A 64,516-nucleotide genomic window follows, 5' to 3' on the forward strand; every position below is an offset into this window, starting at 1 on the left:
AAGAAGTATCCAATATCTGAGGGAATTAGCCATTCTAGAGACGATTCATTATGACCCACAAGCACCCAAAGATCCAGACGAAGTCCCAGGCACATGACCCATGTAGTGGAAGTTTGTACGGAGCGCACCATCATACTATGCCAACTCACTGGCGATAATGACCTGGAAAGACGAAGGGGTACTGACAGTGGATGAAGTGGCTCGCCAACTCTGGCAATACGAAGAAAATCTCTCCTCCTCCCTACAATCTTGGATTTCAGCTGTGGAGAAGCTGTCCCAGGATGTCCAGCAAATCAAAGAGGATATGTCCTACTCCCCACTTGTAAGGACCAATGTCTCAGCTATTAGGAGTGAGTGCTCTTCTGCCCAAGAGACAGAATATAGGAAGTACACACCACGAGGTGCCCTGTGGTTTTATCTATGTGATCATGGAGAAGACATGAGGAAATGGGATGGAAAACCTACCTCAGTCCTAAATGCATGGGTTCGTGAGTTGTGAGTTAAAACCACCAGAAAAGGGGATTCTACCAGGAAAATGCTGCTCCAGTTTCCAAACAGAGTAGAAAAGCTCCTCTTGAAGGGACTTCTGAGCCAATTTTACGAGAAGTGAGTACTGGATACTCTGACCAGAATTAGAGGGGCCCTGCCTCCAGCCAGGTGGAGGAAAAGGACAACCGGGTCTATTGGACTTTGTGGATTTGATGGCCTGGCACGTCAGACCCACAGGAGTATAAGGCTCTAGTAGACACCGGCACACAGTCCAACTCTAATACCATCAAGTTATAAAGGGGCAGAACCCACCTCTATTTCTGGTGTGACAGGGGGATTGCGAGAGTTAACTGTATTGGAAGCTGAAGTAAAGTCTAACTGGGAATGTATGGCAGAAACACCCCATTGTGACTGGTCCAGAGGCTCCGTGTATGCTTGGCATAGACTATCTCAGGAGGGGGTATTTTAAGGACCCAAAGGGGTATTGATGGGCTTTCGGTATGGCTGCCTTGGAGAAGGAGGAAATTGAACAGCTGTCTACCCTGCCGGGTCTCTCTCAAGATCCTTTGATTGTGGGGTTGCTGAGGGTTGAAGAACAACACGTGCCAATTGCTACCACGACGGTGCACCGGCAGCAATATCGTAACAACTGAGACTCTCTGATTCCCATCCATAAGTTGATTCATCAGCTGGAGAGCCATGGAGTGATCATCAAAACTCGCTCACCTTTTAATAGTCCCATATGGCCAGTGCGAAAGTCTAATGGCTGCATGTTGCTTAGTTGCTGGCTGGGGTTAAACCACGACAGCTCCTGACAGAACAGGAACATGATAAACTCCACCACTCTAACAGGATTACATGACTATGATTTATGGTAAAGGCATCTCCAAACATAAAACACTTTGGCTTTTTTGTATTAACTGCTTAGTGTATTTATGGCCCTGTGAAAGCAAACACATGTATTTGCTTTATCTTAAATTAAAAAATACAAATGGCTTTACTCCACAGCATTGCCTGGAAGATAAATTGGACATCCTCTTTCAATTTTTTTTTTTTGTTTCTTTAGATTAAAAATATATTATATTAAATTATTATTAGTGATCAATACCATTACTGTTTTATATTCAGCCTTTGAACCAAATAAAGAGGCAAGAGACGTAAATGCTACACCAGTGCCAAACTTGACTATTAGAGAGCCGAAAGCAATAAAAGATAATGCTGAATGAGGACTGCTGATATCCCCACGTAAACGTCAATAACTTTGGTTCTTTGGGGTTATTTTTTCTTCTTCTTTTCTTTTGCTTCTTCCTGCAGTCTGGAATTCGGAAGGCTAGATGCACTTGAACGACCTTTCCCCGTGAAGCCCACCTTGACACAAATCCGATATTTTATTTCTCAACAGGCGAAACGCTGACTTCTGGAACTGCGACGAGTGGGAAACTCCGAACATAAAATGCCACAGAGTTACTGGTGCGTTATTTACAGGCTGGTTCTTTGTTCGCTCAGTGTCTGGGCGGCAGGTTTACTCTCCGGTGCAGCGCTGGGCTTTTCCGAGCCGCCGGCGCTGCTTTGCGCCCGCCGCCGCAGCGCCTCAGCCCGCTGCAGCGCCCGCACTCCAGAAGGATCGTTTTGCAGCTGTTTGACCCAAAGAAACTAAATTTACCGAGCCTAAGCCGTGGCCCACCTGGAGATGCCTGGTCGAGGAGCTTTAAAGTTATTTTTGCTCGCCTTTCCCACGCCGCGACGAAGGGCTCCGCGGCCGAAATCGTTCAGGTTCAGCTTCTCCGTCGAGAGAGGCTTGGCGAGCTCACCCGTCCGACACGTCGGGACGCGGTGGAAGCAGCTCAGCGGCTCAGCCGCCCCCCGCTCCCCCTCCCCGCGTTTACCCCGACAAGGGTCCCGCGACCCAACCCCGTGCCCCGTCCGAGCAGCTAAGGGCAGGGGGAGGCGGCTGTCTTCGGCCGAGCCGCGGGGCAGCGCAGCGCAGCGCAGCGCAGGGCAAGCCGAGCCCCGGCTCCCTCCCCGCCGCCTCCGCCCCGCGGCCCCGCAGGGGGGGCGGCCGCTCCGCGCACAGCGGCGCGGTGGAGGGGGCCGAGGCCGCCGCCGCCGCCAGCCCGGCTCCGCGGGGGCCGCCCGGCTCCTCCCCGCGGCCTCCGACTCGGGCGTGGAGACGATGCCCCGGCCGCGAGGCGCGGCGAGCCTGGCCCCGCGCGCATGGGGCGGCCGCGGGGGCGGGGGGAAGCGCGCCGCGGAGGAGGGGCCGCGGTGCCCGCCGGAGAGCCCGGCCGGAGGGGCGGGGAGTCTCCTCCTCCTCCCGCAGCGAGGCTCCGGCTCCCCGCACGCACCGGAGCGCCCGGCTCCCTCCTCCTGCTCCTCGTCCCGCCTACCCTTCCCCTCCTCCCCCCCTTCCCTCCCCGGGTCGCCGTGGCTCCGGGAGGAGCGGGGGGGGCCCCGCTTCCTTCCCTCCCCCCCCCCCTCCTCCTCCTTCTCCCACCCGCCACGCCGAGGAGAGGCAGGTGAGGACCCGGCCGCGTCCCCGCTCCCCCGCCCCGCGGGAGTAGGCGGCCGCGATGGCGGCGGCGGCGGCGCCCGCCGAGGCGCTAGGCCCCGGCCGCCCGCCCGCTCGCCCGCCCCCGGCCTCTTCCCGCCGGGCGGCCCCGGCGCCGCGCCCCGGGGCGGGGGCGTCCCTCACCCCCGGCCCCTTCCTCTAGAAAAAGTTCCTCAGCAACTTTCTTCCGGGCCCCAGCCCCCGCCCGCGGGGCCGAGGGGTCGGGCGGCGGCGGGCGGGCGGGCGGGTGAGAGCGAGCCGCGGGGTTCCACGCCGCCCGGGGCTGGGCCGGCTGCGGGGGGCGGGCGGAGGGGAAGTAAGTTGGCGAGGGGAGGCCTCCGTCTGCGCCCCTCCCGCCGCTCTCCGCTGGGCTCCCCTCCGCCGCTCCCTCCCGCCGGGCTGCCGCGATCGCGGGGCGGCTGCTCGTTGCCCGGTGGTGGCGTCCACCGCCCGCGTTGGTGCTCGGCGTGAGCTGGTCCCCGCTCGGCTCCCGGGCGCGGGCAGCCGAGCGCCGGCACCGCTTGGAACAGCCGGCCGGGGCCGGAGGGTGTAAAAAGGCGAAATTCAGGAAACCGAGTTGCGAGTCGCCTGTAGCTTGGCCTGCGTGGAATTACCGTCTTTTTAAATTTTTTTTTATTTTTTATTCTTTATTCTGACTGTTCTGGTTCGTATCCCTGCATTGAACAGGAACACAAATGCTTTAAATTTCCGAGTCTTTAATTTAAATGTTCAATCATAACACTTTATCAAGGCTCCTCACCTTCCTTACAAGTTAAAGCAACCGTATTGGGCACACACAGGCCCCCGTGCCTGCGGAGGCTGCACGTAACTTTCTGCACCGTGTGGACCCGCAGCCTTGCTGTGCGGAAAGTTGTGCACACGCGTCCCTCAGGCCAAGGGCTAGCACATCGTCTTCTCCATGATACAGCACTACAAATACACGGGTTTATTGCGTTCGTTTCGGAATGGTCCGTTCCAGATGTCTGGCGTGCGTGTGGGTACAGGCCGCTTTGCATTGGGAAAACCAGGTTATAAATATTTCCGAACCTCATGATTGTTAAGAAGGTGTATTCAGGTGTACCTGCTGGATTTGACCCTAAGCGGAGGCTGGTCACTAATTGAAAAAAAACAGAGGCTTGGATTTACTTAAACTGGCAGAGTGAACCAAAACCGGTTTAAAACTTGGAGCATGTTGCCCAGGAAGGTGTATAGTCTTTCTCTTCGTAATTAATAGACAGCTGAAGGAAATTTCGGGCAAATTTTGCAAGCAAAATTGACCTTTAGTCAGGGAAGCAAGATACGAAAGCTTACCTCAGAGTCTTTTTCTTTCATTTTTGGAAAGTAAGCCCTTAGAGAGGGATTTCTAATAAAATTGCCTTGTCAGTTACACTTGCAGTATCTCTGTCAGTAGTAGGTAGTACAGTTTTGCCATAACTGTATGTTCCTGCAGGCTTCGTAGATGCAAGAACTGTTCCTTTCCAAACAACGAAACCTTGCACTTCTGCTCGTGTTTCTGGTGCGTGTCTGTAAATTTAGCTATAGGAGCTAAACTAAATTCCTGCTGAACATGAGAATAGAGCAGATGCTATGGGTGTGTTTTGCACAGCCAGGGTGTCGCAGTTAATTTCGGGACAAGATAGCATCTGTGATGGAAACAGAAGGAGATTGAAGCACTGGCACTGGGCTGAATATTGAAGAAAAAGATCCAGTGATACACCAGGTATGTGAAAGGGTGACAGTAGTTAGTAGCAGCAATTGCCAGTAATTATTCCATGGGTTTCGTTAGCTTTATTTCCTCAGGAGGGGCAGCCCAAATGCAACTGCAGTATCTGTGTGCCATCAGTCCCTCTAATAACTCTTCTGGCTCTTAGCCGATATCAAACAGATTTGGCAGCAGGGGTCTCCCAGGTGAGCAATTTCTACAAAATTTGTGAAAGTAGGGAAGCCAGGTAGAAGAGACCTCTTAATCTGCACACCAGAGAATTCACATCAACACTTATCTCAAGCTGGAAATCGAGGCAGGAAATGGGCCCCCACTGGTTTTGCTGCTTGCAGAGCTACTCATCCAGTTTTCAGTAATTTTTTAATATCTGGACCCCAGTACCGCTCTTTGAAATCTGAAGAACTTAGTTTGGAATGAGAGTAGTGAGACCAAGGTAGCTTTAATCTGTATTTCATATTATAAAGGAGATTTCCAGGGGAATATTTATTGCCTAACAACAGTTCTTTGGCTATGAAACAAATGAACGGAATTGAAAGTATGTTTAAATTGCTACGTTACTTGAAATCGCTGGAAAAATACTTAATAAATCCTTGGTGTGCTGCATACTGTGTAACAATTACTGAAAAACTGCAGTTCACAATTTAGGTTTTTTTATCAGCATTCATGGAGCAGAGCAGAGAACTACACTTCTGCAGAGGTGTAGAGGAATAGTCTTATTTTGAGCTTTGCATTCTTTCTGCAGCTCCCAAAGAATGAAATTGGCACTCTGTTCACTCCGATAAATGATGGCTGTCATGTGACAGTGATGTGAAAGTCTGCGGTGTGGCACATGTCAGTTTATGTGGTCAAAGTTTACTTTATGAACAAAGTTGCCGCATGGTTTTACTTTTCAATATGTGCTGTCTGTGGACAAAAGCTCTATATTTTCAATAGATAAGTCCTTGTGTTGAAACTGTTAGTTAAAAGAAATATGTTCTTTCATCTGTATTCCCTACTTGGATCCAACGGTTTTGCCTCATACTTTGATCACAGTTTGAGTAAGCTACCTTGATGTTAATTTAAAAATTGGTGTCAGCATTAACACGAAGACTACTTTAGGAACGCGTCCTTATTCTGCTGCATCACATCAAGCAGGCTTTTTCAGATAGGACAGCTTCCGTGCATACATACACAGTCTGTGGTTTCTGTGAAGCCCTCATGAAAGGTTTCAGGCTTCTAGTGCTGGAAGTTCTCTGCTAGTTGATGGATAAGATTGATTAGTGAGGGAGAAATGTAGTTTCTCAAACTACTGTAACAGAATGGTTTAGGTTTTGTCCTGGAGGAACCACCTTCAAATAAAAGTAAATAGCTCATTCTTGGTATTTATTTCCTTTTTGTTCTCCTTGAGAATGCCAATAGGATGCTGTTTTGTAGTGATGGATTTTATGATATGGCAGCCGCTACTTTTTTTTTTTAGTACAGACTGCTTTACGGTTGCCATATGGTAACTTCTTTCAATCACTACAGTCCCTGGCTGCATTCAAACCAATGACTTGGAGTTGTAGGGTTCCAGATTGTATTATCAATTGCCAGGTTTTGAAGGCAAACCTGGACAAATTCCCATGTGTGTGCTGAATTTAGTAGGGAAAAAGTCATATTGAAAAGATGCTGTCAACTAACTGTAGGACAAAGTTTAATTTTAGGTTTTAAGAGGTCATTCTTACTGCCATTTCCACCTATGGGGGTTTGTCCTTAATAGTGCCAGTGCATCAAAGCAGAAGCTGGCACTGAAGCAAGTTATTGAAATGAGGGGGACTGCACCCTTAGGTGAAGTTAACGTGCATGGCTGATTGCAGGATCAGAGATCCAGATGATAGTAACGTTAATGCTAGAAATGAAGTAAGTAAACATTATTACTTATGCATGAGTTTTGTTCCCTTTAAACACGTATTCTTTAAAAATGTAAAGGATAACTGGAAATAGGATGGGAAATACTCTTTCTATTGTCGCTTTGGGTGGACACCTGCACAAAGCACCAGATTTCACGCCATGTCCCAAAAGTCAGTGGATCAAAGTCATGCTCAGCTGAAATGAGCCCTTGAGCTGAGGGTCTCCTGCAAGGACTGCTAGCCCTGGCTTGTATCCGAGCCCCACAGCCCAGCAGGATACTGCCATAGGGATCATCAGTAAGCAGATCCAAGGCTGCATTGACTGTTGTGGCCGAGGCTGGGGTTTTGTTTCAATTTTTCTTGACTGTAGTGTTAGGTAATGTTACAGGGTATGGTCAGAGAGTGCCAAGGAAGTAATGACCACTAAAACCTCAGACTGGTATCATCTGTATTTCAGCTTCTTGAGTACTCTAAGATGTTGCATAGGAAATTGGATAACTTTTTTTGCTAACCTAGCTGTATTTTATCTTTGTATTTTTGGAAGGCAAATACTATTATCATAGTGTCATATGAGACTCTAATAAGTGTCTATATTGACTACATCTACATCTTAAATGTTTACGTAATTTTTAAATTCTGATAGTGCTGCTGAACTTCAAATAATTTGTCTTTCAAATTGGTACTTCAGGGGGATGAAAAAATTCTAGGGTTAGATACTTGTTTCTATGGCTGTCTTCAGACCAAAAGTCTAGAGAAGTCTGGGAGAAATAAATGATTCTTCAGAAGTGTTGAGCCACCCCTTCAGTTCAGATTTTAGGATCAGCTAGACCAGGCTTACAAAAGTGAATAACTTCATTTACTTCCATCGACAGCAAAGTTGAGTAAACACACCCACATAAGTAAATCTTTGTAGATCAGGGCCTTTAACTTTGTTTTGGGGAAACTTTCAGGAGCATTTTGTGGCATTAATCAGACATTAAAGTCAGTATTCGTATTGGAAGACTTTGGTTCAATGGGGTTAATTTCCTTTGTTTGCACATGCCCAAAGCGCCTTCTAATCTTGCAAAACTGAGACAGTAATAGTGTTTTATTAATGGTGTGAATGACGGAGCATAAATGCAGTCAGGTCTCAGGTACGCTTACCAGGACTGATGGCCCCGTGGCAAAAGAAGGGTCGGAGTGGAGGACGGTGTTCATGTTCAGTCCTGTTCCAAATGTTTGCCCATAGTTCAGGCAAGCTTTTTGATGGTGCATGTAAAGTTCAGCTTCAGAAAGAAAAATACAGTATCTGGGCTAAAGGTTTTGAAATTTTCAACTGTAGTTAATGCCCTCATGATTGTAAGAAAGGGCAGTGCTTGTGTGAGGTATTTAAAGAGTAATTAGAGGGTACTATGAATCTCTTGTGTATTGCAATTGTATAGCATTATAACTGTTTTGGCAGTCAGCCAGGAAAAGTAGACTTAAAACAAATTAATAGCGAACAATCTAGTTTTAATAAGTTACTTTAACTATGGTTAGATAACAAAATTAATATTTATGCTTAAAATGTGACAAAAGACAAACAGGTCTGAGTTGTTATGTGTATCTTTTTGCTTTTCAAGAACGTTTTATTGGAACCTAAAATTGTGACCAACACTTGTAACCACAGAAGAATCAAAAAAACCCCTCCGAAGTCCTTCTGTATATCTTGCTCTTCCTTTCTATACTCTTCCTGTTTCTGGTTGGTTTTTACCAGCTTAGCTTATTCAACATAAATACTCTATTTTGCCAGCAACAGTACCCCAAAGTCCAGAAGCTAAAAGACTGTGCCAAGGATAGCACAGCCACAGGCTTTCCTGGTTCTTAGGCTTCCTTCCTGAGCATCCAGTATTGCCCAGTATCTCAGACGGTGAGGACCAGTGGTGACCCTCTGGTCTGACTCAAAGGTATTTGGACTAGATGGACTATATTGCTCTGATTCATAACAGCTGGTCTTTCAGTAGGCTTAGTTTAATGAACACGTGCCTCAAAGATGAGCAACACTGTTAAGGTTTTGGTCAAAGCATGCTCCACTGAAAAATGAAGATAGAATTGATGTCTAGAAAATATTCTTGTTTTCAAACTATACATTTATCCCACGTTCGCCAAACTGTGGGAAAGAAAACATTAATGAAGAGCTGTGGTTGAGGAAAGAAATCTGAACATAAATACGAAAGTTCTGTATTTCATTGTAAAGTGTTTAAAACAAATCAGTAAGTTTAGCAGGACATCTTCCAAGTTATTTTTTCAGTTCTCTTATATCTCCTTTCTTTGTCTTGATCCTGATACTGTTTTTCTCAATGTCTGCAGTTTGAGATTAAAACCTGATTTCCAAACAGAGGTCTTCAGAAGTATATTAACAGGCAAAATTTGTAGTCTCTCAGTTACAAGTTTAACCAGGTTAGTCTGTGAGTAAGAGAGAATTAAGTGTGACATGTAGGTCTGAAATTTGTATAAAACAGTGGTCTCCAAACATCTTAAAAATTAAAAAGTCTGCACCAAACCTAATAGCAAACTTCACATTTTAAAAAATCAGTTGAGACGTGGCATTTATATTCATGTGAGGACTAGGTGAGAGTGAGATGAAATGGGAGGAAAGCTTATGGTGATAAGTAAGTGTTTTGTATCCCCTTTCCCATAACTTCTTGTGCTGAAAACAGAATGTACCAGCAGAATATTTTGCTACTTCTGGTGGTTTTGTTGATAGATAGTATTTAGTATTTGTGACTAGCTCTGATTCCAGTCGTTTAGTTGAAGTGCTCCACATTTCCTTAGAGATGTGAACTTATTTTGGTGCTGTTGTGAAGCTGCATACATATGTAATAGTGCATCTTATGCACTTGTGGGTAATTTCTCTTAATAGGAAATCTTGCAATACTTTAGTGACAAGTGAACCTGAAAATATGGATTATTATTTTTTTCTTCTTCCTAATGCAAATTCATGCAAGGCTTAGATAAGATCCATAGGGCAAAGACCGTTCTCTACTTTGCATGATGACTAACCCAGGTGAAGTTGTGTATCATTCTTGTGAGAAGGCTGTCCTGTACTGCATGGAGATAGAAGACTTGTGGTTTTCTTGTTTGTTTTTGTTTTTTTTTTTTATTCTAAATCTTAACAGTGCTTCTCCTCTTTGATGCACATGTTTATTAAGTAAAGCCTACTGAAAGAACAGCTGTCATGGATCGGACCAGAAGTCCATCTAGGCAAATCTCTCTCTCTTTTTTTAATTCTTTTTCCCCTCAATTCAGGAGAAATTCTTAATGTCTCAAACAAAAGGTTTTGGAAGTTTAGTTAAAGGGAAAATTTCAGAATAGGTTCTTTCAGCAACAGATGGTAGTTCTGATTCTGCCTGTTTTAAATAAAAAGTATTCAGGTTTTCTTTCCAGCAGTAATATCTTAAAATATAAGTGTGCACTCTGGTTTCTGAGGCATGTGATATTTGCGATTTTTGCCGAAGTATGTTCTTTGGTTTTGTTTTTTGGGTTCCCCTCTGCCATAAGTTCTAGGTAGAAGATGCATTAATAGAATGACAAAGTCGTGAAAGCAAAGAGAGGGAGGAGTTTGTTTAACTGATACTGATGTTAAATATTTGTTTGAAGGACTATTAAAGGTTGTAATAGTATTGGCCAGATCACCTCATCCATACCTGACTGAAAAACATGCATTGGAGAGAGAAAAAGAGTATACTAGTCTCATTGTGGACACCCATGTTTAATTCTGTTTTCATAGTAAAGTTAAATACTCTATTCAGGAACACCTGAAGCATAAAGCATACTATTTCTTTTGAAAACAATTACCCATGAAGGAAAGAGAAGAGAAAACCAGGATAATTCTTGAGCTGTTACCAGTAGTCAGTTGGGGAAATTTTCCTGAGTAAAATTCCTTTTCTCAGCAGCCACACTTTTTCCAAGCCTGAAAAGTAAGTATTGTATTAATATTCTGTAGGGGGTGGAAAAAAAGGGTTATGGGGGGTGGTGGTGTTGGTTTGGGGTTTTGGGGGTTTGGGGTTTGTTTGTATTGTTTGGGGTTTTTTAGTTCTGTGGTTTTCAAATGAGTGAGCAAAATGCAAGTACAAAATTCTCAACTTCTGAAGACACAAAAATTAAATGCTGACTTGTATATGGCTTTAGAAGCTAACATGCAATAGTAATATGGATACTTTTTTTTACTTTCAAGTACAGTTCTGTACTGTATTTTAAGTGTAGCTATACAGTTAAACATAATTCATAAATCATAGTGGTTGAGGTTATTTAAAGTGATAAGCTTTCAAAATAGCTTGCTGAATAATTACATACATTATGTAATTTGTTAAAGATATCAATCTTTTTCATTTTAGGAAATAATTCTTAACTTGTATGCTGTAGAAACCTGTAGAACTGATTGATTCAGTCTATCACGATGTATGTAAAATGAGACAAGTGAGAGTTTATAGATGAAAAATTATTTCCCTGGAAACGTTTGACTTATTCATACAAAGTAGGTGTATTTAAATATTCTGGCGTTAATTTGCATAGGTTATTAAATCTAGGGCTCTTTGATTACCTCCCCCCCGTAGCTTAGGTCTGATTTAGTTTCAGAATACTATTTAAATTTTGTGTATACATGGTGAAACCATAGCCAAGTTAATACAAAGTGACTTACATTAACAAGCACAACACCTTGATTTTATATGGTTATTTTAAATTATTATTTTAACTTAGTTTTACACTTGTGCTGCTTTGTTCTTTTCCCAAAGAAAGAGGTTGAGTCTTATTGGTCAGTAAAAAACACTGACTCTTAACTATATGTTAGGTTTACACTAATCTTGTTAGCTTTTTGCCAGGGGCTTGGATTTTCTGCATGTATATTTAATGTAATAATAAGGTATCATAATAATTCTTTTAAGTTATATATATAATTGTTTAAGCAATGAAAGCCTAATTTATATGCAGGACATTTTTTTTTTTCTTCCTAACTTGTGTTCAGTAGCATTTGAATGGAAATTCTGATTGAAATTTGTATAAATAACCAGCATTGCATTTTAAGATACAAGTTAATATGTTGCCTTTTAGATAAGGATATAGAAGGCAATAATTCTAAATGCAAAACACATTTTGTTTTAAATCTGATGGATTTATTTACAAAAGGGAACATTAGCTTTGATTGTTAATTAATTTTCGTCACGAAAATCTCTAAGGTGTTAGAATGAATAGGTCTCATACTTCCAAGTTTTTTTTTTTCTTTGAAAACACGAACAAAAATCACTCCTGTCTTTTAACCTTATCTTCCCTAAATGTTTCTCAGATTCTAGTGAATCAATATCTAAGTAATAATTGGGGGGTGGGGGGTGGGATCCTCTACACTTGTAACAGCTTATGTTACTTTAGGTATTTAGGTGTTCAAATTCTGATTCCAGGTGGTTATGAATGAGCTCTGCCAGTTTGGTGATTTGAATTTGTCTAAAATTTTGGTGGCTAACAACATTGTTTGAATAATTTTTTAATTTAATATACATTATCCTAACACTAAGTTTGGGTCTTAATATAAATTGATAATATAAAGTGATGTTACAATTTTAAAGAAGATTTCTTTCTCCACTTTAAATATTTAAAAACTGCCATCAGAAGGATAACTTTCCATTATAACATGGCATGTGGTCCATCAGCCTAAGACTTAATTGGGCTGTGAGGGTCTGTTCTATTTTATTTTTGCTGTTATACACATACTTAGAAGTAAACATTGTTTACTGCATTATATGTAGTATAGTATAGCTAGGTAAGCAGGTAATTTGGGTGACAGAATCAAATTATATTCAGGCTGACAGAGCAATCTGCCAAAACTTTCGAGCTGGGGGACTGATCACAGTGTAAGATGTTCTTGAAACCCTAACAGCACTGATAGAGAATTTAAAAGTTTGTAAGTGTTATTGCTACATGATTTCTACAGTTTGGAAACCATGCCATTAAGCTGTTTCTTCTCTTAAAGTATTTCCTAGACTTGAGGGATTGTTACTCCCCCCCCGCCCCAGTTCCTTTGAAACTGAAAAGATGAGGCAGATGCATTAGATAATACAGTTTTACAGTCAGAATATTTGAAAGGGTTTTTATTCTCTTTTTGAAAACATTGCCATGTAAGGCAACTTTTCACTTGCTTTATACTGAAATGGAAATGAGACTCCCCCCCCCCACCACCACTCCCCCTTATTTTTTATTTGTTTGTTTCATCGAATCAGTTTTTTGTGTGTGTATATATATATTTTTTAATTATATTTTTTTAGCTAATTAGGAAGTGGAAAATCTGAACCTGTTTTTATCACAGATATTTTAGCATTGCTATTCTAGGACTTGATCCTTTTTCACACTGAAGTCAAGTGCAAAATTCCCCTTGGCTTCAGGGAGAGCTGTATTAGCTTCACACAAAGGGACCAAATTGTACTCTGGGATAAGTGGAGGGCAAATCTATTGAAGTAGACTTCATTAAAGTATAAAACGAAGACAAAGAAGTGTTGCCTGCCTTTACAGGCAATGGAATTGGATCTGTTTGCTCAAACAGCTAGGTTAATTTAGCAGTTGAATCAAAGACTTTTTCCTTTTTCCAGTTAGATAGTATAGTTATACTAATTCACTTCATTGAGCAGTGAATAAAATGTCACTTATTTTTGACTACAGATATTTTACAGAATAGAATCTGTTTATGAACTCTTTTGTCTATGTGGCATAAGAATTATCACAAGAAAACTCAAACGCTTTCTAAACTGTTAGCAAATGTTCAAGCAGTTTATCCTTAAGTAGCTGAAAGGGATCCATGTACTGTTTAAATTTAATAGGCTTTATATGACAAGTTCTATGGGATTTGAGGGACTTAGTTTGTATTTTCAGTATCAGGCTGGTGTCCTGAGTGGCTTTCTGTAGTCTTGCTGAGGTGGGAAGATGGTAATTCATTTACACCAAAAGTTGGACGGCATGTTGTCCCGTGTGTTTGCTGGTGGTATCCGGAGTAATCCCACTGACTTCCACAGTAGGCAGTAGCGCCTTTGGTATCTTTTTCTTAGGCTTTACACAATGGTAACTGTATTGTGTACACAAACGATGGAGAAATAGTATTTGAAAAATGAACTCAGAGTGATTACTTATGTAACACTCTGCTACGCTTCTTGTAAAATGTATCGTTTGTCACTCTTGCATATCAAGTTTTTCTTTCAGTGCTTCTGGTATCTGTTGGGATCATGAATTAATTCAGCAGTCTGATGATTTTTGACCTAAGCACTGTATGGCTTGCTTGTATTTTCTCTTTTGAAGTTTCACAAAGGGAAGGGGGGCTGGAACATTGTAATCTCCTTAGAATACTTGAGCATGAGTCCTTAAATGCTGCTCTGTGTTTTTTTATTAACAATTCACATGTGAAATAAAATCCTCTCCCTGGGAAGAATGCAGATCCACAGAGCTCTTAGTCATTTAGCATACATAGTTCTGCATAAACCCCTCTGCAAATAACTGCTGCTGCAATATTTAGCTAGTGTTAAGGGGTTAAGTAGAAAACTGAAATTCTCTGAAACACTTGAGGTGCTAAATTTACAAAACAAGACACAAGAACTGTTTTAAGATTAGTCATAGTTCGGAAGCTTATTGAACTACCAGCATCTTCCTGGAAACATCCTGTACTTTTGTCGTCTTCAGCTAGCTTCATCTATTCATGGTTTTAACTGCTTTTTGGTTTTTAGAAACTCTTGCTGCAACTTCTTTGTGACTAAGGCATTGTCAATCAGTCCCGTCCTCCCCATGCCAGCCAACTGTCCCCTTAATGCAGCAATTCACTTGGATGAATAGTGCTCATACTTTAAGGAGACAATTGCCTACCAGAGAGAGTGCCAAGTTGATTTAACTTTGCACAAGTGTGAAAGAGTGTTTAAATGGATGCTGTCAACTAATGTTGGCCCAGGGCTTCAGCTGCCTGGAAATTGTTATAATCTGATTGGGAGTATGTCCAAATTTGTTTAAAATATTTTAGTCAACCACTTGGCTGCAGAGAGCATTAGTACCCCAGAAACTGTTGTCAGATGATCATGCTTGGTCTGTCGGAACAACAGCAGATGTGTTCTGGCCAAATGTACAACAAGGCTTTTAAAATGGACCCTTTTTTGGCAGTACGTCACTAAATTGGCAAAAGAATACAGATTCATGTTGTAATCTGCTCTTCCAGTTCGGTTTAATGCCACAGCATGTGTTTGAAACACTTAGTTGGATGTATAATACAGTGTAAAACCACAACTGTAGCCTGCCATTACTGTAAGACTTACAGAGCTGAGCTACCGTTTAGCCAAACCAGCTACTGGATTATCTACTACCTGGAAATGTTTAGAACTGCACAGAATTTAGGAAAACTGCATTGCTTCTTTACGAGCCAAAATTTTTTGATGCATTTTTAGTTTTAGTGGAGGTTGAAAGGATGCTTACCTTCTAGGTACACCATTGCTTGAATGCAAAGGGTTTGGTGCTGTGCATTCTTTCTTCCCCGAAAAGCATGGGCCTTTTCTTAGCATAGTTTGGGGTCTGATATGTTTTCACTGCACTTCTGAAAGGAAGAGAGAAGGTGAAAAAAGTTAAGGAAAAAACATGTGGAGATGCTCCCTGAAATTCCTGATGTCTGTTTCAGGGAGGCCAGGAAATCTGAGAAAAGGAGCTACTTCTGTCAAAAGCCTTACAAAATATGAGAATTATACTAGGTGTGTAGAAAGTATGCCATTAACAAAATGCTCAGTTTAAAGGAGAGAAAAATTCTTACAGGCATGAGGGTTGAATGGTATGTCTGGTAAACTTGTATTTTCCCAACAGTGAGTGTATTTGGGGGCAGGGAGGAGGGTGTTTTCCTTGCTGCTCTGAGATCATTAGGCTATTACAGCTGCAACAACATTGCTATTAGTTTAGATACATTTGTGGACAAAAAAGAAGCATTGTTATTTCAGTGCCTGGCTGGAATAAGTAGTTTGTTAAGCAGTGCCATGAGAGTGTTAGTTGTTTTGAGGACATCCCAATTAGTAGATGTGCAACTATTAATGTGTATTGTATACATCAGAAAAAAAAATGCTTAGACTGGAAAAGATGAAGAACAGCAGCTAGAATAATTTCCAAATATGAAAGACTAGAAGCTGATTGTGAGCTGTCAGTATAGTATGGATTTATGAAGGAGAAATCATGCTTAACCACCTTCTGTGATGACTGGCTCAGTGGATGAGAGCAGAGCAGTGGATGTTGTTTATCTTGACTTTAGTAAGGCTTTCAGCATGGTCTCCCAATATCATCCTCACAGACAAAGCGATAAAGTACACACCAGGTATGTGAATAGTGAGAGTGACTGGGAACTGGCTGAACTGCCAGGCTCAAAGGGTTGTCATCAGTGGCACAAAGTCCAGCTGAAGGCCAGTCTGTTGATGTACCGCAGGGCTCGATACCAGGGCCAGTCCTGTTTAACTCCTTCCTTATTGACCTAGGTGGTCACACGGAGGTGCACCCCCATTAGGTTTGCAGAGGATACAAAACTGTGAGGAGTGGTTGATAGACTGGAGTGTTGTGCTGCCATCCAGAGAAGCCTTGGCAGATCAGATGAATTGGCTGACAGGAGCCTCATGAAGTTCAGTAAGTGGAAATGCCAAGTCCTACCCCTGGGGAGAAACAACCCCAGGCACCAGTACACACTGAGGGCCACCTAGCCAGAAAGCATCTTGGCAGAAAAGGACCAGGGGGTCCTGGTAGAAAAGATTTACATGAGCCAGCTATGTGCCCTCACAGCAAAGAAGGCCGGTGGTGTCCTGGATGCATTAGGAAAAGAGTTACCAGCAGGTCAAGGAGGTGATCCTTCTGCTCTACTTAGCACTGGTGAGGCCACACCAGGAGTGCTGTGTCCGCTTCTGGGCTCCCCAGTATAAGTGAGTCATGGACATAGCGGAGACAGTCCAACAAAGGGCCACTAAGATGGCTAAGGGCCTGGAGCATCTCTCCTATGAGGAAAGCCTGAGAGAGCTGTGGCTGCTTAGCCTGGAGAAGAGAAGGAAGGTTCAGGGGGTTCTTACGTGTATAAATACATGATGATGTGGAATAAAGAGGACAGAGCCAGGCTCCTCTCGGTAGTATCCAGTGACAGGACAAGAGGCAATGGGCACAAATTGTGATACAGGAAATTCCATTTAAACATAAGAATAAAATGGGGGGTTTCTTATTGTAAGGGTGGTGGAACTCTGGAACAGGTGGTCCAGGAAAGTTGTGGAGTCTGCATCCTTGGCGATAACTCAGAACCCAGCTGGACACAGCCCTGTGCAACTTGCTGCTGTTGACATGGCTTTGAGCAGGGGGATTGGAGTAGATGACCTCCAGAAGTCCCTTCCAACTTCAGCTGTTCTGTGATTTTCATGAAAGGATTTAAGAGGGCCACAACAGTGTGGTAGTTGAAATGAAACAAAACACAGGTGTTGAAAGGCAGAATATTTCATTTTGTTTGTTTTGGCAGCCACGTTTTTGTTGTTGTTTCTACCAACTTGCTTATGACAAGTTGGGAAGAAGGGAGATAACTCTGCAACTGCATTGTTCTCTTGGGTTTCTTTGCTTTCTGCTATTAATATGAAGTGTGTGTATGGCTTTATTGTCCATTGTGTCCTCTAGCCACCCCCATGGCAGCAGTGGCAAGGAGTTGGGTACTGTTAACTTCTCTGCTGCCTGGAAGAATGAGCAGCACCAGAGTCAAAGAAATGTTTTAATCTTATATTTGGAAAGGTGTTTTTTCAACATCTGTGATAAACTTATAATGTGAATGCCACACTTGCTCCAATGGTCTCTTTACCAATGGTGATAAGGTATTGTTTTGTTTTTCTCCCTACATTTGACTAAACGTACTGAATTGATGAATCCATGCTGTTGTTCTGTTAGTGTTAGAACTACAAACTTCCATTAGACTAATACAAAATACAGAGGTGAAAAAGGAGCTGAAACAATTGCATATGGATTTAAACACACTCTTAGGTTTAAAAGATTACCAGTAGAAATATGGTCACAATGAAACCTAGCATTTGAGTTTGCATCACAGAAAGGCACCTGATCAGTTTAGTAAGATAGGACTCATTCATTTTCAACTCTTTGTCTTTGGACTTATAAATAGAAAATAAGATGAAAGTCAACACTATGCCAAAGAAAAAAATGGGTGAACTTGGTTTAGTCCTTCTCTCAAGTTGCCTGGTTGGTGTTTGTAATTTCTGTAGAAGTTCTCAATTCCAGTCTTCTAGCAAGACATTAAAAGTTATACTTCCCTTTGAACAGTATCTCATTTGCAAATGAATAACTGTGTTTTTGCAAGCTCATTTGTGTTTTCTGGTAATTAGGACAGCTATTAAATGGTTGTGGCTACTGCTGCACAGGAACACATATTTATGGAACTATCATTTACAGACTGAAGGCTAAGAGAGTTCTTTTGATATAACTAAATGTTTGTATTATTACTGTTACAGTAAATCTTTATCATGTACTGATCTTCCCAAAGATACTGCTTAAACCTTCTAAGGAAAAAAAAGCCAATGCTCACATCTCTTTAGAGAGGCTTGCATGTGCACTTGGAAAACAGCAAGCAAGCAAGGATCATTGCACTGTAGACAGTAAGCAACAAGTACAACATCTAGTTAAGATATAAATTTACTTATGTATGATCTGTAATGTCTTAAACTGCATGTGACACTGATTTTATTTTTAAAAAAAAAGTCTTCAGGAGAGATCTGGGGAACTACAGACAACTGTACTAAGTAAATCAGTCAAAATAATAAGGACAACAACATGGATAAACATGATATATTGAAGAATAGTTAAGAGCCTGCTATGAAGAGATGTCATGGTTTGCAAACTCACTGGAGGTTTTTTGAAGGCAAGCATGTGAATAAGTAATATCTGACAGAAATAGTTTACTTGGATTTCCAAAGGGCATTTGACAAGGGCCCCCACCAAAGCATTTTGAAGAAACTAAGCAGCAATAGGGTAGGGGAAAAGGACTTTATGTGGTGAAATTAATGACTAAAATATAAGAAATGGAAAATTGGAGTAAATGGGGTAGAGAGGGGTCCTGGGTAATAATTCTCTACGGTTATGTTAATGGAGAATGTTCAAGTTCATAAAGGATATAGAAGAAAAGTGAGCTCACAGACTTTACGGATGGGTGGTAGATGCAAAGGCAGACCCCAGCATTGCACAAGGGTTTGACAGTGCTCAGCAACTGGACGTTTAAATGGCAGATGAAATTTCCCTTAAATAGCTTCAAGTGGTGTATTTGAAGGTGGGGAGGAGCAAGCTTACCTTTGCATCTCAAAAGATGAGCTCAAAGCTGACTATTGCCACTGGAAATAGTTAGGAAAGAAAGGGAGAATAATGATTACACTATTAAAAAAAATAATTTGATTATTTGATATAGTTCTGCCCCACTCACCCCTAACCCTGTCATTTTCTCAAAAACCGTAGTTTTAAGGAAGAGCAAATATGAAACAGTTGCTGTAAGACGAGCAGCATGAATTCATTAGGGTAGAAATGGTGGCCAGAAAGCACCATGACAGAATCCTGTAAAGTGTTCAGCAGCCAACAGGACATAAATAGGGAGTGTTTATTCACTGTCTTTTTTTAGTGCACACACGCTAAGAGGTATCTAATGAAACTAGCAGCTGATGAATTGAAAACAGACAAAAGGAGGTGGTTCTCCACAGAACACGTAATTAAGCTATAGAATTTCTTGCCTCAGGAACTTAAGGAGGCTAAACATTACATCAGTGCAGAGGGAAACTGCTGTTTCATGGATGAAGAATCATCAAATGCAAATACCTATTCTACTTCAGGAAATCCTGCTTCTGCAAACTGTTGGGGGCTTAGGGAGTATTCTGGGGAGGTATTACTATATATTTATTGTGTTCTTACACGCTTTGGTCGGTATCTATTATTGGTTGCTGTTAGAGGGTATTTGAATGGGCATGGATCTTTAGGTCTTGCTCAGTACAGCTGTTCCTTTGTTGTAAAGCCTGCCCTCCTGCCCCCCGCCCCCCTTTTTTTTTTTTTTTTTTTTTAAATTTCTCTTTCTTGTTTTCCAGAATCCTTTCTACCAGTAGCATTCAAACTTTGGCCCCAAATGGGGCACTAACCTATTTAGGGAGGTGTTTTATTGCCACTAGCTACGTATTCTCCTCTTTGTGTGACCTTGTATGTGCCACCAAAATATAAAATCTCCAGGAAGCAAGGGTCACGTTTAGGGCAGGGTTAGTACTGCAGGTACATGTCAGTTGGTGGCTTAATTTCCTAGGATTTTGTCCTGTTACTGCTGAGTAGTACTTTTTTGGTCATGCAATGAATGCACTTCCAATCACATTTCTTTCATGCACTCCTCACACAATAGAGGGCCTTTAGGGAAAGAGGTGTTTTAAGGAAGAGGCATTTTTGAGTGGGTATTGATCGAACAAGTGCATGGTCTGGGCTGTCTGCAGGCTGGTTATTTCTGCTCTCCCTTTAGACTCCTTTGTGGTGATTTTGTATTGCCCTTACCTCCCCCAGACATGCTAAGCCCCTGTATCTCTCAGTTGTATGTTACCAGTTTATTGATAAAAGTATACTTCTTTGTGTCTGTAGTGACTATTGAAATAATCAAGGGACCTCTCTACTTGTAAATGGAGAAGTAATATTAAGAGGACATTGTGCTAGACAGAAAAACTGCATTTGAGAAGATTCACAGTATTTGAAACAAGAGGCTGCTATTTAATAGAGCTGTCCTGTTCCTTTTGTTAAGGTGGCAGCTGTGCAAATCACAGAAGATTTTTACTGTTTGGTTCAGTCCAATAGGTTATTTTGATTTAGTAGTATACTGTGCCACTGATTTTTGAATCCTAAGTCCCTGCTTTCTGTAGAAACATTCTTAAAGTTTAGGCTGAGTTTAGGCAATTAGTAGAGTTAGTAATATATTTTCATCCAGTTACGTTATCATTTTATGAAGTTATGGGCTTCTGGATAGCTTTCTGTATGTGGTTGCATTATTTTAAAATAGTTCTTTCATAGTCAACAGGTGTTAAGGTTTGTACAGAAATGTCAGGTATGTGGGGGTTTTATTTGAAATGTGTACTTATTTTTCCATGAACAGACCTCTAACTGTTGTGCAAGGGGAAAATAGTGACTGCTGATGTTTACATACAACTGAAGCTAATTCCAGATGCTGATTTAGGGCAGTGCTGCTTCTCACCTTGTTGAAAGAAAACTTTTCTAGCCTAATCTTTTGATTCAGTGATAGCAGATGACCATTAGGCATGCTATGCAATGTGAACTTGAGGATTAGCTCAGGAGACAGGTTGGTGAATGCCAGCTTTGCCTGCCTATACGTGAGCTAGTTCTGTAGGCTCCCTTTATAGTCGGTGGAGAGAAACAAGCACTTTCATTGCATGATTCATCTCACCCCCAGATGGATGTCTAAATTTGGAAAATTGATTCCACCTTAAGTCCATTACTAAATATAAATGTCATTAGTTTAAAATACAGAATTATTTGAAAGGACACTAGCTTGACTGGCACAGCAATTGAGTAGAAGTCTTAGCTTTTGTTCCATGAATTAGGTTTCAGAGGTTTAAAATCAACACTCTGTAGCCTGTTTCGTATTTTGTGTTGTTTGAAGCTTCTCTGGTTTTATGGCAGATTTGAAACTTAACAAGCAGGGTATATTCACATTGCCTAATTTCTAAGCATCTAGCTGTGTGAGGCTATCTGACTAGTCTTGTTGCTAACTGGTTTGATTTTTGGGGTGGGGGGATGGTGACAGGGATTAGCATAATGAGAAAAGCAGAGCATATAGCACAATTTTCTTTCTGCTTTAAACTTTCTGTTAAATATTAGGGATGAAAAAAAAAATTTCAAAGTGTTTAGGTGTCCTTAAAATCACTGGTCCTCTAGAGGAGCCTCTGCCTCTCCACTGGTTGTACAGGAAGCCTGTGTAAGGTGATCCAGCCTTCAAATTCTCAGGACCAGAAGGTAGACAGTGCAGATACCTTCCTTAATTTTTGTTTCTGTTTGTCTGGAGCAGACACTTGGAATGGCTGGTATCCTTTTTAAGTACTTTTCATGCTGTGCCATGCTTGCTCACTCTGCCATGCTTGAAAACTCTTCATTCTCTCCCCCCCCCCCCCTTCTTTTTTTCCTGTTTATAGGTCTTGATTCCTGTCAGTGGCAATCTCCTGTTCTTTCCTCTTTCTTTCCTTTTGGGATCTCTGCTTTTTATGTCATAATTTGTGGCAACTTTATCCTCTTGATCACACTGATCAAGTCCTGCCGTCAGACTTCATCCTTATACCTGAATCAAAACCAAGAAGTTATTAACAATCCCAGTGCTATTGTACCACTTTTATTTTTCTATCCTATTAATTATACTTATGTTCAGTTATACAGCAAAGGCTGATGGAGCTCTGTCAAGTTTTTTGGGTTTGTGTTTATTTTACATTAAAGTGAGTATTTGTTTATTTCCTACATCAGCCTGAACATTTGGGATTAGAAAAACATTTCGGGTTATGTATATCATAGAAACCTGTATCCTTCGAACATTTTCTTCCACCAGATACAAACATGGTGTGAAGAGGAGCTCCTCAGTAGGAGCTTAGGGGAGATCACTGGTTGGAATCTTGGAACTGAAGGGTTATTTGGGTTCCTAACTGGGAGACGTGGATGCTGTACAGATACCAGGTGGACTCCTTACTTGTACCAACACGTATCTAAAACAGTTCTCAGCTCTCTAACAAAAATAGTAGAAGTCAGAAGTCACAGCTATGACATGCTACAGGAAGATATGAGACAGATGAAGCACATTGACAGCCCTTAACACTAGCAGAGCATTTGTCAAATAGAAATTGCCAGGCACTCCTAGAAAAAAATACCTTCCCTGCAAGAGGGGATATAAAAAAACCCAGTAGTCTCTTCCAGTTGGGAATGGCTGGATAATTCTCCCCATCCCTAGCCTGGCAGCTTAATGCTGGGTGTTGTATGAGCACAAAATGCAAACCTGTCAGTTTGTGTGATAAGGAGCAGTTGCTGACCTCTTCACTTGATACCGGGTAGGACTTGGCTTGAGGACAACATCCCTTCTTCATGTTGAGTTACAATCAGTATTTAGTAGGAATATGAAGTGCTGCCTATTCCTTCCCTATAGACTGTTCCAAGGAAGTTATTCCCTTCTGGTTTTTCCTTTCTTCTTACTGTATATTTGGGGTTACGTGCTGTATTGTGCACATCTTACCTGTCAGACCTGTCACCAGTGAACTATGCTGCTCCTCTAGTGGCTGAAGGTACGGGTGTTTACTTCTAATTCTGCTCAGCCTCAGGGTTATCAGTCTTAGTATTATTCTTTGTGAATAGCAGTGGATTCTGACAGCAAGCAGTCCACAAATTGCTCCAAACAGCAGAACCTGTTTTTCAACAGATTCATTTCATGTTTAGTCTAGAAGACTCTTTAAAAATATACAAAATTGATTCTTAAAGTTAACCTGGGATGGTTAGTGGGATGTGGGATGATAGTACTGCATTGCTTTCTGCTTGAAAGATGACATTTAGAAGCATTAAGTTTATAAAACCGGTGAGGACTTAAGGAATTTTCTAAGTTTAGACGATTTGAGGCTTAGCAAAGAAATCCCATTTCTGCTGAATAGGGAACACCCCTAGCTTTGTCTCAGATACAGCTTCCTATTTAAGCTTGTGACAAGTGACAAATATGAATTTTTACATATTTGTAAACCATTGGTTTAGATCAGTATGAGAAGAACCAAAACACTGAAATGAATAAGAAAACCACGTAAAAGGACTTAAAATACCTCTCCCCCACTCTCCAGGAGAGACATGGAACAAAGCTTTCTGCCCTTTCTTTTGTTTTATGGGAACATGATAAAATAGAATTAATTAAAATGTTTGTATCTTTTAAATTTGTTTTCAATAAATACTTGCTTTTATTGACATTTTCAGTTGGAGCTTGTCAAATCTGCAGCGAGGTACATATTTTAGGTCTTTTAAGCATGCTGCTAATTTTTAAAGATGAGAAGTTCTGTCATTGCAATGGTTTTATCAGGCAGCATTAATTCTTTTTAAATATTGTTAATTTGTTGTTTCCTTCATTATTACTCATAACTTAAATCCTTCTGACCTGTGACCAAAATTTGAATAACTCATGGAAGTTACTCAGGAATAAGTTGTTTGACATGCAGTCTTCTGCTGAATCCCTAATATCTTTCCCCCACCCTTCAATGTTTCTACCATTAACATTTAATTAAAATGAAAACTTTACTTCCGTCTGGCAATACTTTTGGAGTCAAAAGAGTATTGCTAAAAGTTCTGCTTACTGGTTAGGAACAAGAAAATTTGCTACTAAACAGTAGTGGTTTAGCCTGAAGAGAATCTTTGTGTACTCTTGAAAGCAAGGTGCTGGAGTGGTTGCGAACACAAAATGGCCAAGGCATTTTACTTACCTATTTAGAAGAGTGTTATCTGAACCTGTTGATAAAAACCAAAGGATGTTTATGTGCTGTGGTGTACCCTATTGTAGGTTAACAGTATTTACCTACACGAAATATGTCAAAACTACTTTCTATTGCTCTTTTCTTTGTTCTTTGATTACTAATATTGTCTGTTTTAAAGAGAACTGGTAGCACTCCAGTAGTTGCTATAGCATCTCTTCAGTCTCCTCTTCACACCGTTTTCTTGTCTATTCCTGTTTTATTTTTTATCCTGTACAGTGGCTAACTTATCAAAGTTATCAATTGTGTTCGCTTTGCACATCTTTGGAGAGTAGTGACTGATAACGTGTTATATGCTGCTGGCTAGTTCATGCTTGGATGGTATTGCCTGCATGGTAAGGAGTAACCTGAGCTGGAAAATGCTGAATTAGAGGGAGGGCCCATTGCCTAATATGGAAAACCTTTTAAAAAGATGAACAGAAGACTGATGTCATCTTTAACATATCCTTAGAAGATGTCTGAAGACTTGAACATTTTTTTGAGCTGTATTTTGATAAACCTCCCCATCACAGGAAATGCTGAGATGGTTCTCCTTTGTTTTGGTCCATCAAATAAGAACACCCTCAGGAAAAGTTTCTTTGACATCTTTTTCAGAAGGGCTTTTATGAACTGTGTTTAAAGCCCTTTCAACAGTTTTAAGCGGTAGAGGAAAAATCAGCAGAAGATGAGTTTAAAGGAAAATCAACAAGGAATAGTAAGTGAGCATTCTGTGGTTTTCCATTACATGCCATCATTGTGGGCTTGGTACACGCATACATGTCATCCTTAATTGCCTAGTCTGGAGCTGGAAAGAGTTGAATATTTTGATTCCTTAAGCAAATGGAACAACATGAACATGAAGGAAAGTAATACCTTGCTTTTGAAACCAAAGAATTAAAGTGGGTTTTGTTTTGTTTTGGGTTTTTTGGTAGCGGGATCACACAATCATTAGCAAAATGCCCACATTTGGAAAAAAACTTTTCTGTTGAAGACAGAGGATACACCTACTTTGCAGGAGCCAACCCTGACCTAGGACAAGTGACTGTAACCTACAAATAAGCCAGTTTTGCCTCCCAAGACCAGAAGAAGGTTGGTGCTTTCCTTCTGCAGTCTGCTTGCTGAGGTGCAGCAGAAATGTCTTTCTCCTGCAGAAGCAGATGAGCTTGGAAGGTAGAACTGCGTGGCTGAGCTCCATGCATGTTGCAAAACATATTGCCAGGTGCTCATGGGGTAGATGATGAACAGGGCAGTGGAGTATTGGAGATAACTGTAAGAATCCCTGGGCAGGGTAATGGTGAGATTCTTACTGTCTTCTGTTGTCTCTGTTTTCAGAGGAGTGATATATTTTATTTTTTTTTTTTCCCCCCAAATTTGTCTCACAGCTCCATGATTGGAGTAATCCAGTTGAGTCATGCCTGTTTAATACAGCAAATTATTGTACTTGTAGCAAAAAGGATGTGGGCCATTGTCGTGGTTTCAACGCGGCCGGTAACAAAGGACCACACAGCCGCTCGCTCAATCCTCCGCCCCCCTCCGGTGGGATGGGGAGGAGACGGAGGAGAGAAAAGAAAAAGAAACTGGAACCTCGAGGGTTGAGATAAAGGCAGTTTACTGGGACAAACACAAAGAGATTACAACAACAACAACGGCACTAATGAAAAAGTATACAAAAAGAGTGATGCACAGTGCAACTGCTCACCAGCCGGGACCCGACACTCCGCCACTTCCCCCACCGAAAACAGAGACCACCCCCCGGCCCGCTCCCCATTTATATACTGAGCATGATGGCACATGGTATGGAATAGCTCCTTGGCTAGTTCAGGTCAGCTGCCCCGGCTGTGCCCCCACCTCCCAGGTTCCTGTAAAAATGAACTCTATCCCAGCTGAACCCAGGACATTATCCACCCCTTATTCTATACCATCTACATCATGCCCAGATCTTACATTTTTTTTCCCAATCAACCACTACAACTTTCCTTATATATAAGTATATGGACTCCACCCCCTGACCTTGCACACACACACACGGTGTTCCTTTAGCCTATGGGCTATCCCTCTAATGTGTCCATCGATTTTGGGGCTCTATCTGTTGTAACAGTTCTTCAGGATAAGAGAGAGATGGTGTGAGATGTTGGGTTGTTGTACGCTGCCTCTGGAACTTGTGGCTAGTACATTTGGTGTAACTCATGCCCCTGGTCTGCAGGTCGAAGATGTTGATCTTGAGGAAACTGGTGGGTGCCGGTTCAAGTTCTATCACTGTTGTACTTGGCTCAGTTTCAAAAGTCCATCCTGTAGTCATTTGGATAATTCTCACAATAATACCCTTGATATGGCATATAGACACTATAGATACAATGACATGCATTGGCAGGTTATTTAGCAGTTAAATATCACACAGTCCAATTTCACCGGCTATTCTCTCCCAAAATCAAATCTCCCTGAGGTACACATCGAACCTCCCCATCCTTCTGCATCACCCACCAGGTGTACCCAGGTTCTTGAGCAAAAACAACCCCTTGAATGGGTTTGCCTCTGCTTGAGGGAGGACTAACCCAGACTGTCTTTTCTAACATACTCCTCATGCACACTACAGGGACTTTATCCCCTTCTACAGTATGTGGATCTCTTGGTTGGGCGGGGCCAGCCCGATTGGCGGATCCTCTAGTATTAACTAACCAGGTGGCTTTTGTTAAATGTGTATCCCAATGCTTGAAAGTTCCACCCCCCATCGCTCTCAATGTAGTTTTCAGCAGTCCATTGTACCGTTCAATTTTTCCGGAGGCTGGTGCGTGATAAGGGATGTGATACACCCACTCAATGCCATGTTCTTTGGCCCAGGTGTCTACGAGGTTGTTTCGGAAGTGAGTCCCGTTGTCCAACTCGATTCTTTCTGGGGTGCCGTGTTGCCATAAAATTTTCTCTTCAAGGCCCAGGATAGTGTTCTGGGCAGTGGCATGGGACACAGGGTATGTTTCCAGCCACCCAGTGGTTGCTTCCACCATTGTAAGCACATGGCACTTGCCTTGGCGTGTTCGTGGGAGTGTGATATAGTCAATCTGCCAGGCCTCCCACTGTTTATATTTCAGCCATCGCCCTCCATGCGACAGGGGTTTTTGCCGCTTGGCTTGCTTAATTGCAGCACATGTTTCACATTCATGGATGACCTGTGCGATAGTGTCCATGGTCAAGTCCACCCCTCGATCTCGAGCCCATATGTTGCATCTCTTCCCTGATGGCCTGAGGTATTGTGGGCCCACTGAGCCATAAATAGCTCACCCCTATGTTGCCAGTCCAGGTCCACCTGAGACACTTCAATCTTGGCGGCCTGATCCGCCTGCTGGTTGTTTTGATGTTCTTCAGTGGCTCGACTCTTGGGTACATGAACATTTACGTGACGTACTTTTACCACTAGCTTCTCTATCCGAACAGCGATATCTTGCCACAGTGCGGCAGCCCAGATGGGTTTACCTCTGCGCTGCCAATTGCCCTTCTTCCATTGCTGTAGCCACCCCCAGAGGGCATTTGCCACCATCCATGAGTCAGTATAGAGATAGAGCACTGGCCACTTTTCTCTTTCAGCAATGTCTAACGCTAGCTGGATGGCTTTCACCTCTGCAAACTGACTCGATTCACCTTCTCCTTCAGCAATTTCTGCGACTAGTCGTGTAGGACTCCATACAGCAGCCTTCCACCTTCGATGTTTTCCCACAATGCGACAGGACCCATCAGTGAACAGGGCATATTGCCTCTCATTTTCTGGCAGTTTATTATACAGTGGGGCTTCTTCAGCACATGTCACCTCTTTCTCTGGTGACATTCCAAAATCTTTGCCTTCTGGCCAGTCCGTGATCACTTCTAACATTCCTGGGCGACTGGGGTTTCCTATGCGAGCTCGCTGTGTGATCAGTGCGATCCACTTACTCCACGTGGTGTCAGTCGCGTGATGCGTAGAGGAAACTTTCCCTTTGAACATCCAGCCCAGCACTGGCAGTCGGGGTACTAAGAAGAGCTGTGTTTCAGTACCAACCACTTCTGAGGCGGCTCAAACTCCTTCATATGCTGCCAAGATCTCTTTTTCAGTTGGAGTATAGCGAGCCTCGGATCCTCGATATCCCCGACTCCAAAACCCCAGAGGTCGGCCACGGGTCTCCCCAGGTGCTTTCTGCCAAAGGCTCCAGGTAGGGCCATTCTCCCCAGCTGCAGTGTAGAGCATATTTTTAATATCTTGTCCTGTCCGGACTGGCCCAAGAGCTACTGCGTGAACAATCTCCTGCTTAATCTGTTCAAAGGCTTGTCGTTGCTCAGGCCCCCATTTAAAATCGTTCTTCTTCCGAGTAACTTGGTAGAGAGGGCTTACAATTTGACTGTAATTTGGAATATGCATTCTCCAAAAACCCACAACACCTAAGAAAGCCTGTGTTTCCTTTTTATTAGTCGGTGAGGACATAGCTGCTATTTTGTTGATGACGTCCACAGGGATCTGACGATGCCCATCTTGCCATTTTACTCCTAAGAACTGGATCTCCTGCGCAGGTCCCTTGACCTTACTTTCTTTTATGGCAAAACCAGCCTTCAAAAGGATTTGGATTATTTTCTTCCCTTTCTCAAAAACTTCTTCTGCCGTGTTGCCCCATACGATGATGTCATCAATATATTGCAGGTGCTCTGGAGCTTCACCCTTTTCTAGTGCAGCCTGCATCGGTCCATGGCAAATGGTGGGGCTGTGTTTCCACCCCTGGGGCAGTCGATTCCAGGTGTACTGGACGCCCCTCCAAGTGAAAGCAAACTGAGGCCTGCACTCCGCTGCCAAAGGAATGGAGAAAAATGCATTAGCAATGTCAATTGTGGCATACCACTTAGCTGCCTTTGATTCCAGTTCATATTGAAGCTCTAACATATCTGGCACAGCAGCGCTCAGCGGTGGCGTGACTTCATTCAGCCCACGAGAATCTACTGTTAGTCGCCATTCCCCATTGGATTTCTGCACGGGCCATATGGGACTATTAAAGGGTGAGTGAGTCTTGCTGATCACTCCTTGGCTTTCCAGTTGGCAAATCAGCTTATGGATGGGGATCAGGGAGTCTCGGTTGGTGCGATATTGTCGCCGGTGCACCGTCGTGGTAGCAATTGGCACCTGTTGTTCTTCAACCTTCAGCAACCCCACAACCGAAGGGTCTTGGGAGAGACCCGGCAGGGTAGACAGCTGTTCAATCTCCTCCGTCTCCAATGCAGCTATACCAAAGGCCCAATGGTACCCTTTTGGGTCCTTGAAATACCCCCTCCTGAGATAATCTATACCAAGGATGCACGGGGCCTCTGGGCCAGTCGCAATGGGGTGTTTATGCCACTCATTCCCGGTTAGACTCATTTCAGCTTCCAATACGGTTAGCTCTTGGGATCCCCCTGTCACACCAGAGATACAGATGGGTTCTGCCCCTCTATAACTTGATGGCATTAGGGTACATTGTGCACCAGTGTCCACTAGAGCCTTATATTCCTGTGGGTCTGATGTGCCAGGCCATCGAATCCACACTGTCCAGTAGACTCGGTTGTCCCTCTCCTCCACCTGGCTGGAGGCAGGGCCCCTCTAATCCTGGTTAGAATATCCGTTACTCAATTTCTGCACACGTAAATCAGAAGTCCCTTCAAGGGGATCAGAAATGAGATCAGCCCATCTACTGCGTCTGGGGGACTGCTCACGGGAAACTGGAGCAGCAGTTTTCCAAGAAGAATTCTCTTTTCTGGTTGCTTTTTCTCGCAACTCCTGTACCCGTGCATCCAAGACTGAAGTGGGTCTTCCATCCCACTTCCTCATGCCCTCTCCATGGTCACGCAGGTAAAACCACAGGTTAGCCCGTCGTGTGTACTTTCTCTCTCCTCTCTTGGGCAGAGGAACGCTTACTCCCAATAACTGCGATGCGGGCCTGTACAGGTGAGGAGGAGGACAGATCCACTTTGAATTGCTGGAACTCTCGGGACAACTCCTCTACAGCTGAGACACAGGCCCGTAGGGAGGAAGAGAGACTCCCTTCGTATTGCCAGAGTTGGACAGCCAATTCATCCACCGTTTGTCCATAGCCTTCTCTCCAGGACATTACTGCCAATGAGTTGGGATAGGTTGGTGGTGCACTTCGTAGAAACTTCCGCCACATGGGTTGTGTGCATTGGACTTCATCTGGATCTGTGGGTGACTACACATTTTCTGGATCATTATAAATCACCTCCAGCACGGCTAATTCTCTCAGGTACTGGATACCTCTCTCCATGGTGGTCCACTTGCCTTGGTGACATGTAACTTCATCCCTGAAGGGGTATCTTTCCTTTACACCTAACAGAAGTCGCCTCCAGAGGCTGAGGACTTGTGTTTTTCTCCCAATCGCCTTGTCGATGCCCCCTTCCCTAGACAGAGATCCCAACTGCTTGGCTTCCTTACCCTCTAATTCCACACTACTAGCCCCGCTATCCCAGCATCAGAGCAGCCAGGTAACAATGTGCTCACCTGGGTGGCGGCTAAAATCTTTTCGCATGTCACGCAACTCACTCATGGATAGAGATCGGGTAATTATTTCAGGTTCTGCCTCTAGCTCCTGTTCTCGCGATGACCCTGGTTCATCTTCATCTCTCGCTAAGCGAACTGATTTCTTTGTGTGTTTCTTTTTCTGTACAGGGGCGACTGATACTGGCACAGGTTGGTTCTCTGGTTTAGGCTGAAGTGTCTGTCACCGGGGTAGGGGCAGCCACGGTGTCTGTTGTCGGGGTAGGGGCAGCCACGGTGCCTGTTGTTCTGTTTTCCATCTTTTCTCCCTGAGGGTGCTGCCTAGTATCAAGCAGTGTTTGGTAGATACTGGCCAGGGCCAGCACAGTGAGGCGAGTTGTATGTCTTTGGAATAGCCACAGCATTTTTCTTTCAAATATTCTGTCACGTCATGAGGGTTCTGTAGTTGTTCGGGAGTGAACTTCCAAGTCACTGGTGGTGAGAAGTTCTCTAGATACTTGCCCATATCCTCCCACATGCAGTGCCACCCATGAGTATCCAGCTTTGGGGGAGATCTCTGAGTGGTACTCTTAAAGAGCCTTTTTGTAGCCCTAAAGAAGACCTGAAACATATTCAGGAGGCATAGCACTAACAGCACACTGGCTTGCGCATCCCAAGGATATTCAAAATTCTCAGAAGCTGTTGTAATTAGTCGGAAGGAGAAAAGGGAGGTGAACGGACGGGGGGGAGGTATCCCCCCCTAATTTCCCCATGGATTGGGTGTAATTACCAATAAAATCCGACAGAAGGCGCCCAAAGTATGGAAATGATATCACTGCCTCATACAGATACCAGCTTAACCTCATGACCAGTGATGTAATCATTTCATAAGTCGACATTGCCCAGTACAGCAAAATGATAATCCCAATCACTCTCCCAGAGATGAGATACGCAACTACAGGCAATACATAGAGCATATAAGAGCTTACAAAACGCCACCATGTAAACAAATGAAACAACATTGTGACTAACATCTATATATCTAAGAAATGCGTTTGGCAAATTTGTTTCAACACGCTCTGGCCAGATCTGTCGTTATCTCAACCCTTCTGCCCCACGTTGGGCGCCAAAAAGGACTGTCGTGGTTTCAGCCTGGCCGGTAACAAAGGACCACGCAGCCGTTCGCTCACTCCTCCGCCCCCCTCCGGAGGAGAGAAAAGAAAAAGAAACTGGAACCTCGAGGGTTGAGATAAAGGCAGTTTACTGGGACAAACACAAAGAGATTACAACAACAACAACGGCACTAATGGAAAAAAAGTATACAAAAAGAGTGATGCACAGTGCAACTGCTCACCACCCGGGACCCGACGCTCCGCCACTTCCCCCACCGAAAACAGAGACCACCCCCCAGCCCGCTCCCCATTTCTATACTGAGCATGATGTCCCATGGTATGGAATAGCTCCTTGGCTAGTTCAGGTCAGCTGCCCCGGCTATGCCCCCACCTCCCAGGTTCCTGTGAAAATTAATTCTATCCCAGCTGAACCCAGGACGGCCATGCTTTCAGGATGTGGAAATTTCTGTTCTAGAGCAGTACTGAAAAAGACCTGAGAATCATAAAGGACAGTGGCTGCTGCCAAAATAAGTTCTAGAGTCTCAAATGGGCCCATGTGAACATCATGAAGTTCAGCAAGGTCAAGTGCAAGGTCCTGCACCTTGGTCAGGGCAATCCCCGGTATCAATACAAGGTGGGGGATGAAGGGATTGAGAGCAGCCCTGTGGAGAAGGACTTGGGGGTACTGGTGGATGAAAAGCTGGACATGAGCCGCAGCCCAGAAAGCCAGCCGTAGCCTGGGCTGCATCCAGAGCAGCGTGGCCAGCGGGTCGAGGGAGGGGATTCTGCCCCTCTGCTCCGCTCTGGTGAGACCCCACCTGGAGCGCTGCCTCCAGCTCTGGGGTCCTCAGCACAGGGAAGACATGGGCCTCTCCGAGTGGGTCCAGAGGAGGGCCACAAAAACGATCAGAGGGATGGAACACCTCTCCTGTGAGGACAGGCTGAGAGAGTTGGGGTTGTTCAGCCTGGAGAGGAGAAGGCTCCGGGGAGACCTTACTGCACTTTCAATGGCTTATAAGAAAGATGGAGACAGGCTTTTTATCAGGGCCTGTAGTGACAGGATAAGGGGTAACAGTTTTAAACTGAAAGAGGGTAGATTTAGATTGGACATAAGGAAGAAATTTATTAGGATGAGGGCAGCAAGACCCTGGAAGAGGTTGCCCAGAAAAGTTGTGGCTGCCACAATATTGGAAGTGTTCCAAGTCAGGTGAGATGGGACTTTGAGCAACCTGATCTAGTGAAGATGTCCCTGCCCGTGGCCATGGGGGCTGGAACTAGGTGATCTGTGAAGGTCCCTTCCAACTCAAACCGTTCTGTGATTCTGTGAAAGAAAGATTAAGAGATATCCCTTACCTGGAGTACCATGTCTGTTCCTGGTGATCCCTGTTAATGGGAGGCATTTGGAGAAAATGAGGTTGTTGAGTAACTGGAAAGGCACTTGCTAGACTGGAGTCTAGTGGGACTGCATCAGTCTAGCCAAGGGAAAGGTTGAAGAGAGCCATGATCTGCTGCTTGCTTACACAGGGAACATAAATGGGGTGGTGGTAGGGCTCCAAGGCAAAGGAGTAACAAGATTGCTGCCTGGATGTTGGGATTAAATTCAGATGGGACATAAGGCATGTACTTTTAGTGATTACTGTGTTTAAAATTTAGGACCTGTCCAGTGTGGGTGGACTTTTCATAACAGGTCACTTTGAATTTGAGCATGTGTGTACATTCAAAACCTTAAAAAGATAAATTAATTTAGGGCAGCCCTATGCCCTCTATTGTGCAAGATGCCTGACAAGTTAATTAAGGTAATTTCTCCTGGTCATTTTGCCTATGAACAGTATTACATCTGTCAGTATAGAAAGCAATAGAACAGCAGTCATGATAGCTATTAGGGTAGTAACTCTTGTTTAGTTAAAACTTCATCCAGCTCTTCCCTTTTAATACGGGTGTTATTTAGCAGGTGTCATCCTACTTTTTTGTTTGTTTGTTTAATTTTGAATTTCTTTACAATTTAATTGTACTTTTCACTTGTTTTTTGTGTACAAAGGAAAACACAAGTTATTGAATCATGAAGAACAGTTGTAATTGTTTATACATATTTTTACTTTTTGTTTTAGTCAAAAGGTTGGTATTTTCCAGCTGGCTTCTTGAAATTCCTGTTGTTCAGCAAACAGGTAATTGCTTAAGGAGATCTGGGTATATGGCTCTTGAATAAATGAGTGGCAATATTTTGTCAGAAATTGGATTTAAATACTTTAATTACTGATTTTTTTGTTAACATGCTAATGGTCAATTATATTCAGGTCAAATAGCATTGAGAATTAAGGAGAATTTACTTTCAACTTAGGGTGACATTTGGCAAACAGTAGCTAGGAAAATTCATCTCTACAAAGCAGGTATGTACAAATGTAAAGTAACAGTGTGTCAAACACACACTAAATAAATTGCGTCAAAGTTCCATGAGATTCCCTAGCAGTGTTCCTGTGCTATAATGGGGGGGGATATAACAGTCATTTATTACAGGGTCTTTTTTGATTCATCTTTTAAGTTCCTGTGACTGTTCCTTTCCTTCATATTTTTACGTTCACTAAATGAAGTTGAAACTGGATTCTGGCTGATATTGAATTCCTCTGTCATCTTAAAATGTAATTGCCACTTCAGCTCTATGCCCAGCTGAGAAGATGAAAAATACTATAGATTCATATGAATTTCAGTATCTCTGAATTCTGGGGAGCTTGCAAATGTTGTAGTCCATTTTTCATATGTAGTTCATAGTTGAACTTTGAAAGAAATTACTTCTTAAATTTTCATAGAATTTTTCAGAACAAAAATGATGCAAATTGTTCTTCTACTGTGCAAGTTTACTTTTTCTGTGATGCAGATGTCCCTTGGGAAGGCAGTTTGCATGCTTCCTGCTGTGAGACCCAGAAAACAGAATGTTAGTTGACTTTACTAAACAATATTTAAAAGTTGATTTAAAATAACTTTTGGAGGCATTTTGGGGGGAAATATACTTAAATAGAATGGTTGAAAACTGAACGTGTGAAAATGTTTTATGATACCAGGCATACGTTTTGTTGTTTTCCAAATAGAATTTGATGAAAACAAAATCTTTGTATTTATAAATTGGTCTCTAAATCCTGTCTGAAATGGGCTAGATAGCTTTGACAAAGTATGACATGCGTTTTACTGTAATCTGAAACAATCTTTTGGCCAGACTTCTTGAATATATCAGACTTTGAGTTTTTAAGATAATTGTAATAATTTACAAATTAATAAAAATAGCTATTACACTGAAAAATAAAAAGAAATTGTCCTCTTCTGCTTGCATTTATTTATTGACTGTGTACTTAAACATTCAAGACAATGCAGCAGCAGTAATGCTGTCTAGACAAGATATTGGTTGTTTTGTCTGTGGTATCTGTTGTCAGATAAAATGTCTCTGTGTGGTAAAGGCTTGAAATTGTATAGCTAGACATTGTAACTCTAAATTTTAAAAATGGTCTCATGTATATGTATTATATATTTCAGCACATAAAATTGCTTTTGTAATTCTGATATTTGAGTTAATCTCTCTCTTATGATCTTGACTGCCGGAATACAGAAAATTAATCCATCAGTGTTGTGTATTTTGCATCACCTGCCTTAGGTTTGTGGGCAGGTTTTTTGTTGGATGTGCAAAAGCACAAATTATTTTTTCCTCTTTCTGGATGTTAACAATATGCTGACTTCACTGAAAATTCAGAGTAGATCCTGAAAACAAACTTTCTTAAAGTGGAAATTCTATTTAGCAGTTGGTAAGGGTTTTTTAAAATGAAGTTTAAACATTTAAATTTGACATATTTGCTCTGCTCTGGAAGTTAGAAGCAGGTCCCTCTGGCTGTCAGTCAGGTACCCCCAGCTAGGCTCTGTGCCTACTGCAGGTGGCTTTGCGGTGCTGGGTATTTTTTTGTTTGTTTTTTCCACCCAGCATCTTCTTTCTTTTGTGTTTTCTGTTGCTTTGCACAGGGGGTTAGGCAGCTTCCAGCTGAAGTGGAGACTGCTCATGTGAGCAACTGGAAGACAAGGAGGTTGATGATGGATGTGTGTTTTTTCAGGTGCTTGAACAGCTTTGATGAGGAAGGCTTGCTCAGGTGTATCAGGCTAGAAGTCAGGCTACTACAGTCGCACTGGGAAGATCTCAGTCCAGGTCTTGGCTACAACACTTACCTCCTGTGGGTTTTCAGAAGCCTTGTCTAGAACAGAAAGTTACAATGTTTAAATCTGTATCATTATAGTAATAACTTTTTCTTTTCTTGGATATGATTATTCTGACTTAAACCAGGCAGCATAAAACAATTCAAGTCAAGACATACTCAGACTGGAATGCAAATCCTGTGCAGATGTTGCATCAACAATAACTACATTAGTTTAAATTCATAAGCTAGGTCCACCTGTAGGACTTCTCTCGTGTGGCTGCGTCCTGAGTCTCCATCTGACTGTGGACTTTCTGAGCTACAGATTGGTGGAGGTTGGAGCAGTCTGTGCTCACCTTGCTCCTTTCATCTTCCAAGGTGTTACTCATTCTGCAAAGGGGCAACCCTATTCGCTCTCAGAGTCCATGCCCAGGCCCATGGTGAAGGAAGTTCTCCTTGTTAGAGACAAAAGAGACGAAGACTATTGAAGACCGGATACTGAACTAGATCTTCGATTAGAAAATTCTTTAAAATTACAGTAGGCTTGCTTTCTTCCACCTCTAGGCTGTCTTTCCTGACCACATACTAGTCTAATTGGAAAAGCCACCTTTAGCTATGCTTGCATACAACATCTGGTCAAAGGAAACCTGCACTATCTCAGATAGCATAGGTGAAACTCTGGTTATAAACACACACAATTCTTTAAAATGCCATGAGTTGTTCGTGGTAAAGTAAGCAAACTCTGCAATTTATGACAGCTCATAAAAGATAAAATATATCATATGATAAAAACTGCATAATTTTTAAAAAATTGCATCTGCTCTGCAGAGAACACAGGACAATTCTTTAGTTTATTTTCCTTTACAAACATGGTGGGTTGCTTTGTAGACAAGAAAGCCCACCTATATTTTCATACCAAAGCAGTGACCTGTTAAAGGTGGACTGAATTAGTTGGATGTTATAGTATTGGCCAGAGGAGTTGTTAGCCTCTTTTCTGGTTATCTCCATTTCTTTCAGCCTGTGTCACTTCTAATAAATGAGTTTTCAATACCTTCAGCTGAAACCAGCTGTTTGGCAGATGCTCTGTATTGTTTGCCTAGTGTATGAAAAGCCAGTATAGGTTGCACATCTCCGGTGACATATGGAGTCAGCTCTGCACATTTTTGAGGAAGTAGTCAGCTGTCAGCTAATGGATCCATTAGCGAACTTTCCACAGAATATCCTGTCTTCATCAATTGCATGAAATTTTAATAACTTTAAATCATGACTTTAGTTGAAAGAGGACCTTTTTGTAAGACATTTGTTTCACATTTGAGAAGTGAATGTACTTCTTTTCTTGACAGAAACTATTTCTTTTTTTGCTAACACTGAGTAGTGAAGGTAGAGTAGCAGTGGAAATCTTCAATGTTTTTTTTTGTCTTTTTATTAGCAATTTGTGAACCTGAAATGAAATTCTTTTTTATGTTGGGGGGGGGGGGGGGGTGTTTTTCAGGGTTTTGGTGTTGTTGTTTTTAGGCAGGAGGATATTTGCAGTCTTATTTTATCCTTCTGGAAAGAGATTTGGCTTGCTTGTTCTAACTGGACTCTTTTTTCTTAGTGAAAAATGAGTTATGTGCTGGTTTTGGCTGTATGAACTAAAATTCAGTAATCAAAAGGAATGAGAAAAAGAAGCGTTACAACCCGCCCTTCCCCTTAGTGATTTTTCTTTTGCTCTACCCTTTAGTTCTTGTGTGGTTTTAGTACCTGGTTTAGTCTAGCGGTTGAAAAGAGAACAGCTCCCTAGAGTGTCTTTCCCTTTGCGGTACATCAGAACAGCTATGTGCAGCTGGTCTTACACCATGACAAAGTCTCCGGAAGGCACCTGGGGATATGCTGTATCGTAACAGAAGTGCAAGATCAGAAGAGTACCTCCAGTTGGCCCCAAGAGAAAACTAATTTTTCTTGTTTTTTTCTAGTGAATGGGTTTTGTTATCAAGTCCATTACAGCAAGTGAAACAAATGTGAGGCTCTCCCAGCTTTTGGTCTTCAGGGTTTCAGAGGCTAACATCTAACCCTTTTGAGTATTTGCAGACTGCTTTGCTCTGAGGCAGCTAGCTGTAATAGATTCAGTTTATCCACCTGCGTTAAAATCACCTCTTTCAAAGAAAGCTCTAGCATCTTTCTCCATACCAGTAGGAGACCTTTCTTGAAGCACTCCTAAGAACCTTGTGTCCCAAGGAACCAATGAGTAGATAACTTCTGTAACTATCAACTGGAAAGAGCAAAGATGCATTGGATGAATGAGTGGTTCCCTTGTGACACCTACCTCTTTGGGCTGGATGGATGAGGCCGCAGACACCCCAAGGGAACTGTTTGTCAGTATCCTAGGATATGGTGGCTCTTGAGGAAAAACTCATTTTTCTTGGGCTGGTAGGTCATCTTGCTGAAAGGAAAGCAGAAAAAAACCCACCCCAAAGGCTTTACTGACCCCACTTTTCAATTGTTGTTGAGCAAAGCTTTCTTCATAGTCCAGCACTCTGCTATAAAACGGAATTGGGAAGATAAGAGGGCAGCATTGACTTTTGTGGAGCTCTCTTGTTTGGCAGAGGGGTTATTAAGGGTCCTCTGTCATTGTCTGAGGTGTTTGTAGAGTATTGAATGACAATGAACTTTTGCCCTTTGTGGGACTTCTCCAAAAAGCCCAAGTCAAATTAGATGTCACTAAAATCTCATTTGATGACTACTTCCTGGAGGAGTCTCATTCTTCTGTTGATTTTTGTGGTCATCCTGCTAACCTTCAGCTGTCCTTCCAGTAATCATTTTAGCTTCTGTTTCTTCTTGAAAACATTCTAACATAGGATTGGTTTCATCTAGAAGGTGGAACAAGACATCTGTGCTTTTAGTCCATGCCTTTCTGAACATGGTTTCCTGATAGACCTTCAGCAAGCTGACTCCTTACCCCCCCATCAAACGCATGGGCATGCTGATCAGAACCAATAGGAGAGTACTGTTTCAAAGAAAGAACAAGCTGTTGAAGTTACTCAAGTAGTTTGCTTCAGACACCAGTCTAGTCTAAAATAATGATTTAACTAGTGGGAAGTCAGTGGCTTGTGAATAACATACCTTAGGCCAGCATTTCTTTGAATAGATGGACTTCTACAGAGCAGACAGGAACTTCTCATCTGTAGCTATTCCTAAAAAGGGTTCAGTGCCTCTGAAAGAGTGCCATGAATTTTATGACAGAAATGTGTTCCTTAATAGTTGCTAGTCAGACAAAGGGTGATAAAAATAGTGGTAAATATGTTTCAGTTACATACATTTTTGATACCAAATGCAGTACCAGAATAATCAAATCCAACATTGCATACCAGCTGCTTAGGGATTTCTTTTCTTTATCCAGTAACTTATTACAAGACTAAACAGTAATAGGTCATTGGGTTCCCCCCCCATACGGTGAGCAATCATTTTTCCCTTCTCTACTACTCACTCTTGGTTTATGTCATCTTCCCTCCCCTCATTCCTCTAATTCCTCCTCATAAATGCATACAGTGTTTTATAGTAATTTCCACCTATGTTTTTGACTTTTAAAACCAACGAGTTTACTTCCTTAATTTTGTTTTGCGGGTATGCAGTTATAAAAGTAGAGCTTTTAAATTTTTGTCTCCTTGTTTCTGAATGTCTTTCTCTTTGAAGTGCTGATTGAATCTCTGTTGTTAATCTCTTTAACCCCTGAAAGAAGATTACTTTAACAGTGAAGTGGCTGGGGAGGGGAGAAGCAAGGGAAAGGCTGACTTTATTTCCCTAGAAAGAATTCAGGTCTTCAGTAAGGGCTTTTTTTTTTTGAGGCACTGAACTATACCAATGGTAATTTCTTGCTGCTAACCACAGCTTAAGTGGGTGAGCATGTATGGGTGATAGCAGTTATAACTGTAGTACAGGGTAGCTTTGTCACTGGCCATTTAATCAAATCAGCAATACCATGGGCAGAATCCAGCAGTTTTACCAGACTTGGTAAATCGGTTTTTATCCATTTTTTTGGGGTTTTTTTTAATCTTGAAGTCTTATCAGCCTGTTATAAGTTAACCAAATGCCACAAGTAAGGGAGGATAAATATTTCTGATGAACATGTAATCGTACAAATGTCAGAAAACTTTGATTGTGGCTTTTTAAAGAGAATCAAAGAAATAGGCCTCAGAGTAAGGCAAGAATTCACAATAGGCAGCCATGTGGCCAAAAAAAAGTGATTCAAATTACAATGTCTATTTGCAGTGGTAGAGAAATTAAAAGACGTGATTGGCTGCTTGGTTGACTTATATTGTGAATTAATAACTGGCTTTTCTACTGTAGCTTGTAAGGCATCTTTTGTAAAGTATTTAGACACACTACATTCTTCATGCATGTATTTGAGTCTTGCTCTATTAACATTTGTGCACAATTAGTAAGTTGGCAATAATAGTACCAGAAGTAAAAAAAAAAAAGTTAAGGTGTGCTTTTGTGATGGTTCATTATTCTGTGTAAAACTCTTAGACGAGATTTGTAAAAAGGCAGTCATTTGACTTTGTTGCTGCTTGTTTCTGCACCAGTAATTGTATTACATTACAGCATTAGGGCCTGAATTGACAGGGTGAATATTCTTAATCTTTATGAGCAGTAAATTTCATATGGTGTTTCACCAGCTATGGACCACTTTCTTTGCAGGAACTCTGCTGGAGTTCTTGAGGAAATTACAGGATCTTCAGTATTGTAATGGTTAGTTATACAGAGGGCACTAGTTTCTCTCAGTGTGACTATATTAAGGCAGCATTTGTTTAGTAAGATTTACTTTATTCCCTATTTCTGTTTCTAATAGTTAACAAGGTAAGAGAGAACTGAAAAGGAAATAAATAGATAGGCACACAATGGAAAACACTGTGTTTCCCTAATTGTTAGTTAAGGTCCATGAAAATCTTGTTCTAGTTATCAAATATTTTTAATGCTTTCAGACTGCTGCTGTTTATTTTTTTTAACTGATTCCCTATTTCTGTGGAGGTTTCTACTTTTGAAGTTAAAGTAGATTTTTTAACTTTTTTCCCCCCCCAAGAATACAGGAATTTTCATGCCAGACTAGTGCTGCATCTAATAGAGATTCCTGTTTTCTTCCTGATTTATTTCCCCACCAGGGTAAGCCAGAAAAGGCCTGCTATCAGTTGTCACCACCTGATAAATGGCAGATGGTGACTTCTTAAGACACAGTCATTTTAATTGTTGATGACACATCTCCTCTCTGGTTGCCTCCATCAGGGGGTAATAGTGTCCCCCTAGTAAACAGCTCTGGCACAGTCTGCCTGTAGTGGGAGCTGGTGGCGATCTTGGGCCGTCAGGGCTATAGATTGTAACCTGTCTGGGCACAGTTCAGTTTCTAAACCACTACAGATGTAATTACTCTCCTAAATTTTTTTTCTAGCTCTAGTTAGACTTTAGAGTTTAACCCTATCCTGTGGCCATGAATATGCCAGGTTTGTTTGTGAGTTGTATTTTGGGGGCTGGCAATGGATGAAAACTTCTCTACGTCTTTAAAGATATTATTTGTAATACCATCACCAGGTCATGACCATATTGCACAGATGCTTAAAAAAGGAAGTAGGAATGCTCCACTCATTTTCTTTGTGTAATTGCTTTGGCTTTTTTTCATACAATTGACTCAGGATTTGTCACCTTTGTTTCCCCTTCCATCCTGCTATAGAAGTCTTCAGTGTCTTTTCTTTGTCTGTTGCCTGTCTCCCTCTTTTTTTTCTTTTTTTTTTTTTTCTTCTTCTTTTTTACCATTTACAGTCCACCAAGGAACGGGGATGAAGAATAATCCAAATATGCTGTTAGTATGTGTTGTTGTAAGGGAAAATAATTATGTCCTCTCTAGTCTGGGAATGACTTAGATTTTATTCCAGAGCAGTTTTTCATCAGTTTATAAACTGCACATGGGAGCAATTGCTTGGGGTTGTTTTGGTTTTTTCAACCAGTAATAAATCAACATTTTCAGTAACTTTTGGGGAATCTTCTGTGTTAACTATTGAAAGACGGAACATGGAGATGAACTTATTTTTTCCCCTCATTCTCACAGAAGCAACCATGGGGTGCATTAAAAGCAAAGAAGATAAAGGTCCAGCCATGAAATACAGAACTGATAATACTCCAGAACCTGTTATTTCCCATGTCAGCCATTATGGATCAGACTCCAGCCAAGCAACACAGTCACCATCAATAAAGGGATCAGCAGTTAATTTTAATAGTCATTCCATGACTCCTTTTGGAGGGCCCTCAGGAATGACACCCTTCGGAGGAGCATCATCTTCATTTTCAGCTGTGCCAAGTCCATATCCGAGTACTTTAACAGGTGAGTGTTACATAAGATGCTGCTACTGTTAGTAGTAGTAAAGCTTGACAGCCATATAAAAAAAAAAAATACTATACCCCTTGCCACACAGAAATAAATTGCAAATTTAAAATAAATTGCCTTTTAGGGATTTCTGATTTCTAATATGTTTATTGCTCAGATAATAATTCAGCCCATATTCCCTAGTGACTGGGGCTTGGGTGTTGGGTGTTTTGGCTTTTGGTTTTGTGGGCAGGGGAGTAGGATCACAGCACAGAGAAATTCAAGACTTATTAAAGGCAGTGTCCTGGTTGTGGCCTGGATAGAGTTAATTTTCTTTCTAGTAGCTGGTATAGTGTTATGTTTTGGGTTCAGTATGAGAAGAATGTTGATAACACACTGATGGTTTTGGTTGTTGCTGAGTAGTGTTTAGACTAAGTCAAGGATTTTTCAGCTTCTCATGCCCAGCCAGCAAGAAGGCTGGAGGGGCACAAGAAGTTGGGAGGGGACACAGCCAGGGCACCTGACCCAAACTGGCCAAAGGGGTATTCCATACCATGGGACATCATGTCCAGTATATAAACTGGGGGGGATCGCTGCTCAAGAAATAACTGGCCATCTGTCAGCGAGTGGTGAGCAATTGCATTGTGCATCACTTGTTTTGTGTATTCCAATTCTTTTATTAGTATTATTATTATTATTGTCATTTTATTATTGTTGTTGTTATCATTATTAGTTTCTTCCTTTCTGTTCTATTAAACTGTTCTTATCTCAACCCACGAGTTTTACCTTTTTCCTTCCAATTCTTTCCTCCATCCCACTGGGTGGGGGGGAGTAAGTGAGCGGCTGCGTGGTGTTTAGTTGCCAGCTGGGGTTAAACCATGGCAGGCAGTAATGGGAATAGTTGATAAAATTGTGGTAGAAGTTCTAAGCTATTGAAGGGATGCACATGGGGTAATGGCTTTAAACTTTTGGAGAGAGGTGCAAAATGAAAACTACTTCAAACTCAGGAAATGTATAGTTTAAGCTGTTTTTCAGACTTATTTGATTACCTATAAGTTACTTATATTAATGCAACATTAAATCTGTTCATTTATAAAGCTAAACAGGATATGCAGTATATTCTGTGTACTTTACTATATGAACAATATGCGTGAAACAAAACAGCAAAATTCTGATTGTTGTTGGTCATATTAAAACCAAAGTTGAAAATGTAAAAATAGAATTTACTAGGTGCTGAGATATAGTCTCTGAAGATAGAGCATTTTAAAGCAATACACACATTTTATGTTATAAGCCCACCTTTATATGAAAATCTTAAAACTTCATTACATACACATTGATTTTGTGCACATGGCTAATCTCAGTAGTTCACTTAGTTTTTCTGGGTATTTTTGAGAGGAAGCCGTAATTCATTCTTTTTTGAGAAAGAAAGGAGAGAGTAACTTATTCTAGAAGCTTTGCACAGACACTTCACAAAACACGGTGAGTAATTCCTTATTAGTCTATTCCTAGTCTTCCCACAAACCCCTAATATTAGCACAAATACAGTGCTTAAATATTTGCTTCGTTACAGTAGCATTTAAAAATCTTTTAAACACAAGAAATTTGAGATCCATGAAAACCCACTGTGGCCTTGACATTAAGCAATTCAGAAAACCAAATATGAATTGTTGGGTAATGATCACCTCATATTCCCTTTTTGGGAATTCATCAAAAACCAAATAATTAAAATGAGCATCTATCCTATCTCAAAATTTTTGAGTAAGCTCTGAACCCCTGTTTTGGATGAACATATGGAGAAATGAAATAAGGGCAGCTTTTCTTTTTATTCATTAGCTCCACTAAAAAAAGTTTATTGTGCTTAAACAAATCTTCATCTCTTCAAAGAAACTCTGTGTATTTCTTCTTAGTAGATCTGGTTCTTTGTTCACGTGGGAACCTCCAGCAGTGCATGCAGGCACTCCTGGGCATTGCCAGACATCAGGGATGTAGGCCCCCCGCAGGTACCACAAATCCTTTGCTGCAGAGACCAGAAGGGAATTTCTCTTGCCTGTCCCTGTTCCTGCTGGTAGTTAAGCATGTTATATCTTGGACCAGAGTCAACAGGAGAGATTTCTCATGAAAAGATAGTCTAATATCTCATCAGTGTGGATTCAGTTATCACCAGGCAAACTGATTTGGGTGAACACCCCCATCATTTTGCAATCAAGTAAAATGATACTGAATATGTAATAATTTGTCCTCATTTTGTAAAACCAGCCCATCCACAAACACACACACTTTTTTTGTTGTTGTTTTGGGTTTTGTTGTTGTTGTTGTTGTTTTAAATAAAAATTGCACCAGCAACTGGTACATTCAGTACCAATTTTCAGATCAGTCAAAATTGGGTGTTTTTGTGAATGTATAAGATGAAAAACTTCTGGCTCTAAGCTTTTCCTATCTGTGACGAATAGAACACTGGATCGCATTCTGTGGCCCTTTGTTTTGCAAGAGAGGAGAATAGATGGGCTTGTCAAACAGGACATAAGTGTCGGTAGTACTTACCCAGTCCATCAGTGATGTCTGACAAGGGGATGATATGGTTGTCACTGTGACCTGTAGTGAGGCTGGGAAGAGTGGAGCCATCTTTTATTCCTCTAGAGCAGAAAGGAGAAAAAAAAATCTGAGTTAGTCACACTGCTCCTGTATTACACATCCTCAGTCATCAGATACTTGGAATTCATAGACTATTACTGAAAATCAAAACAGAAAAATGGACTGCTGTTCTTGCCTTCCATGAAGCAGTGTAAGCACTAGTGCTCTGTAATCCTCATGCTGAACAAGAAAGTAAAGTCTTCTCTCCAAAACTAGTCCTTGTTTAGAGGATGGGAATACTGACCTAATGAAAGGATAAACTTTAAGGGAAGTATTATGACCACAAATAGCTAAACAAGATCACCTTGCAGTGATTCACAAAGTAAACAGCTGCAAGAGACTTCAAAAATCATTTGAGCAGTATCTGTTTGTTAAAAACATTCTGTGCTGATGCTGTTCTCCTTAAGTATTTCGTTATCGTTTGCCATGAAATAAATAACATTTGTGAGTGAGAATAAAGAGGTTTTATGGCAGCTGAATTGCTGAAATCAAAACCTTCCAAGGATTATATGTTAGCTTTTACAGTTCTTTCTTTAAAAATAATTAAGAGTACATAAATATTGATAATTACTGATAATTCTTTTATTGCATGGTTTACATTTGAATCCATTACTTTGACTAGTGCTACACTGTCTAGAGGAATTAATCTTTCTCTTGTTCCCACAGCAGTATCTTTCTAGATGTACAGTTTATTTTTAAGTTCTTGGAGTCTCCCAGTTTCTTTATATGCAGTTAAAAACTTGTGATATTGTGACTTGAGAGTTGATTTTCTTCATCTGCTGAAGAACTCTCTGGGGATGGTTTATTTCTGTAACATTTGGTTTCTGTTTGTGCGAATATGGTATGTATCCCTACAATTTTCTTGCTCCATGTAGCGGGTTTTGTCATCAAAATAATGCAGTAAGGTAGTTATGCAGGCAAAAATTGGTAGAACTGTGTTGATTTTTAACTTAGATTAGGAACTGTTAACTTCTAGGGAATATTCTAATTCATTTTCAGTTCATAAATCACACTTCAGAAAAAAACACCTCAATTACTTTAACCTCCTGTGGGGATTTTTTGTTCTGTTTTTCCTAGAGGAACTGTAAATTCATTTCCATCTGAGGCCTGCTGAGAGACTGTAATCACAGGAAGCCTAAATCAAATGAAAATATTTAAGTGATTGGGACCTGTTACATCAGAAAGTACACACTGCAAAAGAATATTAGATGTAGACAATACCCGTTGCATTATATATTCTTCCTTTCTGATCACTGTTGTGTTAAGTATAAGATATAAAATTAGACGTAACATGTTTCTGTTGGTGGTCTTCCATGTATATCCTGGTACATATGTTACATTATGATGATGTTAGAGATGTAATAGTATACATTTAAAAATAAGTTATTGCTTGGACTATCATTAGGCTTCCTGAATGTCCATTAGAGTGTGAAATGGCATTTCTAGAGCTTAAAAAGTCCTTCTGAATTGCCCATCTGCAGTTTTCTATTTTAACTTTCTCCTAGTTATGGTGCATAGTTTTTTATTTTTGCTCGTAGCTTGCACATTTCATATAGCCTGTTCTCCTTTCCCTCTTTCTCTTTTAGCCCAGTTTTATACATTAGTTCTTTTAAGTATAGAAAAAGTTTTCCTACTGTAAGTATAGGAGCCTCACTACCATCCATCTGTCACACGAGTATCCTGTTTGTGGGACATGTTCAACAACATGCCCTATACCAGAAGTGGGATGGGGAGGCAAATTCCTTAGGGCTGGTGGAGTGCAGCTGCTCGTCCTGTGACTTATCTCAGTCCTTGTTCTCTAGAATAATGCCCTGATGGATCATCCTCAGCAAGGGTCTGCTTCACTGGTGGGGAGACTTGATGGAGTTAAGAAAATCACTAGTCCTAAAGCAGAGAAATGTCTTTGTCCCCGACAGAATACTTTTATTTCTGGTCCAGTTCCTTGAGTAGATCTTGATGTGTAACCTCAGAAAGCTGGGAACACATCAGTTATTTATAGCTAAGTTCAACAGGAAACTACTTCTGATTGTTTACTGTTGTGGTGTTGTAGGATCTTCTAGAATTGCATCTCTTAACAAGAAGCTAGTTTAATAAAGAAGCTAGATTTTTCTTTTTTTTTTTTACTGCTGATATGTTGTGCAGGTTTCTGTATATAAGTGCTCTAATTATTAATGTACTTCCAGTGATGTATCTAGCTGTCTTTTGTGGTGTGGAAGCATATTTTTAGGGTGTCTGTTTATAGGCTTTCCGCTGTCTTAAGAAATGAGCTGATTGTTGATCCAGCTTCCAAAATGAGAGGCAACCCAGAGTGTTTAGTTGGTTCCAAATCAAAACTGATGAGCTGTTCCACAGATAAGTCCTTAAATCAAGTGTTGCAATGTTACTGCTATATCATACGGGTTTTTTCTCTTTCTCCTAAGGTGGTGTTACTGTATTTGTGGCCTTATATGATTATGAAGCTAGAACTACAGATGACCTTTCATTTAAGAAAGGTGAACGGTTCCAGATAATAAATAACACGTAAGTGTTCTCATTCACAGACTTCACTTGGTTGTTGTTCGGAATAAATAGATCCTCAACTCTTCTTGAAATCCGTGTATCCTATTTCAGTGAAGAGTAGATTTTTATTTTTTTTTCTTTTTCTTGAATGCATGCAATGTTCAACAAGCATGGGGTTAAAGTATTGATAGTGGTAAGACACCAACCTTCAGGCTGAGCTCATGGTTTGGGTGCAGATATAGAACTGTAGCGACTGGGACAACTTTAAGCCTCTCGTCCTCAGTTGGTTGGGTGGCATCCTTCCACTCCCTGCTCCAGCAAGGCAGCAGAGGTGGAGACACATACTGTCCCATCCAAGGCTCTGCACGTTGCAGATTCTCTCTGACAGGTTTCCATATCTTGTGGGGAGGTGGGTGCAGCCAGCAGCACTGCACTGGCAAATGCTGGAGGTGAGTGCACTGCCTGTAGGCAGGGACATCTCGCCGTGGAAGTGCGTCTAGCTGGCCTCCACAGTAAATCCGTGCTCAGATAGTTTATTAGTAGTTTGATGTCCTAGTTCAATTGCAGCACCGTTAACAGTATTACAGCCTGATTTCTGGAAGTCTAGTGAAAAGGAAGTAATTTGTTCACCCTGCAGATTTCTTTACGTGCAGCTTTTGGCTGTGGTAATAGTTCTAATTCATATATGTAGCAGCTTTCATTCGTCCGGTTCTCTAATTTTATTAGCTGACTTCCTGCTTCCTTTATTGCTCACTGTCAGCACACAGGCAGAATGATCTGGGAGAGGCAGATGAAGACTAGAGAACTGGGAAGTTTATTTACACATCTCTGCCATAAAATGTTTTGTTATAGGTTTGCGTTCTGCATATAGTGATAAATTATTTTTATGTTTTAAAAAAAAACAAAACCCAAACCTTTACTATTCAAACTCAGTGAAAAGAAAAATATATTTAGATGCAGCACAAACTATTTTAGATGCTTTCATAATTAAAATAACACATTACCTAAATTTAACCTGTCTTTCATATGTGAGGATGTTATAGGTGCTAGGGAATGATGTATTATTTATATGTGGAAGAGATAACTGATGTTTCATTGCAGGGAAGGAGACTGGTGGGAAGCAAGATCCATTGCTACAGGAAAAACAGGCTACATCCCAAGCAATTATGTAGCTCCTGCAGATTCTATTCAAGCAGAAGAGTAAGACATTGTATCCTGTCAATCTGTTCTTATTATGCATTCTACACTTTGTGCCCTGTAGTGACACTATTCCTTTAATTCAGTGTATGTAACATTTAAGGGTAAAGTAGGATACTGCAAATTGAAGGATAGCAGTGCTACTTGGATGATGTCGAAGGTATAATTAGTAGTAAGTGTGAGGTGGGCAGTCATGCAAATGTTTTATGTCTGCTTGCCATATGTAGGGCTAAAGGAGAAAGGATGGGAGAATGCAATAATGAATATAAGAATTGTGGGACATGCATTGTGTTTCATATAAAGCAAAAGTGGATGGGTTTTAGTTAAAGAGTTCACACACCATCAATTCTAGGTTTTTATCCTTATTTTTGCTTGCCAAACCCTAATTCAAGATCAGTTATTTCCTTGGTAGCACCTAATCTTACATTCTAAAAAATCATTTGTGTGGACAGTTATTACTAATCTATTAATCTATAACAACTTTTTGGTGACAAAATTGTTAGGCACACTAAGAGCTACTATGAATTGGGAAAATTGTGTTGCTTTGGGTACCAGTACTTCCTACATTTATTTACGAAGATCACAGAGTGCTTACAAAGTCACATAAAGTAACAGTGGGAACTGTGAGTTGGGGTACAGTTTCAGGTTATATTTATTCCAAGGGATTAGTTGTATTTGTTGTACTAGAAATATAAAGCTCCGCAGCTCTTATGGTAAGCAATTCCCTGATATGTGATCTGCACACTTCTGTGTTTGCTACTGCTCTTCTGGGCAAAGTGCCCGATTTCCAAGATGTTTCCTGAATCTCAAGCTGAGACTTTAGCATGTTGCTCCTGCTTTCACCTGGCTCTTTGCTATTAAAAAATGATTGCATCAAAGATGCACTGTTATTTTATGCCCTTGAGTTTCAGCTGCTTTTAAAATCATTGACTTCAGATTGTTTTTGGAAAAAAGTTGGGCATTTTTTGTTGTTTTTTTCTTTTTTTTAACTATGCAATAAAAGCATATTGTCATTACAGCTGCAGTAGTGGTAAAATGGAAACAGTAGCCCTTTGCAAACTAAGAATGCGGTGTTTCTGCCAAGAAAGTATTGCTCCTAAAGACTAGCAAAACAGGGTGGTGGGATTTGTCATAGGTTTAAGTGATGACTGGAGGTGAGAGTGAGGTGTGATGAGTGAAGAAGCTTTTTTAAACTATTTTAAAGAACTAGCGCTAATTTTTTAAAATATCATCACAGCATTCAGAATAGAGTTAATTTGCTTTAGAGTTCATTTGGTAGCCCTGGGCTTTGATAGCGTTTATAGGTTTTGTGTTGTGATTGCAGTTGGAGTTACAAGTGCAAAAACAATACGCAGCCCCAAGTTGCTAGGATTTTCGTTAAGTGGTCTTTTCTAAGCTGAAGGCATTTATATCACAAACTGCTTATGATGGGATCCATGTTATCCATGTGCCTTTTGAATGATACTGTAGTATAAATGTTTAATGCTCATAAAAAGAACAAGTAAACCCTACTGTTATTTTGTAGGTAATGAAATAAAATAGCACTTTACAATATAGTTTGTAAATTGTTGTAGTAGTCTGGGGAAGAGGCATTTTCATGTGAAGTAATTAACTAGGGTTCAAGTTTGCTTCAATAAGATTATTGATTACATCCAAATTGTCTCAAGTGTATGTAGTCTTATATCTGATTCTAACTTTCGACATCTACTTAAACAGTCAAACTGCAAATACAATAAAAAGCAAGAATAAGTTTCAAATTCCCAAGTGATTGCACAGGCCATTCTGTTCACAGGCCAACAAAATGATCCCTCCTTGCCTACGTTTTTTCCCCTGCCAAGTGTTTCACCCACAAAACCATTGTTTTGCAGCAGTTTCCAACACTACTTTTCTTCTCCCAACACTCGTGAAGCCAAATCTGCTTCATGGTGACTTCTGAGGCACACAACCAAAATAAAATATAGTTAGAAATAAGTGTTATTCCAAAGTCTGGGGTTTCACTGGGAGATGGATCTTAAAATTATCACTAGCTCAGGACAGAGCTGTACGTAGGCTGTTCTTCAGGATAAGCACAGTGTGGGAACATAGAAGAAGAAACTCCTTTTGTGAAAGAACTTAAGGCAAGCAAAAATGCAGGTGGTGTTTTAAAACATCTGCTTACTTTTCAGTATCAGAATGATGCAACAAAGATGGAGTGTTACTCAGAGAAGTAAATGATGCCTACCACAGGGTTGTTTCTAAATGATCAGTAGAAAAAAGTGCTCCCTCTACTGAGATAGAGAAGGATGGGAGGCAATAGAAGTTGAAACAGGAGATGTTCCACCTGGATGTAAGAAGAACCTTGTTATCCTGAGGACAGCCAGGCAGGGGCAGAGGTTGCCCAGGTTGGCTGTGCAGGGCCCATCCTTCAAGGATTTCAAGACTGGAGTGAACAACACTATGAGCAACCAGGTCTGAACTCACAGCTGGCCCTGCTTGCAGCAGGAGGCTGGACCAGAGACCTCCCAAGGGCCCCTTCCAACCTGAATAAACCTGTGATCCAATGATATTTATGCACGCCCACTTTGCATTAAATATGGTTTTCTAACATACAGCCAAAACTTCTTACAGAAGTTAGTTTCAGCTGCTGCAGTGTTTTGAGTGTGCTACCAAAGTGTGTCATCTGATTCAGCTTGACCTGTGAACTCCTTAACCAGAAGTTACTTTCAATGTTAAGTACCATTGCTGTCCATTGTTAAACCATCAGAAAAACACAGTATTTGCAGATAGAGGCCTCTTTACATGTATATTGCAAACAATAGAAATGAGAGTCATATAGAAATAGGTCTTCTAAATATTTTGATTATATGGATGTCATTACTTTTGTTGCTCTGTAACTGCTTTGGGATATTAGTAGTCCAGTCAGTGCTTGCGATTTCTAAATCTTGTATTTGTATGATTACCAAAGCATAGGAAGCTTTTACTTACACATATTTCCTTTAACATTTTCTAGGTGGTATTTTGGTAAAATGGGCAGGAAGGATGCAGAAAGGCTACTTTTAAATCCTGGGAACCAGCGTGGTATTTTCTTAGTAAGAGAGAGCGAAACCACTAAAGGTATGTATATCTCTTCTCTCTCCCCACTCCACCAAGGTGGACATAATGAGCATTTTTACATCTATCACATTTTATATATGCATGTGCACATGTGTATAGTGCCAGTGGGGGAGATACATTAAATACGTTTTTAAATTTTTGGTGAAGAACAAAGTATGACTTGTTTCCTAGGTGCTTACTCCCTTTCCATACGTGACTGGGATGAGGTCAGAGGTGATAATGTGAAACACTACAAAATCAGAAAACTTGACAATGGTGGATACTATATCACAACTAGAGCACAATTTGAGTCTCTGCAGAAGTTGGTGAAACACTACAGAGGTAAGCCCAAGTTCTAGTGTCCCAATGCTACCTTGTGACTATCATGAGGAAAAAAACCTGCATATGTAGCTTATTTTTAAAATTCACAATTATTAAATTTCTTCTTTATTTTGACAAACAGTAAATGGACTAGTTCTTTGTATCAACATTAGGATCTTACTTTTGTTATAGCCTTAACCCCTGCTTAATGACAAAGCTTATCTTTTCCATTTTCCAGAACATGCTGATGGGCTGTGTCATAAGCTAACAACCGTGTGTCCCACTGTGAAACCACAAACACAGGGACTAGCAAAAGATGCCTGGGAAATTCCTAGAGAATCCTTGAGGCTGGAAGTTAAGTTGGGCCAAGGATGTTTCGGTGAAGTATGGATGGGTAAGAGCTTAATGTGACACCTTTCAGTTGTTCACGTGAATGTTTTAATAGTATTTTCAGTAAATCAGTATTGGGATCTAAAAAGATAATCTGATAAAGAATTGAACAGAAAAAGTACCAATTACAATCAGTCACATAAAGGTAAAAATAATATTCAATATAGTTGTAATTTATAATTATACTGTTAGCTAACAAAACGGAAGCAAAAAGCAGTTTCAACAGAAAATCTCTTCAGTATTATACAGGAGAATAAAATCTAATTTCTTTCTCTAGGAACATGGAATGGAACCACGAAAGTAGCGATCAAGACACTAAAACCTGGTACAATGATGCCAGAAGCTTTCCTGCAGGAGGCTCAGATCATGAAGAAATTACGACATGACAAACTTGTTCCGCTCTATGCCGTCGTTTCTGAGGAACCAATCTACATTGTCACTGAATTCATGACAAAAGGTGTGTTACAGAACAGTTTGAAGATACTACATTTAAAAGATTATTTAAGATCCCAGCAACAAACTAAATGTTTAATTAATGTTAGGTTTAAGCTGACTGGAGTGGAAGTGGTAATTTTGATTAAATTAAAATGAGCAACGCTTGACCTACTTGAAGCAGTTCTGATTTAGATCGTGGGTGGAGGCATGATTTTTTTGCACATCTCTGTCACCCTTGCTAATCTTCCAAGTACAAGATTGGGGGGTTTTCCCCCTCATTTTTTTTAGTGTGTACTGCCTGTTTCATTTAAATTGGATGGTATAGCTGGGAATATTATTATGAGAATACACCTGCCTGTAGACAGATCGTGCTCACAGCAACAGAATCAGTTGGGTTTGGGTTTGTTGGGGTTTTTTTGTTGAGGTGGGTTTTTTTGGTTTTTTTTTTAGTTTTTCTTTTCCAGGAGTGTAATAGTAAATTTTAAAAAGCTTGAGGGTTTTTTCTAGACTCCCTCCCTTACCTCCTTGTTTTCGGTCTTTCATCCTTCTTCCCTTGCTCTATATCATTTCCCCCTCCCCCTGCTGCTGAAACAGACATATAGAGATTTAGGCTGAATGTAGAAATAAACATCATAAGCATATTAGTGTTAAGAAGCAGCAGATTTTCAAGTCAATTATTCCAGTTTTATAAAATGCAGACTTCTGTTCACCTCACAGAGAAATTTTGCTATCCTTATAAGAAATAGAAACAGTCTTAAAGTCCAAGAGAGTGGCTGCTTGTGTTCAGTACTCTGCCACAGATATGGGGGGGGGTGTTCCTGCTTGGATGGGGTTTTTAGGCATTGTATAATTTTAAAAGGTAGAAAGGAGTAGAAAATATAAAAAGTTCCTTCTGTGGTGTTGTTCCTAAATAACACTAGACAGTCACTCTGTCAGATCTTAAAGCTGCCATGTAAAATCAGTTTTCATTGTTCAGAAACCAGGTTTTGGCCAGACAGTCAGGGAAAAAAAAAAAAAAGCTCTGTAGTATTCTGCCTAAGAAAAAGTAAAGATTAAAACCGGAACTGGGATATTACCTTGCAAAAGCAGAAGTAAAGAATTGGAAAAGTAGTTGCATGTTTATCTAAGTTACGGATTCAAAATGCCATTGGAAGCCTCTGTTTTCATTTCGAAAACTTCTCACATTTTACCAAAAGCATAAAACCTCTTTGGTGGTTCATACTTGAAAGTTAGTAGAACATTTTTTTTTCCTTTTCTTTTTCTTTCTCCTTTTACAAGGGAAAGAGGTGGGTATGAACTGCACAGTACCCAAAATTTTTTTCCAATGTGGACCAGTTACTAGAGGTAAACATGAAATCTTTGCTCTTCTTAAGTCCTTTGAGCTCATGAACCAAGCTGGAGAAAAGTCTGTGCAAACACACCCAGCAAACATCACCAGCAGTGTGGGTCTGGCCTGCCACACTTTCACTTTCAATGCAAAAATACAGCAAGTGACTAAAACCACATCAGAGGTATCTAATTCACAGCTACAGCCATGAATCCACTGCAAGATCTGCAGTTCAGTGTGTTTTTCCCCACCATCATCACACTTGCAATTTTGTCATTGCAATTTTGACTGTGATGAGACTGATTAGTTATCAGTCCTCACAAGTTTCTTAAGAAAGAGATCACGTTGCTATACCCTTATGGCTTAATAACACCTGTAAGGAAAGTTCTTATGTCTGAGACAAAGTTTTACCATGCATGTAAAGGTTAATGTCTTAAAAGGAGCACAGGTCCTTGGAACTGATTTCAAATACTACTTATGTTGTAATGTTCTGGAAATGATTGCATTATGTAAATGGGAGAAGATAATATATAGTAAAGAATGGAATAATGCAAGTTTGGTTTTCCCCTGTAAGGAAGACAATGCAAAAATAAAAGCAATGATTTCAGAATCATTTCTTTCGTATATAATTGAGCTGGCAAAAAAATTTAAGTAGTGGATAGGAGGTGTTTTATTCTCTAATTATAAATCTCACTGTGGAAAAAAGTCCAACTAGGAAGTGTGTTGATACCAGGAATATTGGGAAAAATCCTTATGTATTGCCATTTAATCATCAAGCAGCAGTCTGTTTTATTAGTGTTTAGTTAGCTGAATTATTGAAATGGATTCCAAAATACTTGAATAAAACTTGCACTAACTAGTTATCAGGGCAGAGTCAACTACAGGTATAGTCATTGAGTCATGTATTCTGTTAAATGACAGGTTTTTCAAACACAGATTTTGAGAGATGAATGTCTATATTGTAATGTCTAGGAAAAAAAAAATCATTCATGTTTTCAGGTGAAATTAATGTTTTGGATTTTGTCCTTTTTTTCCCCAAATGTGTCATCTTTTACAGGCAGCTTGCTAGACTTCCTTAAAGAAGGAGAAGGGAAATACTTAAAACTCCCACAGCTTGTGGACATGGCTGCTCAGGTACATTGTATAAACCGAGAAAACTGGATTTATTGCTTAGGAAAGAGATTTAAAAGTATATGACATATCAACTAAACTAAACTAGCCCTTGAGCACTCTGGCTGTTGTATGCTGTTCTGTCTTACATCTTGTGTTGTAGGTTTGTAATTTCTCAAAAAGAAACAGTATAGTTCCCAATTAGCAGATACGGTATAGCCAGACACACTCTCATCAGTGCTGTCACAAGCTCTTGCCGTGCTATACTTCCTATACTTACACAATGAGAATGGAGTTAAGATAAAGGGGTACAGCTTAATGCTTGGGAGAAACTTATATAGTAATGAAAAATAATCTTTAATAAAACTTTATTTTTAAGATTGCTGATGGCATGGCTTACATTGAAAGAATGAACTACATCCACAGGGATCTCCGGGCAGCTAACATTCTTGTAGGAGACAATCTTGTGTGTAAAATAGCAGACTTTGGTTTAGCAAGGTTAATAGAGGACAATGAGTACACTGCAAGACAAGGTAAGACCGATTTATTTACTGAATAAATAAGACCAGTTACTTTCAAATTACTTAGAACTATTATATTTAGCAGAGTGTGTCTGTGTATTCTGTCTGGATGAATAAAGATTATGCATATAAATGTGCTTTCACAGCTATGTTTAACTGGTCCCCTCGCCTAAGTGGAATTTTAGTAAACTTTTTAATGTTCAAAATTGTCTGGCAGTTTGCTTATGTTTTCAAGAATGTTTTTAGTTATTTTTGGGGGGTAAAACTTGCTACATTTTGAAGAGAGCTGAAATTCCAGAGAGGTTGCTCATCAGATTCTGAATATCATCCCACTTTTTGAAATATATTTAATTAAGAATCCCAGATGTCTTAGCTGCTTCCAAAAATTGTAGCTGGTAGTCACTCCCCTAGTTTGAAACTGGTTTCCAGTTTGAAATACTAAAATACTAAACCACCTCGCATTTTGTCAACAAAGCAAAATGTAAAAATTTTTCGAGTGCAGTATTCTTTCTAAAATATTTTGAAGTGTAAGCAAATGATGCATAAGCAAGGGAAAATTGAGTATCTGTCTTCCCAATGTTTGTAGGAGCTAAATTTCCAATTAAATGGACTGCTCCAGAAGCAGCATTATATGGTCGGTTTACAATCAAGTCAGATGTGTGGTCATTTGGAATTTTACTGACAGAGCTGGTAACAAAGGGGAGAGTGCCATATCCAGGTAAGAGGAAAATATAATAGATTTTTCTTTTCTTTGTTGTATTCTGTGCTTCTGAAGCTACCTTCTGTACTTTTTGCCTTCATTCAGAGCCCACAGTTGACAAGCAGAGACAAAAACTTAGTCATGCTTCACTGGTTCTTTTGTTCACAAAGCTACTTTGTTTTATTTACAGATTAACTATTATATATTTTTTAAAGTGTTTTAAGATAATAGCATTTGTAAATGTGACTGATAGTTCATTTCAGATTAGGTGGTATCCTTATGTTTTCCTATCTGTCTGTTCCTGAAATTTCTACTTTTGACATTTTCCCAGGCTACAGTGAGCATCGGTAGCATGAACCTGCTAGACCAGTTTTTGAAACTAAGCATATGTAACATATTTTGTCAAATATTTTGCCGTGACTGGAATTTGTAAGGCGGTTCTGTTAGGCATAAAATGCCTTTTTGTTGGCCTGATTTCAAATTAAGTGGTCCTTGAATGGAACCTAAGGCAGGCAGAAGGTATTTGTGCTTGAGTCTCCTTATTGAAAGGACAGACCCAAGGCAGTGGGAAAGGATATGAATGAGAAAGTGTACAAATGGAAGAAGGACCAGATATTGAGGAATTACCAGTGTAATGAAATAATTTTCAGAAAATGTATTTAATGCAAAATGTAAAAAATTAATTCGTTATAAAGTGCATTCGTTAAAGGTTCTGTTATGGTAGATTCACGTGCATTGCAGCTGGAGAGACACTTGAAAAATTTTGGGAAACTGTTCTTTGTATAATGTCATTTAGAGCTAAAATGCTTTCCTTTTAGGGATGGTGAATCGGGAAGTTCTGGAACAAGTGGAACGTGGATATAGGATGCCTTGCCCACAAGGCTGCCCAGAGTCTCTCCATGAGTTAATGAAACTCTGTTGGAAGAAGGACCCTGATGAGAGACCAACATTTGAATATATACAGTCTTTCTTGGAGGACTACTTTACTGCTACAGAACCACAGTACCAGCCTGGAGACAATTTATAAGCCAATAGTCTATATAACATGCACAAATCTGCCAAATGTAAAAGACTTGCAAAGAATTCCTGATGTCTGTAAGGAATCAAAGGAAAGAAAATCTTCGTTACTTTGCATGCTTTTAATGGCAAACTGGAATTTCGTAATGCAGTTGCACAAAACCACTTTTAAAGTGTTATAATCTAACTTACCAATGATGTTGGTTTTTTTTTCCTCTCTCCCAGCTTATTTTCAGGGTCCAAAGGAAGCTTACCGAAAATACAGGGTAGAAAAATGAGTGTTGGTGTGAACAACAGAAGAAAAACCAATGTTTCAAATCCTTTATTTTCCCAATGTTTGATAATCATTCTACTAAAGAGGGAATTGTCTGGAATTAGTGCTCTTGGGTTAAGACATTTTTAAAGCAGAAGAACTTTGTGGGACCAAGCAATTCTATTCCAGTTCTGTAAAACTCCCTGTGTTAAAAATTACATGTGTGCGCGCCTCACCACTCAAAAAAAAAAAAAAAAAAAAAAAAAAAAAAAAAAAAAAGATGGTACAACTGTATTTGATATATAGTCTTGATCTTTAAGCTTCCTCTTGCATGGACTTAATTAGGGTAGGCAGGTTAAAAGAGAAATTGGAACAGTGAATGGCAAACTTGATCTAAATGGTAGACCTCAATAGTGAAATTAGAGAGCATATAATGCACTGTGTTAATACTTTTATTAATATAACTGGAAAGTAGCATGAGAGATTTTTCTTTTTCTCTTTCTGCATAGCTAATTAAGAATAATGAAGGTAACTAGGAAATGAGGTAATATTTTATAAAATTGTGTTGATAAAGTATGATGATATTTGAACTTGAAGCTATGTAATACAATCGGGGGGGGAAGCCTTTAATCTTTTAAGCTCCAATCCAACAGCGAACTTTTGTATGGAAAGACTACCTGAACAAAGCTCACCAGGAAAGCAAGACTGAAGCTGGTAAATGGCCACTTTTTAGTCCTTTTTCAGAGTCGGGTTTGGTACTGTTGTATGTGGCTTATATGTGTTAACAAGGGTGGGTGCCGCAAATGCTAGCTGTCACTAGTTCAGGGATTTGATTGCACTTTTGCTTTTCTTGACTATTAAGAGACACTTACATGCAGTTGCTCTTCCCACTTCTGCCCTTCCTACAGAATTATTTAACGAAAAATGAACAAAAGAAAATGTGAAAGTTTAAAAACTAAAGGGATAAAATATATTTAATATTGTCCAAATAGTGACATTGAAATTTGCTGGCATGCAGCCCAGCTGACACTACATCTAGATTTATTCTCTTTGGCTACTGACATATCAAGCAATAACATCATGTCTTTTACTCAACAATTTGCATGAGGTTCTAGAATTTCTGATCAACTTATGTACTTTAATTTTGAAACACTAAACTCTTACTTAGCTACCAGGTTGGAATTCATATTATCATTGTAAAGCTATCCAACAAATGAATTTCAGAAAAACTGGTAATATAGTTCTGGTACTAAACTTAACATTCTTCATGGGTTTACACTACATTGAATACCACTTCCAAACAGATCTTTGTAAGAACAGTGCCATCATTTTTCATTTTCCTTCGTCATTGCTCATATGTGGTTATCAGATTTTAAAAGGGCTTTATGTAAGAAAAACAAAAATAAAAAACCACACACACAAAAATAATAAAAAACCCCAAATACAATGGAATTTTAATTTTTCTAAATATTTTAAAATGAATAACACAATCATATGAGTTTATGTATTAATACAGTTATAACAAAAAATGCCAAAAATGACACTGGCATTGTTTGGATTTTTAATTACTGAATGGAACAGTTCATTGTAATAACACTTGTATAGTAAAGGAATAAAACACTAACTTAATGAACATGTTCATTGTAAATGATTGTGTATTATAAGACTTCTCCAAAAGAGTTTGTATGTTTATGAAAATGTATTTGTTTCACCTGAAGACCTTGATGTGGTTCTTACCCTAACAGAGTTTAAAATTCACATTCACACTTTTTGTATAAATAGTAATAAGTTTAATTATGTAACTAAGTATTTTTATAAAGTATGGCATTGTTGAACTGTTTTGCAGAATTGGTTCAAAATAAATTTCTCCTTGATTGCATCTTCTTATTTGAGCAGGGGGGAAGGCAGTAGGGGGACAAAAGCACAGTAGCCTTCATATTGAGGGGGAAAGGAGGGGAATTTTTATCCTCTATTTTAATGTATCTTCATACAAGATGCTGAGTTCGTGATGCATTATTGCTGTGAAAAGGGAGACATTTTCTAGAGCAGTTCAGAAGTCCTTGGCAGGAATGGGCTAGAATAATTCTGTCTGGACTTAACACTAACTCCCATGACTGACAGACAGACAGACAGACTTGGGCTTCTTGTGAGAGCAAGTCCAACGTAGACTCTCAGCTGGCAGTCAGTGCCACACTGTAGGGCAGACACATTTCCTCTCTCTTGCTTTATCTGGTATTAGCAGCCACTGTTGGCTTCTGTGCAATTTTTCAGGGAATTTTATACATTTGTTATTGTGGTAGCTGATGTTTTCTCAACTTCATTGAATGTTACCTGTCTCAATGACCAGTAAAACTCCAACCACAAATCCTGACATGTATATACAGTGCCATTGTAGATCAAGAAGCTAGTACTGTTTGAGTTTCAATAGTAATTAATACAGCACTAAAACCGTTCTTCTTACAGAACCTACAAACTGCAAAGTTTACTGTATTTTTAGTATTTCCTGTAATGTAACTAATGTTTTACTATTTTTAATGATCACAATCATGTAATTTCTGGTAATCTGTACTCTCCCTGTTGTCCACCAGAACATTGTGCTACCCATTCTGCATGTTACACCTGCAGATTTTTTCTGTCATGCGTTGTTTCAAGCTGTAGTATTTGAAGAATATTTTCATACTATTTTTGAGTAAACTTCCAAACATAAAAATGTGTATGATCCTACTATTTAGATAAAATACATCCCTATTTTAGCATAAAGCATTATGAAAAGAACCTTATGCGTTCTTATTCTTGCAACCACTGAATTGTCATTTCATTAGGTGTGAGTAGCTCTTACCACTGAAAAGTAGCCTTGGAAAGTCTCCCTAGAGTTTGCTAATGGGTGGAATCAAGCTGGAATGCTATCTTACCCATAGTCATCTACAATACTGTTTATTCTAAAACATTATCCACAGCTGGAATGAGTATAAATGAATATAAAGAACTAAACTTAATGAGCCCCCATTTTTGTTATTTATTTTGATCTGTTCAATCCAATAAACTTCTCGGTTTTTAAGTTTTCTGTGGAGATGCTGTAGATGTCTCTATTTGTGCCAACTTTCCCCCAACACACAAGCCTTTGCTTAGAGCTATGCAGTCATGTTGGGTTTAAAGCACAGGAGCGCTCACTTAAGCTAAGCAGTACATTGCAAACAGAGACTCAAATTCTCACACCTTGCTAAGGAATTTAGGACTGAACTTGAATAACTGATTTGGGCACCATAAGCAGGTCTGGGCAGATAACTGCTAAAGTCCAGAATTGCGATTAATCCAACAGCTACTATCTTGTGCAGCAGGTACTTGGAGTCTTATTTGTGCAAATGCCTAGCAGTGCAGGTGCCTTCATAGCAGTACATCATGCTCCTACTTCAGCCCGATCCTGCTGCAGGAACAAGACTGCCGTTGACCCTCCAGGCCCTGCAGGAGGCTGGCGGTCAGTGCAGGGCTGGGAACCCCCATGATGCGCATCGCTGGCAGACGCCTTTGCAAGACGGGGTGGGAAGACGCAGTAGATGGAAAAGGGATGGTTGTATCTATTTTTGATACAACAGCCTGGAGTGTAAAAGCTGGGCTCTGATCAAGAATCCTGGATAACTGGTGGATCTTATACAGGTGGTTGGCAGCTGTGGGAGACTGTTAGGAGGTTGTTGAGAGTGGGGAGCAGAACTCGCTGCAGGACTTTACCCGCAGCCACAGGCTTAAGTGTTTGCTCGAGGACCAGGTTCTTTTTTTTTTTTCCTCTGCGCTTTTCCCTTCTGACACATAGAGGGAGAGTGCTAGCTGGAGAAACGTAACGGCTTCCCTGCTTCTCCCTTAGCATAGGGGAGGGAAAGGGGAAGAGTGAGGCAGAAGGATGGAGGTGAGCAGCTGAGGTACTACACTTAACTGGGCAGAAGGAAGCAGGTTGAGGTGTGTGGCATAGCAGGTGTCACCTGTTTTCCTCTCTCTGATATTTTGAAAAGGAGGAACTGAGGGGCATCTGTTCCCTTGTGCACAATGGAAATGGAGCAAAGCTAATGTCAAGTGCTGCTTCTGTTCTCTCTGGTGGTTCTGGTCAGCTCACCCTGACTGGTTCCCAGCAGAGCCCCTTCATATTAGCTGAGGAGTCCCAAGCATCATTCTGTTGTCATTTGTAAGAGTGAAACGTGATCAGCTCTTAGGAAAAAAAAAAGAAGATACAGAGAGCATAACCAGAGAGATACTGGCCCCTGCATACCAAATTGACAGGGATGCTTGCCTCTGGAGCTCAGCCCTGGAGTGATGGCGTTTCAGATGCTGGCCAGTAGCTTAGCATTTCTTTCCTAGTAGATGTATGTGGATGTAGGATTTTGTGTTAGGTTTTCCTCCTCCATATGGGTACAGCATGCCTAGGAACTTAACAGAGTTTAGGCATTACCCATGAGACCCATGTTCTTTACTGGTCCTACTCTTTGAGTTTATTTTCCTTGTTAGTTCTGCATGCAAACGTGCTTCTTGTAGGTAGCACATTGGTTATTTTTTTTTTAACATTCTCTTTTAATTTAAAGGCATATTTTTTGTCAAATTGTAATAACCACTGTTGTTGGGAGATCAAAGTATTCATAGCACTGTGTACTTTTACAGAACATTGTCCTTCTCCCCTTAGTATTTCATTTACTTTAAGTGAGTAGAAACACGTGTTGGCCCTTGTGTTGCTTTTATTTGTTCTTCTTAGAGGAGAGAGGACAGTTACCTATTTAAAACTCAGCAGGGTCTAAGGAACAAACTGGAATTTAAAAGGGAAACCTGAATACAAGCGCTCTTGATGAATCAGTCATGTACCAACATTGAAGCTGACTGCTGTGAAAACATTCCTTTTTTTATCAAATAGCTACTCCTAGTAGGAGCACTTCACCCCTCTCCTTTGTGCCTTGCTGCTAGGTTATTGAAACTGTAGCTGAAGCTACTGATAGGTACATACTGGGAAATGGATAGATCTGTGCATCTTACATTTGGCCCTGAAAATCAATGCCATGCATGCCAACAACTCGCTTTTTTCCTGGACCTTGGCAGGTGCCAGCTGCTGCATTCACCATTCATTCAATACCCCCCCATCTATTCACATTTGGGGCAGCCTTCCAGGGGCTCCGTGGCTGATGATCCTTCTCTCAGCTTCAGTGTCTGGAAGTGCCAGGGTTGTATCAGCTGGGAAAGGAAGCATTTCTGCTCTTTCAAAGACAAAAAAGGATACATCTAAGTTCAGCATGACTCCTATGATAAAAGTGCCACAAATGAGAAGAAAATCTAATCATTTGACTGCTTCATCATGAAAACAGTGAGGGTGGCACTCTGCTCCTCCAACAGCTGTGGAATACACCACCCACAGAGATAGTCAAGGTGTGTTGTCACATAGTGAATGACTGTGCTAGATTGCAGTCCCTGTTCAGTCCTGACAAGGTGGCCAAGTCTGTCGTTCTGTCCTTCTGAAGAGTTCCCGAGAAAAGGCAGGAGTGTTGGCTCACATTCTAAGAGTGGAAGCTGGCGACTAGATGACTTCCATCCTTTACATCCCTCTTGAGGCTTGCTCTTCACTGCAACTGCCTGGCTTTTATTTCTCCATCATGTGGCTGTGCAGTAATAGCATGAACACATATGAGAATTCACAGAATTAAAGATTAGAAGCCTTTAGCAGCCTTATGTACCATCTTTTTTTTTTCTTTCTTTTTTAAATGGAAGGTGCCTGGCAAATTGAGCAGCCTTATTAGAGCAAGGTCAGATCCGTATCACTTTCACTGGAGTTTTGATTTTGTTCTGTATTACCCTCTTCACTTCTGGAATGGCTCTGTCTTTCAAACTGGCTTATGACTAGCATAAATGTATATTCTTTCCTTTGTGCTAGAAGACTGCAAGTACAATAGAAATATTTTCCATATTGACATTTTAATTTAGTGTTATTTGTTAAGGTGAGTGCATCGAAATCTGTGCATTTAATCTTCTTGCCACCTTTGTCAAAGGACTACCCTTTGCAAGGGGAGATTTCTTTCCATATGAAACTGAAGTTCAATCAATAGCTTCAGTGGGTTTAAGGTTATATTAAGTAGATTACTAATAGGCTAAATAAAACCTCTGGCATCACTGTCATTAGAATGGCCCCAGCCTTTTCAGACTGCTACTAAGTGTTTTGAAGAGCAAGTGTGTGTATACTTAGCAATAGACATGCCCCCTCAGTTCAATTGATCATTAAGAAGGAATGATCCTCTCTGCAGCTTGGGGATGACAAATGGCATTCAGGAAGGTAGTAGGATACACATCCACTTTGCCAGGCCAGCCTGCCTTGTGCAAATGCACTTGATTTATTGACAAAATATCACAACCCTCATTGTTCTTTGTCCCAAGAGAGACACTGTTATGCCAGGCAATAGGCAGAAATCTACTGATACGCAGCATCTCTCTTTGGGGTTTCCAAGGCATCTGCCGTCTTGCCCAACAACCCTTATTATCTAATATATAGCATTTCTCACTCTCAAACGCTTCACAAATGAGATCAGTTTCATTATCTCTGGATGACAAATCCAGAGGGAGAAGAGGTATTTTGACTCATCCAGGATCAAGTTGAAGACCATGACCAAGCAGCATCCAGAATCTAGCATTTGGTCTATTGGGAATTTCCTTTCAGATGGGCATCTTTTAGTATTGCCTACCAACCTCAACTCCTGGTCTTCAGCTTGCAGAGGTGATTTGGAGAGAAAGAAAAGTCTGCAGTAATTTCCCATTATGCCCCACAATGGACACCTGAGCTACTCCAAAACAAA

The 64,516-nt window shown here is 40.7% G+C and overlaps 1 protein-coding gene across 1 annotated transcript; it reads left to right on the plus strand.

The window, feature by feature from the left end:
* Window positions 1-2,811: 2,811 nt before the first annotated feature.
* Window positions 2,812-58,638, plus strand: YES1 (YES proto-oncogene 1, Src family tyrosine kinase). The gene is made up of 12 exons (XM_049828961.1): window positions 2,812-3,005; window positions 41,974-42,246; window positions 47,283-47,382; window positions 48,463-48,561; window positions 51,548-51,651; window positions 51,823-51,972; window positions 52,190-52,345; window positions 52,619-52,798; window positions 55,161-55,237; window positions 55,593-55,746; window positions 56,321-56,452; window positions 57,253-58,638. The coding sequence occupies exons 2-12, from the start codon at window positions 41,982-41,984 to the stop codon at window positions 57,459-57,461; spliced, it is 1,626 nt and encodes a 541-aa protein (XP_049684918.1). The 5' UTR covers window positions 2,812-3,005; window positions 41,974-41,981; the 3' UTR covers window positions 57,462-58,638.
* Window positions 58,639-64,516: the final 5,878 nt, after the last annotated feature.

Source organism: Accipiter gentilis, chromosome 2 (assembly GCF_929443795.1).
Source record: "Accipiter gentilis chromosome 2, bAccGen1.1, whole genome shotgun sequence".
Taxonomy (NCBI): Eukaryota; Metazoa; Chordata; class Aves; order Accipitriformes; family Accipitridae; genus Astur; species Astur gentilis.

What these genes read in the sequence shown, in the direction of transcription:
- YES1 (XM_049828961.1), top strand. Translation starts at nt 41,982, where the DNA reads ATGGGGTGCATTAAAAGCAAAGAAGATAAAGGTCCAGCCATGAAATAC. An exon ending in ATATCCGAGTACTTTAACAG is followed by an intron (nt 42,247 to 47,282) that starts GTGAGTGTTACA and finishes CTTTCTCCTAAG; the next exon opens with GTGGTGTTACTGTATTTGTG. An exon ending in GATTCTATTCAAGCAGAAGA is followed by an intron (nt 48,562 to 51,547) that starts GTAAGACATTGT and finishes AACATTTTCTAG; the next exon opens with GTGGTATTTTGGTAAAATGG.